Below are 72,089 nucleotides of genomic sequence, written 5' to 3'. Positions count from 1 at the left end.
CTTAGAGGACATTATTAAAGAAAACAATGCCGATAACTACAAATTGGCAGACACAATTGTAGAATTGAGAGATGAGATAAAAACTCATGAGAAAAAAATACAAGAACGTACACAAATCGAAGACTGCCCTATGGAAGGAGACTTCACGGAAGTGAAGAACAAAAAAAAAGAAAAAAAGCAGATAAACAATCCTCAGACGAAGAAGAAGAAACATCAACGGACAATCAAATCCAAGAAGAATTGGAGAAAATAAAAAAAGACGAACAAAGGAAACAGACAAAACCGGAGAGAAGGCCACCTCCGATAATTTTAAAATCCCCACTGATGTGGACAGCACTACGCAAACAGCTAGTGCAAAGGAAAATCGATGCCCAGTGTAAAATGGGAATACACACGGGCAAAATAACGACGGCGACTAAAGACGACTTTAACAAGATGAAGATGCTCCTGAGCGAGTATAAGGAAATTGAGTGGTATACATACCTACTCAATGAAGAAAAGGAGAGGAAGCTCGTCATAAAAGGACTTGCTGTTAACACCCCAGTGTCGGAGGTAGAGGAGGAATTGAAGGAAAATGGACTTAGACCGAAGAAAGTATGGCAGTTGACAAGCCGTACTCAAAGAAATCAGGACAACACACGAAAACTACTACCTATATACATGGTAGTAATAGAACCGAAAGAAGAACCAACTTATAAGAAGTTGAGATACCTCTGCCACACAAAAATAAGTGTGGTAGAACAAAAAAGGCACGACGGACCTGTACAATGTTACAGGTGTCAGGGATTCCATCACGGACAAAGCACGTGCAACATGGACGTGCACTGCGTGAGATGCGCGGGAGCGCATAGAGCGGCGGAATGCACGCTCAGCAAGACGGAAAAACCGAATTGCAAGAACTGCGGAGGAGAACACCCCGCAAACTACAAAGGGTGCCCGAAACACCCGAAAAAGACGGAGAACAACCAAGCAAGGAACACCACGCAAACAGGACGCACTTACGCACAAGTTGCGAAGAAAACAACGAAGACAGAAGAAAAAACACCGGAGCTACTGAGTATGTTGCAAAATATGCAGATACTCATAGCAACACTTATCGCCCAACAAAAATAAACCACAAGAGGACACCCCCCGACACGGTAATTCTGCATTTCACAAGGAAATGTAGAGTTATACATCGGGGACAGCTATAGAGAAGGCGAAGGACCACTCGGATTAGATCTTTTCCTATCGGCATGAGGTAGGAAGAGGTTTACCCGAGGCCGCGAAACACACACACACACGAAGACGTCCAGAACAAGAAGCCAAGAGTGTATAGCCAACAGGCTAATCTCTTTAATAAAAAGATAAGACATCCCAGAATCTCCCATAGACCTAAGGGGAGAGGAGGGATTCTACACGCGAAACTGCGACGTGAGAGAGGATGAGGACCTGTCGGAAGTGACAGGGGGTGGTTGGAATGTTCTTCTTCGCACCCACTCGTGGATTTATCCGGGGGTGGATGTCTAGAGGGACGGGCTCGTCTCAAGGGAAATGTGTGTGTGTGTCTGTTAACTGCTAATTTTACCCATTTTTCGATAAAAACGGTACGTCATTCGAGTGTTTTTATTTTATTTCAAGAGAAATAATGCCACCAAAAGCTAGCGGAAAGGCAGCGAAAAAAGCCGGAAAGGCTCAAAAGAATATTTCGAAAGCCGATAAAAAGAAAAAAAGGAGGAGGAAGGAAAGTTATGCTATTTACATTTACAAAGTACTTAAGCAAGTTCATCCTGATACCGGTATATCGAGTAAAGCTATGAGTATAATGAATAGTTTTGTTAATGATATATTCGAACGAATCGCCGCCGAAGCATCCAGATTGGCTCATTATAATAAACGTTCAACAATTACAAGTAGAGAAATTCAAACTGCAGTGAGATTATTGCTTCCCGGAGAATTAGCAAAACACGCAGTCAGTGAAGGAACTAAAGCCGTTACCAAATATACTAGTTCTAAATAATAAGTATAACACATCTACTATATTGACCGAAAATTTTTTATTTTATTTACTTAAATGGTAACATCGACAAAAAAAAAAAAAAACGGTTCTTTTCAGAACCACAATACTACTTTTTTTTATTTATATGATATATGATAACAACGAACGAACGACTGACTGACTTTAATTCAATTGATATTCCACTTAACTGAAAATTATGTATATATATATATATATATATATATATATATATATATATATATATATATATATATATATAAAAACTTTCTAACGTCGCTTTTGTTTAAAAAAGTTTCATATACTAATTCACTGTCGGCTAAAGGCAAAAAAAAACCCGACCGTCGGTAAGATAAAACATACAAAGCGGTTGGTCGGTTGCCGTTGTCAAAGTAGTTTTTGTGGCGTCTTTGAAATTATGTTATAAACACTTTCTTTTTCTTTTCAAATTGGTTTGAAATTTTAAATAAAATATGTTCATTTCCTAAAATAATATACTATACAATGTAAAAAAGAATAAAAAATGTCGGATAAAATATTAAATATTGTAATAGACAGACATAGTTGCGAATAGAGCGAAGTAGCTCGTTCAAAGAAAATTTAATCAGTCAATCAATTTATTGTAATAATTATAATTTGCTACTACCACTTACCCACCATTCGATATCTAAAATGAAATATACGCGGGTTCCAATATTGAAATTTGATATTTTTCTTATATTTAGTATGTCGGAACACATTGTTATTGAAAAATACTCATAATAATATATTAGTTGGGAACATATAGTAGAAACGTGTCGCGTAAATCAGGGTAGACATGTCACCGTTCAAATGATAATTGCGGTATTATTTCAATTCGTTTTGATATTTTTAAATATTGGTCATTATTGTGAATAGACACGTTTCTCTTTACCTTCATTGTATTTTAAGAAGGACTTTTATTTAATTTCGAAATTATATCTAAAGTGCTAAGCATCGACGGAAATAAATTTTTAACCATTTTTAAGTGGTACTTTTTTTTAATAACAAACGTTGTTAGCAATTATTAAATTATAGTAAAACTTCGGCGAAAGTTCGAAGTATACCTTAGTTAGTTATTTGTCAATTTTTTTCATTACATTCGATTCGAAAATCTCGAAGAAACCAAGGTTTTTGAGGTTGGTTTGGTTTATGAGGTTCGTTTTTTAACTTAGTTCTATTCGTTCGTTCAGTCTTCCGTCCGCTTTATTTGAATGACTCCTCTTGTAACTCATTACACGCGAAAAATTAAAAGTCTTTTATACTTTTAAGTATATAGAGAGGTGAAATTTTTTAAAACTAAATATAAAAGTACATCCAATATTTTTTTTTTTTTTTTATATCAGTTTAGTGTAGTTTATCGACGATATAATAACTCTCAAGGTTGTTTGTTAGTAGTTATGGCGGATACAGAAAATCAAACTTCGGTTGTAACCGCAACGTCTGCGTCTAATTCACCGCAGGTTTCGTCGTCTCCAATAAATAAAAAGGAAAAAAAAGCTAAAAATCCTAGGACCAAACCATCTCATCCACCGACTTCGGAAATGGTAAACAATGCGATCAAAGGTTTAAAGGAACGCGGAGGCTCATCTTTACAAGCAATTAAAAAGTACATTGCTGCCAATTACAAAGTTGATGCAGAAAAAGTAGCGCCATTCATCAAAAAATATTTGAAAGCATCTGTAGTATCGGGATCTTTGGTACAAACTAAAGGTAAAGGAGCTTCCGGATCGTTCAAGTTAGCTTCGGCAACTTCGACTGGTGGTACTTCGGCTAAAACGAATGCTATTGACAAAAAGAAAAAGAAAACAGCCGCTTCTACTCCAGGCGTAACTAAATCCAAAAAAATTGTAACAGCTGCAAAAAGAAATGCTATTATTGCAGGAGGAGGAGTGGATAAATCGAAAAGTATTAAGAAATCTAATAAAGGCAAAAAAACGACAGGTACAGCAGCGGCTTCTTTAAAAACTTCGACAACAACAACACCAACTACTGATAAGAAAGGCGTTAAAGTTGCCAAAAAAACAGATAAAAAATCTTCGGCTAAAGGAGGAGTCGCCGCCGCCGCTACCAATACAGCCAGTGCCGCATCATCCGAAATTAAAACGAAGAATCCTACTAAAGCAAAAAAATCCAATAAAGGCAGTCCCACGAAAAAGCCGAAAGCACCAAAACCTAAAACTGCGAAAGCAGCTGCTAGCAGTTCCTCTCCTAAAGCAAGAAAAGCCGCCGCCGCCGCTCCTAAAAAGAAGAAATAAAAAGAATATTTTTTTTCTGACAGAAAGATAGTACAACAATCGAGAAGTATTATCGGACTGATGATGGGTACGACGACAATCGACAATAATAACAAATGGCCCTTGTCAGGGCCACAATTTTTTCATTTATTTATGAAGAAAATGAAAAACAAATAATGTTTGTTTTGATGAAACAAGAATTTTTTGAATTTCGGTTCAATAATTGATATGTTATGTTATATATAACATTTTCATCGATCGATGTAATGTAGGTTGTTACCACCTTCTAGATTTGTCTCGACCTACCTACGATATAGTAGATCTAATCTGTTTTATAAACTTTCAATTATTATATGTCGATATTGTCTAAAATTTGTTAGTTAAAAATAATAATTTTCTCTATCTCGTGTGCGTGCGTGCGTGCGTGCGTGTGTGTGTGTGTGTGTGTGTGTGTGTGTGTGTGTGTGTGTGTGTGTGTGGGTGCGCGTGCGTGCGTGCGTGCGTGCGTGCGTGCGTCTTCTTTACCCAATCAACAATCACATCCTTCTTTTATATTTCAATGTTTTCAAACGAACATCCTATATTTATATCAAAATATTATACTACTATCATAAATGTTAAATTATTTGTGGTTCTGAAAAGAACCGTTTTTACTTACAATATATATATAAAACAAAAAATCTATTATAATCAAATAGATAAAATGTAATTTTATATAAAAAAAAAAAAAAAAAAAATTTGTATTTATGCTCGTTCTCCGCGAATTCTTCTAGCCAATTGGATATCCTTGGGCATAATGGTGACTCTTTTAGCATGAATGGCACACAGATTAGTATCTTCGAATAGACCTACCAAATAAGCCTCACTAGCTTCCTGGAGAGCCATAACCGCTGAACTTTGAAAACGTAAATCTGTTTTAAAATCTTGTGCTATTTCACGAACCAATCGTTGAAACGGCAATTTTCTAATAAGTAATTCGGTACTCTTTTGATAACGTCTTATCTCACGAAGAGCTACAGTACCTGGCCTATAACGATGAGGTTTTTTTACTCCACCAGTAGCTGGTGCGCTTTTACGGGCGGCTTTCGTCGCTAATTGTTTACGAGGAGCTTTCCCTCCAGTCGATTTTCTAGCAGTTTGTTTAGTACGAGCCATCTTATTTTTTTTTTGTAAGTATATAAGAAATGTCAATATACTAAACCGCTATAGCAACTCGATAAACACACAATGAATGAGATAAATTTAGAGAGAGAGAGAGAGATTCGTTGTGAAAAATTAGGAAGGAAGGGTTTTTTTTTTTTTTTTTTTTGGTAATTTGGTTATGATTTGCATTAGGCCCTGATATAGGAATTTTTTCCTCTGCAGGGCTGGGTGTGGGGATATTTAGTTGGGAAGTGTTTGCTCGGCTGCTTCTAGCGGTGCAGTTACATTTTTTTTTTTTTGTTAAGATTTTTTTTTTTTCTTTTTTATATTTTTTTTTGGGGGGTTTTTTTTTTTTATATATTTTTTTTTTTGTTTATTTTTTGTTTTTTCTTAATCTAATTGGGGGTGGGCGGGTACAGCTGCGGCTGTATTATTCCCTATCGTCGGACATTTGTCTGGAGAATCGGTTCTCCAGGTTGCAGGGAAACCGCAGAAAACCTGCAACTCCGACGATGGATGAAAATGAGGGTGGGTGTTGGGGGTAGGAATTTATCTGATTGATATGGGAGCTATTATTGAGGAAATTGAGGAAGGATGAGGAGGGTCCCTTTCGCAACGGAATTTTTGATTCTATGGATCGAATCAGTTAGAAGGGGCTTGGAGGTCATTTAGGCGGCTTGGAATGGGGGTTATGTCAGTATTGACATAAATGGCGTTGCTAGGGCTAAACCTACACTTTTTCAGTGGGACGTGTTTGGTTTTTGGGTGAAAGCGAAATGAATGCGGTTACCCACGCCGCTGGTTACGGTACAATTATAACCGTAAAAAGGGGGAATGAGGCGTTGTAGCGTTTCGGCTACTAGCGCCCGAGAAGTAGGGATGGCGTTCATTATTGTTGTTGCCAGGATTTCGATTAGGATTTTAGTGTCAGTAGACAGGTCGTAAGGGGTTTGAGGTTTTTCTAGGGTGACTGGGGCTGTATCCTGGGGGGCTTTCGGAGTTTCAATCCTTTTCGGACAGCGGGGGTGGAAGGCGGGGTGAGGTCCGCCGCAATTTTTACAGGTAGGGGAGTTAGCTTTTGGGCATTTTTCTGGCTTGTGACCAGAAGCACCACAGGTTGGACAAATAGGTTTGGCATTGCAGGTGTCTGCGGAGTGGCCGGTAGATGAGCAACGGTTGCAGTATTTGGGGACTGCGGGTATGGTGTTTGAATTTGAGGCTTCGCAGTAGTGCGGAAGCCCGTGGAAGTTAATACCCTTGGTTAGGGCGTGATGGTAGGCGGTTTCGGAATCTGTAATAATTCGGAACATGGATGTGGGTTTATTCGTGGATCTAGCTATAATTCTCCAAGTTTTAAGGACAGGGAATTTCAGGATAGAGAGGATCTCCAGGAACTCTTCTTCGGTGTAGGATTGGTCTACATTCTTGCAGACCAGAGAAAAGGTGGTTTTTTTGGTTTTAGTGGTGAGGGGTTTTTGGGCTCTTTGGGGAGGGTTTATCGGGATTACGACGATTTTCTCGTCGCCTATGGCGTAACGGATTTTCCTTGCCAACGTTTCGTGATGAAACGTGGAAGGAATTTTGAGGAGGGCGGTTCCATTGGGGTTAGCTTTGAGAAAGCTCATTTGTCCCCTCAACAGCTCTTGCGTGTTGAGGAGATTGTAGAGCTCTCTCTGTGAGGTATATTTAGTTGGGAGGTTTCTCAAATTGAGTGTTTGGGTGATGGTTTGGGATTGTTGGTGGGTTTTGGGGGTCTGGGATTGTTGGTGGGTTCTGGGGGTCTGGGGTTGTTGGTGGGTTCTGGGAGTCTGGGTTTGACTTGGTGCCTGGGGTTTAGTGGTATTTTGGGTATTTTTTTTTGGCTTTTGAGGTATTGAGATTGACTTGGAATTTAGAGGGGGAATTTTGTTTTTGGGGATCGCGCCTTGTCGGGTATAATCAACACGCTGGGATTTAGAGTTGGACGATTTCTGCGAGACCCTAGAAGCATAGGAATCCGCAGATGGTGCTGGTGAGGAGCTTCTATTATTCTCGAGTGATTTCCGTTTGATATACTCAATGGCATTACGAATTTGGGTGAATTGATTTGGACTGTACCGCGAGTATTCTGCGACCAATTCTGCAAAGGTTTCCTCCTCAGAAGGAGAATTGGGGTTGGTAGGGAGTGGTGGGAATTCATCGATGGTGGAAACAGGTTTACTTCGGGTTTGAATGGGGGAACGGGGTACTCGGGGCATTTTCAAAAGTGAAATAGGTGAAATAAAAGATCGATAGAGTCAGATCAAGTGAGGATAAGAAATAAGGATTTCGAGAATTGAAATCCTTTGTTAGTACCTAACAAGAGTTGGCTATCAAAGCCGACAGCGGACTCACTGCCGGAGGGAGTTTCCTCCCCGGTTAAAGAATTCCTGACCCTTTTGATTGCCTGTTAGTGTTTTATAAAAATGAAAATAATATTCACCTGAAACTGGCTGATCCTAGGACTCACGTTGGTTCTTGAAACACTTGCCCCCGAAAGGGTTTATTTCATTATAAAAAAAAGCCCCGAAAAGGGCAGGTAGGTAGAGCAACAAAGCCCCGAAAGGGGCATTTTTTGCAATGGTATACACTAATAATACGAGTTTCTTTGTCAGCGAGAATTTTTAATCGCAGTAGGCGACCCTGCGTTTACCGGTGTGTTTTCTAAAATAAAACAGTGACCGATTATACAGCAGTCCTTTAATCCGTACTTGCGACCTTCTCGAAGCGCTCTAAGAAAGCAACTGAAGATAAATTTATTTATGACCTTCTTTTATAGCTTTGCCCAACATTACGGAGTACTAATCTGGGATTGGTGCGTACTTTTTCTAATGGGCGGAGCCGATAGGTATTATAAAGAGATTAGGGAAAATTCTTAGGTCAGTATTTTGAAGTCTTTTCGAAGTTATCATCGGATTGTTTTAGGTATATAGAAAAAACAAAATAAAAGAAAAATAATGACCGGTCGTGGAAAAGGTGGTAAAGGACTTGGAAAAGGGGGTGCAAAACGACACCGAAAAGTTTTACGTGATAATATCCAAGGAATTACCAAACCTGCTATTAGAAGATTAGCTAGACGTGGAGGAGTAAAACGTATATCGGGATTAATTTACGAAGAAACTCGTGGAGTTTTGAAAGTGTTTTTGGAAAATGTTATTAGAGATGCCGTAACATATACTGAACATGCTAAGAGAAAAACGGTAACGGCTATGGATGTTGTTTATGCTTTAAAACGTCAAGGTCGTACTTTATATGGTTTTGGTGGTTAATTTTCATTTTTCATATTTGAAGTAGAAGAATATGTCCTCCATCGCATTCTTCCCATAGCATATGTATATATACAAAAAAAAAAAAAAAAAAAAAAACGGTTCTTTTCAGAACCACAACATATTTTGCTTGAATATGAAAATAAAAAAAAATAAATAACTTACACATTAGTTTGTTCTCTTATATATAAGAACAACCTCGCATTTATTGATACGCACATACATATACACTACATACATACATATAGATAAGAACATAAGCGAGTAGAGGAACTTTTATTTATCTTCATCTCATTATTTGCAATTTTTATTTCTAGTACGAACGTTATTATTAACGATGCTGAAAATAATCACATTAACCAACCACAATTCCAGTTATTATTACAGATGATAAGTTTTCTTATATATCTTATATATATGATAAGTTTTCTTATATATCAGGACATTTATTTATTTTTTTTTTATCTAACAGTACGTTACACGAGAATCTCTTCTATCTCAACCAAAGAAAATAGAGAAATCAACGAATCAATAAATCTATCTAGCTCTATATATATATATATATATATATATATATATATATATATATATATATATATATATATATATATATATATATATATATATATATAAAATTTAACTATATTATAATCTCTTTTTATATATATATATATAAAAATAAAAAAAATTGTGGCCCTTAAAAGGGCCGGTTTATGCATATGTATTTCGATAAAATAAAGAAAAATAATATAATTAATAAAGAATTAAGCTTTCTTTTCTGTCTTTTTCGGTAAAAGTACAGCTTGAATGTTAGGAAGAACACCACCTTGTGCGATGGTTACTCCAGACAACAATTTATTCAATTCTTCATCGTTTCTAATGGCTAATTGTAAATGCCTTGGAATTATACGGGTCTTTTTGTTATCTCTAGCAGCATTTCCTGCTAATTCGAGTACTTCGGCTGCCAAATATTCCATAACAGCTGCCAAATATACTGGAGCTCCGGCACCGACTCGTTCTGCATAATTGCCTTTTCTCAACAAACGATGTATACGTCCTACAGGAAATTGTAATCCAGCTCGGTTTGAGCGAGACTTTGCCTTTCCCTTTACTTTACCACCTTTACCACGTCCAGACATTTTTTTTTTATATATATTTTTCTTTTTCAAAAAAAAAAAAATAGAACTGTGTCAATTGAAAACTATGAAGCGCAACCGATGCGACGAAACTAACTGTTAAACAAAAAATTTACACTCGACCTATCTATTTATATTAACATGCCCTACCAATGAAATTATAGCAAATGCGCAAACGTAGAAGGGTGGAGCCTATTAGAATTACGTACGTTGATATAAAAGAGATGGACATAAGTGCTGTTAACTGCTGCTGTGCGCGGGCGTGGACTCCGAGAATTCGACGAGTGAACAAGTGTGACAGTGAAGTGAGGTGAAAGCGGACTCAGGTGAGATACTGATAAAACTTTCCTTCTTTCTCAGCAGGTAGCTGTGCCTTGACACAGCCTTTATTTATAATGCTAAAAACTATTCCTGCATGAAAGAATTGTGTTTATCAACACATATTTGATTGTGCGGAACTATCCGTTTTTTTCGAAACAGCCGTACTTATCAGTACGGCTTAAACTTTTCTTTTAGGTAACTTTAGATACCAACCAAAATAGGAAAACCGGGACCGAAAGCAACAGGCATGGAGCCTAAAAACTCCAAGAATAAGGAGAAAACAACTGAATTATCCAAAATCATAATTCAGCAAAAAGCTGACTATGAAGCGCTGGGACAACAAGTCAAATCCCTCGAGGAGAAAATGAAAAATTTGGAAGATACTATATACGATAAAGACAGGCGAATTGAGTACTTAATGATCGAAAATAAAACACTGGACGACGAAAACGACACATTGGTAGAAGAATTAAGAAAGAAGCTAACCGAAATAGATGAGTTGAAAACTCAAATAGCACCAATCGAAGACTGCCCTATGGAAGGAGACTTCACGGAAGTAAAAAACAAAAAAAAAAGGAAAAAAGCAGATAAACAATCCTCAGATGAAGAAGAAGAAACATCAACGGACAATCAAATCCAAGAAGAATTGGAGAAGATAAAACGTGACGAACAAAGGAAACAGACAAAACCGGAGAGAAGGCCACCTCCGATAATTCTAAAATCCCCACTGATGTGGACAGCACTACGCAAACAGCTAGTGCAAAGAAAAATCGATGCCCAGTGTAAAATGGGAATACACACGGGCAAAATAACGACGGCGACTAAAGACGACTTTAACAAGATGAAGATGCTCCTGAGCGAGTATAAGGAAATTGAGTGGTATACATACCTACTCAACGAAGAAAAGGAAAGGAAGCTCGTCATAAAAGGACTTGCTGTTAACACCCCAGTGTCGGAGGTAGAGGAGGAATTGAAGGAAAATGGACTTAGACCGAAGAAAGTATGGCAGTTGACAAGCCGTACTCAAAGAAATCAGGACAACACACGAAAACTACTACCTATATACATGGTAGTAATAGAACCGAAAGAAGAACCAACTTATAAGAAGTTGAGATACCTCTGCCACACAAAAATAAGTGTGGTAGAACAAAAAAGGCACGACGGACCTGTACAATGTTACAGGTGTCAGGGATTCCATCACGGACAAAGCACGTGCAACATGGACGTGCACTGCGTGAGATGCGCGGGAGCGCATAGAGCGGCGGAATGCACGCTCAGCAAGACGGAAAAACCGAACTGCAAGAACTGCGGAGGAGAACACCCCGCAAACTACAAAGGGTGCCCGAAACAGCCGAAAAAGACGGAGAACAACCAAGCAAGGAACACCACGCAAACAGGACGTACTTACGCACAAGTTGCGAAGAAAACAACGAAGACAGAAGAAAAAACACCGGAGCTACTGAGTATGTTGCAAAATATGCAGATACTCATAGCAACACTTATCGCCCAACAAAAATAAACCACAAGAGGACACCCCCCGACACGGTAATTCTGCATTTCACAAGGAAATGTAGAGTTATACATCGGGGACAGCTATAGAGAAGGCGAAGGACCACTCGGACTAGATCTTTTCCTATCGGCATGAGGTAGGAAGAGGTTTACCCGAGGCCGCGAAACACACACACACACGAAGACGTCCAGAACAAGAAGCCAAGAGTGTATAGCCAACAGGCTAATCTCTTTAATAAAAAGATAAGACATCCCAGAATCTCCCATAGACCTAAGGGGAGAGGAGGGATTCTACACGCGAAACTGCGACGTGAAAGAGGATGAGGACCTGTCGGAAGTGACAGGGGGTGGTTGGAATGTTCTTCTTCGCACCCACCCGTGGATTTATCCGGGGGTGGATGTCTAGAGGGACGGGCTCGTCTCAAGGAAAATGTGTGTGTGTGTCTGTTAACTGCTAATTTTACCCATTTTTCGATAAAAACGGTACGTCATTCGAGTGTTTTTATTTTATTTCAAGAGAAATAATGCCACCAAAAGCTAGCGGAAAGGCAGCGAAAAAAGCCGGAAAGGCTCAAAAGAATATTTCGAAAGCCGATAAAAAGAAAAAAAGGAGGAGGAAGGAAAGTTATGCTATTTACATTTACAAAGTACTTAAGCAAGTTCATCCTGATACCGGTATATCGAGTAAAGCTATGAGTATAATGAATAGTTTTGTTAATGATATATTCGAACGAATCGCCGCCGAAGCATCCAGATTGGCTCATTATAATAAACGTTCAACAATTACAAGTAGAGAAATTCAAACTGCAGTGAGATTATTGCTTCCCGGAGAATTAGCAAAACACGCAGTCAGTGAAGGAACTAAAGCCGTTACCAAATATACTAGTTCTAAATAATAAGTATAACACATCTACTATATTGACCGAAAATTTTTTATTTTATTTACTTAAATGGTAACATCGACAAAAAAAAACGGTTCTTTTCAGAACCACAATACTACTTTTTTTTATTTATATATGATAACAACGAACGAACGACTGACTGACTTTAATTCAATTGATATTCCACTTAACTGAAAATTATGTATATATATATATATATATATATATATATAAAAAAACTTTCTAACGTCGCTTTTGTTTAAAAAAGTTTCATATACTAATTCACTGTCGGCTAAAGGCAAAAAAAAAACCCGACCGTCGGTAAGATAAAACATACAAAGCGGTTGGTCGGTTGCCGTTGTCAAAGTAGTTTTTGTGGCGTCTTTGAAATTATGTTATAAACACTTTCTTTTTCTTTTCAAATTGGTTTGAAATTTTAAATAAAATATGTTCATTTCCTAAAATAATATACTATACAATGTAAAAAAGAATAAAAAATGTCGGATAAAATATTAAATATTGTAATAGACAGACATAGTTGCGAATAGAGCGAAGTAGCTCGTTCAAAGAAAATTTAATCAGTCAATCAATTTATTGTAATAATTATAATTTGCTACTACCACTCACCCACCATTCGATATCTAAAATGAAATATACGCGGGTTCCAATATTGAAATTTGATATTATTCTTATATTTAGTATGTCGGAACACATTGTTATTGAAAAATACTCATAATAATATATTAGTTGGGAACATATAGTAGAAACGTGTCGCGTAAATCAGGGTAGACATGTCACCGTTCAAATGATAATTGCGGTATTATTTCAATTCGTTTTGATATTTTTAAATATTTGTAATTATTGTGAATAGACACGTTTCAATTTACATTCATTGTATTTTATGAAGGACTTTTATTTAATTTCGAAATTATATCTAAAGTGCTAAGCATCGACGGAAATAAATTTTTAACCATTTTTAAGTGGTACTTTTTTTTAATAACAAACGTTGTTAGCAATTATTAAATTATAGTAAAACTTCGGCGAAAGTTCGAAGTATACCTTAGTTAGTTATTTGTCAATTTTTTTCATTACATTCGATTCGAAAATCTCGAAGAAACCAAGGTTTTTGAGGTTGGTTTGGTTTATGAGGTTCGTTTTTTAACTTAGTTCTATTCGTTCGTTCAGTCTTCCGTCCGCTTTATTTGAATGACTCCTCTTGTAACTCATTACACGCGAAAAATTAAAAGTCTTTTATACTTTTAAGTATATAGAGAGGTGAAATTTTATAAAACTAAATATAAAAGTACATCCAATATTTTTTTTTTTTTTTTTATATCAGTTTAGTGTAGTTTATCGACGATATAATAACTCTCAAGGTTGTTTGTTAGTAGTTATGGCGGATACAGAAAATCAAACTTCGGTTGTAACCGCAACGTCTGCGTCTAATTCACCGCAGGTTTCGTCGTCTCCAATAAATAAAAAGGAAAAAAAAGCTAAAAATCCTAGGACCAAACCATCTCATCCACCGACTTCGGAAATGGTAAACAATGCGATCAAAGGTTTAAAGGAACGCGGAGGCTCATCTTTACAAGCAATTAAAAAGTACATTGCTGCCAATTACAAAGTTGATGCAGAAAAAGTAGCGCCATTCATCAAAAAATATTTGAAAGCATCTGTAGTATCGGGATCTTTGGTACAAACTAAAGGTAAAGGAGCTTCCGGATCGTTCAAGTTAGCTTCGGCAACTTCGACTGGTGGTACTTCGGCTAAAACGAATGCTATTGACAAAAAGAAAAAGAAAACAGCCGCTTCTACTCCAGGCGTAACTAAATCCAAAAAAATTGTAACAGCTGCAAAAAGAAATGCTATTATTGCAGGAGGAGGAGTGGATAAATCGAAAAGTATTAAGAAATCTAATAAAGGCAAAAAAACGACAGGTACAGCAGCGGCTTCTTTAAAAACTTCGACAACAACAACACCAACTACTGATAAGAAAGGCGTTAAAGTTGCCAAAAAAACAGATAAAAAATCTTCGGCTAAAGGAGGAGTCGCCGCCGCCGCTACCAATACAGCCAGTGCCGCATCATCCGAAATTAAAACGAAGAATCCTACTAAAGCAAAAAAATCCAATAAAGGCAGTCCCACGAAAAAGCCGAAAGCACCAAAACCTAAAACTGCGAAAGCAGCTGCTAGCAGTTCCTCTCCTAAAGCAAGAAAAGCCGCCGCCGCCGCTCCTAAAAAGAAGAAATAAAAAGAATATTTTTTTTCTGACAGAAAGATAGTACAACAATCGAGAAGTATTATCGGACTGATGATGGGTACGACGACAATCGACAATAATAACAAATGGCCCTTGTCAGGGCCACAATTTTTTCATTTATTTATGAAGAAAATGAAAAACAAATAATGTTTGTTTTGATGAAACAAGAATTTTTTGAATTTCGGTTCAATAATTGATATGTTATGTTATATATAACATTTTCATCGATCGATGTAATGTAGGTTGTTACCACCTTCTAGATTTGTCTCGACCTACCTACGATATAGTAGATCTAATCTGTTTTATAAACTTTCAATTATTATATGTCGATATTGTCTAAAATTTGTTAGTTAAAAATAATAATTTTCTCTATCTCGTGTGCGTGCGTGCGTGCGTGCGTGCGTGTGTGTGTGTGTGTGTGTGTGTGTGTGTGTGTGTGTGTGTGTGTGTGTGTGTGTGTGTGTGTGGGTGCGCGTGCGTGCGTGCGTGCGTGCGTGCGTGCGTCTTCTTTACCCAATCAACAATCACATCCTTCTTTTATATTTCAATGTTTTCAAACGAACATCCTATATTTATATCAAAATATTATACTACTATCATAAATGTTAAATTATTTGTGGTTCTGAAAAGAACCGTTTTTACTTACAATATATATATAAAACAAAAAATCTATTATAATCAAATAGATAAAATGTAATTTTATATAAAAAAAAAAAAAAAAAAATTTGTATTTATGCTCGTTCTCCGCGAATTCTTCTAGCCAATTGGATATCCTTGGGCATAATGGTGACTCTTTTAGCATGAATGGCACACAGATTAGTATCTTCGAATAGACCTACCAAATAAGCCTCACTAGCTTCCTGGAGAGCCATAACCGCTGAACTTTGAAAACGTAAATCTGTTTTAAAATCTTGTGCTATTTCACGAACCAATCGTTGAAACGGCAATTTTCTAATAAGTAATTCGGTACTCTTTTGATAACGTCTTATCTCACGAAGAGCTACAGTACCTGGCCTATAACGATGAGGTTTTTTTACTCCACCAGTAGCTGGTGCGCTTTTACGGGCGGCTTTCGTCGCTAATTGTTTACGAGGAGCTTTCCCTCCAGTCGATTTTCTAGCAGTTTGTTTAGTACGAGCCATCTTATTTTTTTTTTTGTAAGTATATAAGAAATGTCAATATACTAAACCGCTATAGCAACTCGATAAACACACAATGAATGAGATAAATTTAAAAAAAAAGAGAGAGATTCGTTGTTAAGAATTTGGAAGGAAGGTTTTTTTTTTTTTTTTGGTAATTTGGTTATGATTTGCATTAGGCCCTGATATAGGAATTTTTTCCTCTGCAGGGCTGGGTGTGGGGATATTTAGTTGGGAAGTGTTTGCTCGGCTGCTTCTAGCGGTCAGTTACATTTTTTTTTTTGTTCAAGATTTTTTTTTCTTTTTTATATTTTTTTTGGGGGGTTTTTTTTTATATATTTTTTTTTTGTTTATTTTTTGTTTTTTCTTAATCTAATTGGGGGTGGGCGGGTACAGCTGCGGCTGTATTATTCCCTATCGTCGGACATTTGTCTGGAGAATCGGTTCTCCAGGTTGCAGGGAAACCGCAGAAAACCTGCAACTCCGACGATGGATGAAAATGAGGGTGGGTGTTGGGGGTAGGAATTTATCTCACTGATATGGGGGAACTATCGAGGAAATTAAGGTAGGTTTCTGGGAGATCCTCGTATGCTGTTGCAAGCAGTCGAAGAGGCGGATAAGGGAGCTTTTTTTTGGGTTTTGAACCTAGTGGCCGCATATTGTTGGTCCAGGGGTTGAGGAGGGTCTCTTTAGCAGCGGAATTATTTGATTCGATGGTTCGAATCACATATCGGGCTTGGAGGTCATTTAGGCGGCTTGGAATTGGGGTTATGTCAGTATTGACATAAACGGTGTTGCTAGGGCTAAACCTACACTTGTATTGGCAGTACCTAAGAATGGACTGCTCGCAGGTCAGGAGTCTTTTGATCAGATATTCGGGTAAAGTGGTAAAGACGTTTGCTCTATATTCGATAATGGGGCGGATGTATGTTTTATACGTATGAAGTAGGGTCAGGGGGTGGGTTCGTCCGAAATTTCCACCAAGAGCTTTGATGAGCCTGACTCGTTTCCGTACTCTGTTTAGAGTGTCGTTCAGATCGGCCGTCCAATTGAGAGTGTGAGTGAATTTCACTCCCAGATAGACGGCTTCTCTGCGGATTTCGAGCCCCTCTCCCCAAAGTCTCAAGTGGAGGTTTTGAGGTTGATGTTTGCGCACTGATTGGGGATGTATGAAGGCGATGGCTTGAGTTTTTTGAGAATTGAGAGTAACCCTCCATTTTCTGCACCAATCCGAAAATTGATTCAGAATATTTTGGGATTTGATATTGAGAGAGCGCATGTTTTGGGCGTAGGCGATGAGTGCGGTGTCATCAGCGTACATTTGGATTTTCACTGTTGGGTCCAGTGGGATTGGAGTGTCATACGTATAGATTATATAGAGTAGTGGGGACAGAATTGAGCCTTGTGGAACGCCAGTAAGTGGGGTGAAAGATTCGGAAAGGCAATGACCAACTTTGACCTTGATGGAGCGGTTGGTGAGATATGAATATATCAATTTTATAGTAGGAGGTGGCATGCGGATAGTCAGAAGCTTCCTAATAAGTCCGGCATGCCAGACCTGGTCGAAAGCTTTCTGAACATCCATGAAAATGGCGGAGGCACACTGGTGTTGGTTCATCGCTTTGGTTAAGATGGTTTGAAGATTGGTGATGGCGTTTTGGGTGGAGTGTTTGGGCCTGAATCCGAATTGGAGTTTTGGAATAATATTAAGCTCTGTACAGAAGTCCCAGATTCTGTCTTTAATCAAACGTTACCCAAGACGCTGATGAGCGAAATAGGGCGGTAAGATTCAGGATTGGAAGGGTCTTTGCCGGGTTTGGGAATGAGAACCGTGTTGGCGGATTTCCAACATTGAGGAAAGTAAGAGAAAGCCAAGCAGGCGTCAAATAGACCGCAGAGCTTAGGGAGAGCTGTCTCAGGCAGGTTTTTTAATGCCTGTCTTGCGATTCCGTCCCGCCCGGGAGCGGAGTTCTTCCCAGCTCGGCAAGCCGATCTAACAACATCCACGGTAAATGGTGCGAGAAGTGGAACGTTCTCATTTAGTTGGGTAATCCAGTGGGGGCTCAGGGTTATGTTTTGGGTGAAGAAGTAGGTTTCATCGGCAAAGTCCCGTGAGAAATGGGGGTTGTCAGTTGGAGTAAAGACAGTTTGTAAGCTGTTTTTGAAGACGGTGGCTTTGTCTTCGGGCGAGAAATACTTTCGTCCTTGTACTTCAAGGTGTGATTCTACATACTTTCGTTGGCCAGTTAGTCTGTAGAATTGTTGCCAAAACGCACGACCCCGTCTATAGTCCAAGTCGGCAGTGGCGGCCTCCCACTTTCTCCGCTTTTCAGCATTGATTTCCAGCCTGACTTGGGCGTTGAGACGGTTCCATTGCGTTTTGACTGCTGGGTCTCTAGTTCTAATGTACAGCCTATATAACTGTCTTTTCTGACGAATTTTGGATCGGATATTTTGAGAGATTGATATATAGTTGGTATGAACGGTGGTAAGAGGGACGGCGATGTCTTGCGCATCGATAATGAGGGATTGGAAATCCTCCGCGTATTTGTCTAGTTCTTCGGTAGTTCGAAGAATAGTGGGTTGGGGTAAATTGGTATTGATATGGTTTGCGAAGGAGATCCAGTCGGCCTTTTTGAAGTCCCGATAGGTGAAGCTAGTTGGAGGGGGTTTTATTGGGTTGAAAAAAGATGTATTGACCAATAAGGGAACGTGGTCTGAGGTGATTGGGTCGCCTATAGAGCATTCGTCCTCGATAAGGGTAATTAATCTGTCCGTGCAGATTATGTGGTCGACGATGGAAGAGCCCAGGTGACTTACGAGTGTTGGATTTCGGTTTTTAATCCGAGAAAGGGGAAGAGAAATTAGAGAGTCGGCGAGAATTCTGCCGGCTAGGTTGGTGGTGGTATCACCAAAAAGGGTATTCCTGGAGTTGAGGTCTCCCATAATGATGGCTCTAGGAAGAGTGGATGCATATTCGAGGAGGTCGAGAGAAAGTGATTGTTGTGGGTGTTTGTAATAAGAGATGAAAGTGATAGTCTCGTTATTACACGATATATCGATGGCTATGCAATCCAGGTTCTGTTGAGACAGAAATGGGGGTAGGGGATGGGGTGTCGAAGGGAGTCCGTTACGGACGAGAAGTCCGTTGCCGTGACAGTAGGAATTTCTGTCCAGGTGGAAGGTGGTATAGCCAGTGAAACTTGGAGGTAATTTGGAAAGGGTGTCGGTTATAGATAAAATTTGGATATTGTGAGAGCTTAATAAGTGCTTCAGTAGATGTCGTTTTCTGGCTAAACCTTGGCAATTAACGGTCCCTATTGTGAAGTCCATGGGACTTTATTTTTCAGTGGGAAGTGTTTGGTTTTTGGGTGAAAGCGAAATGAATGCGGTTACCCAAGCCGCTGGTTACGGTACAATTATAACCGTAAAAAGAGGGAATGAGGCGTTGTAGCGTTTCGGCTACAAGCGCCCGAGAAGTGGGGATGGCATTCATTATGGTTGTTGCCAAGATTTCAATCAGGATTTTGGTGTCAGTAGACAGGTCGTAAGGGGTTTGAGGTTTTTCTAGGGTAACTGGGGCTGTATCCTGGGGGGCTTTCGGAGTTTCAATCCTTTTCGGACAGCGGGGGTGGAAGGCGGGGTGAGGTCCGCCGCAATTTTTACAGGTAGGGGAGTTAGCTTTTGGGCATTTTTCTGGCTTGTGACCAGAAGCACCACAGGTTGGACAAATAGGTTTGGCATTGCAGGTGTCTGCGGAGTGGCCGGTAGATGAGCAACGGTTGCAGTATTTGGGGACTGCGGGTATGGTGTTTGAATTTGAGGCTTCGCAGTAGTGCGGAAGCCCGTGGAAGTTTATACCCTTGGTTAGGGCGTGATGGTAGGCGGTTTCGGAATCTGTAATAATTCGGAACATGGATGTGGGTTTATTCGTGGATCTAGCTATAATTCTCCAAGTTTTAAGGACAGGGAATTTCAGGATAGAGAGGATCTCCAGGAACTCTTCTTCGGTGTAGGATTGGTCTACATTCTTGCAGACCAGAGAAAAGGTGGTTTTTTTGGTTTTAGTGGTGAGGGGTTTTTGGGCTCTTTGGGGAGGGTTTATCGGGATTACGACGATTTTCTCGTCGCCTATGGCGTAACGGATTTTCCTTGCCAACGTTTCGTGATGAAACGTGGAAGGAATTTTGAGGAGGGCGGTTCCATTGGGGTTAGCTTTGAGAAAGCTCATTTGTCCCCTCAACAGCTCTTGCGTGTTGAGGAGATTGTAGAGCTCTCTCTGTGAGGTATATTTAGTTGGAAGGTTTCTCAAATTGAGTGTTTGGGTGATGGTTTGGGATTGTTGGTGGGTTTTGGGGGTCTGGGATTGTTGGTGGGTTCTGGGGGTCTGGGGTTGTTGGTGGGTTCTGGGAGTCTGGGTTTGACTTGGTGCCTGGGGTTTAGTGGTATTTTGGGTATTTTTTTTCGGCTTTTGAGGTATTGAGATTGACTTGGAATTTAGAGGGAGTATTTTGTTTTTGGGGATCGCGCCTTGTCGAGTATAATCAACACGCTGGGATTTAGAGTTGGACGAGACCCTAGAAGCATAGGAATCCGCAGATGGTGCTGGTGAGGAGCTTCTATTATTCTCGAGTGATTTCCGTTTGATATAATCAATGGCATTGCTAACTTGGGTGAATTGATTTGGATTGTACCGCGAGAGTTCTGCGACCATTTCTGCGAAGGTTTTCTCCTCAGAGGGAGAATTGGGGTTGGTTGGGAGAGGTGGGAATTCATCGACGGTGGATACAGGTTTACTTCGGGTTTGAATGGGGGAACGGGGTACTCGGGGCATTTTCGAAAGTGAAATAGGTGCAATAAAAAGATCGATAAAGTCAGATCAAGTGAGAGATAAGGAATAAGGATTTCGAAAATTGAAATCCTTTGTTAGTACCTAGCGAGAGTTGGCTATCAAAGCCGACAGCGGACTCACTGCCGGAGGGAGTTTCCTCCCCGGTTAAAGAATTCCTGACCCTTTTGATTGCCTGTTAGTGTTTTATAAAAATGAAAATAATATTCACCTGAAACTGGCTGATCCTAGGACTCACGTTGGTTCTTGAAACACTTGCCCCCGAAAGGGTTTATTTCATTATAAAAATTAGCCCCGAAAAGGGCAGATAGGTGAAGCAACAAAGCCCCGAAAGGGGCACTTTTGCAACTGTTAACTGTTCACGCTAAAATGTGCTGACGCTGTAATGTTTAATACTTTCTTTGTAAGCGAGAGTTTGAATCGCAGTAGGCGACCCTGCGTTTACCGGTGTGTTTTCTAAAATAAAACAGTGACCGATTATACAGCAGTCCTTTAATCCGTACTTGCGACCTTCTCGAAGCGCTCTGGAGATAAATTTATTTATGACCTTCTTTTATAGCTTTGCCCAACATTACGGAGTACTAATCTGGGATTGGTGCGTACTTTTTCTAATGGGCGGAGCCGATAGGTATTATAAAGAGATTAGGGAAAATTCTTAGGTCAGTATTTTGAAGTCTTTTCGAAGTTATCATCGGATTGTTTTAGGTATATAGAAAAAACAAAATAAAAGAAAAATAATGACCGGTCGTGGAAAAGGTGGTAAAGGACTTGGAAAAGGGGGTGCAAAACGACACCGAAAAGTTTTACGTGATAATATCCAAGGAATTACCAAACCTGCTATTAGAAGATTAGCTAGACGTGGAGGAGTAAAACGTATATCGGGATTAATTTACGAAGAAACTCGTGGAGTTTTGAAAGTGTTTTTGGAAAATGTTATTAGAGATGCCGTAACATATACTGAACATGCTAAGAGAAAAACGGTAACGGCTATGGATGTTGTTTATGCTTTAAAACGTCAAGGTCGTACTTTATATGGTTTTGGTGGTTAATTTTCATTTTTCATATTTGAAGTAGAAGAATATGTCCTCCATCGCATTCTTCCCATAGCATATGTATATATACAAAAAAAAAAAAAAAAAAAAAAACGGTTCTTTTCAGAACCACAACATATTTTGCTTGAATATGAAAATAAAAAAAAATAAATAACTTACACATTAGTTTGTTCTCTTATATATAAGAACAACCTCGCATTTATTGATACGCACATACATATACACTACATACATACATATAGATAAGAACATAAGCGAGTAGAGGAACTTTTATTTATCTTCATCTCATTATTTGCAATTTTTATTTCTAGTACGAACGTTATTATTAACGATGCTGAAAATAATCACATTAACCAACCACAATTCCAGTTATTATTACAGATGATAAGTTTTCTTATATATCAGGACATTTATTTATTTTTTTTTTATCTAACAGTACGTTACACGAGAATCTCTTCTATCTCAACCAAAGAAAATAGAGAAATCAACGAATCAATAAATCTATCTAGCTCTATATATATATATATATATATATATATATATATATATATATATATATATATATATATATAAATTTAACTATATTATAATCTCTTTTTATATATATATATATAAAAATAAAAAAAATTGTGGCCCTTAAAAGGGCCGGTTTATGCATATGTATTTCGATAAAATAAAGAAAAATAATATAATTAATAAAGAATTAAGCTTTCTTTTCTGTCTTTTTCGGTAAAAGTACAGCTTGAATGTTAGGAAGAACACCACCTTGTGCGATGGTTACTCCAGACAACAATTTATTCAATTCTTCATCGTTTCTAATGGCTAATTGTAAATGCCTTGGAATTATACGGGTCTTTTTGTTATCTCTAGCAGCATTTCCTGCTAATTCGAGTACTTCGGCTGCCAAATATTCCATAACAGCTGCCAAATATACTGGAGCTCCGGCACCGACTCGTTCTGCATAATTGCCTTTTCTCAACAAACGATGTATACGTCCTACAGGAAATTGTAATCCAGCTCGGTTTGAGCGAGACTTTGCCTTTCCCTTTACTTTACCACCTTTACCACGTCCAGACATTTTTTTTTTATATATATTTTTCTTTTTCAAAAAAAAAAAAAATAGAACTGTGTCAATTGAAAACTATGAAGCGCAACCGATGCGACGAAACTAACTGTTAAACAAAAAATTTACACTCGACCTATCTATTTATATTAACATGCCCTACCAATGAAATTATAGCAAATGCGCAAACGTAGAAGGGTGGAGCCTATTAGAATTACGTACGTTGATATAAAAGAGATGGACATAAGTGCTGTTAACTGCTAATTTTACCCATTTTTCGATAAAAACGGTACGTCATTCGAGTGTTTTTATTTTATTTCAAGAGAAATAATGCCACCAAAAGCTAGCGGAAAGGCAGCGAAAAAAGCCGGAAAGGCTCAAAAGAATATTTCGAAAGCCGATAAAAAGAAAAAAAGGAGGAGGAAGGAAAGTTATGCTATTTACATTTACAAAGTACTTAAGCAAGTTCATCCTGATACCGGTATATCGAGTAAAGCTATGAGTATAATGAATAGTTTTGTTAATGATATATTCGAACGAATCGCCGCCGAAGCATCCAGATTGGCTCATTATAATAAACGTTCAACAATTACAAGTAGAGAAATTCAAACTGCAGTGAGATTATTGCTTCCCGGAGAATTAGCAAAACACGCAGTCAGTGAAGGAACTAAAGCCGTTACCAAATATACTAGTTCTAAATAATAAGTATAACACATCTACTATATTGACCGAAAATTTTTTATTTTATTTACTTAAATGGTAACATCGACAAAAAAAAAAAAAAAAAAAAAACGGTTCTTTTCAGAACCACAATACTACTTTTTTTTATTTATATATGATAACAACGAACGAACGACTGACTGACTTTAATTCAATTGATATTCCACTTAACTGAAAATTATGTATATATATATATATATATATATATATATATAAAAAAACTTTCTAACGTCGCTTTTGTTTAAAAAAGTTTCATATACTAATTCACTGTCGGCTAAAGGCAAAAAAAAAACCCGACCGTCGGTAAGATAAAACATACAAAGCGGTTGGTCGGTTGCCGTTGTCAAAGTAGTTTTTGTGGCGTCTTTGAAATTATGTTATAAACACTTTCTTTTTCTTTTCAAATTGGTTTGAAATTTTAAATAAAATATGTTCATTTCCTAAAATAATATACTATACAATGTAAAAAAGAATAAAAAATGTCGGATAAAATATTAAATATTGTAATAGACAGACATAGTTGCGAATAGAGCGAAGTAGCTCGTTCAAAGAAAATTTAATCAGTCAATCAATTTATTGTAATAATTATAATTTGCTACTACCACTCACCCACCATTCGATATCTAAAATGAAATATACGCGGGTTCCAATATTGAAATTTGATATTATTCTTATATTTAGTATGTCGGAACACATTGTTATTGAAAAATACTCATAATAATATATTAGTTGGGAACATATAGTAGAAACGTGTCGCGTAAATCAGGGTAGACATGTCACCGTTCAAATGATAATTGCGGTATTATTTCAATTCGTTTTGATATTTTTAAATATTTGTAATTATTGTGAATAGACACGTTTCAATTTACATTCATTGTATTTTATGAAGGACTTTTATTTAATTTCGAAATTATATCTAAAGTGCTAAGCATCGACGGAAATAAATTTTTAACCATTTTTAAGTGGTACTTTTTTTTAATAACAAACGTTGTTAGCAATTATTAAATTATAGTAAAACTTCGGCGAAAGTTCGAAGTATACCTTAGTTAGTTATTTGTCAATTTTTTTCATTACATTCGATTCGAAAATCTCGAAGAAACCAAGGTTTTTGAGGTTGGTTTGGTTTATGAGGTTCGTTTTTTAACTTAGTTCTATTCGTTCGTTCAGTCTTCCGTCCGCTTTATTTGAATGACTCCTCTTGTAACTCATTACACGCGAAAAATTAAAAGTCTTTTATACTTTTAAGTATATAGAGAGGTGAAATTTTATAAAACTAAATATAAAAGTACATCCAATATTTTTTTTTTTTTTTTTATATCAGTTTAGTGTAGTTTATCGACGATATAATAACTCTCAAGGTTGTTTGTTAGTAGTTATGGCGGATACAGAAAATCAAACTTCGGTTGTAACCGCAACGTCTGCGTCTAATTCACCGCAGGTTTCGTCGTCTCCAATAAATAAAAAGGAAAAAAAAGCTAAAAATCCTAGGACCAAACCATCTCATCCACCGACTTCGGAAATGGTAAACAATGCGATCAAAGGTTTAAAGGAACGCGGAGGCTCATCTTTACAAGCAATTAAAAAGTACATTGCTGCCAATTACAAAGTTGATGCAGAAAAAGTAGCGCCATTCATCAAAAAATATTTGAAAGCATCTGTAGTATCGGGATCTTTGGTACAAACTAAAGGTAAAGGAGCTTCCGGATCGTTCAAGTTAGCTTCGGCAACTTCGACTGGTGGTACTTCGGCTAAAACGAATGCTATTGACAAAAAGAAAAAGAAAACAGCCGCTTCTACTCCAGGCGTAACTAAATCCAAAAAAATTGTAACAGCTGCAAAAAGAAATGCTATTATTGCAGGAGGAGGAGTGGATAAATCGAAAAGTATTAAGAAATCTAATAAAGGCAAAAAAACGACAGGTACAGCAGCGGCTTCTTTAAAAACTTCGACAACAACAACACCAACTACTGATAAGAAAGGCGTTAAAGTTGCCAAAAAAACAGATAAAAAATCTTCGGCTAAAGGAGGAGTCGCCGCCGCCGCTACCAATACAGCCAGTGCCGCATCATCCGAAATTAAAACGAAGAATCCTACTAAAGCAAAAAAATCCAATAAAGGCAGTCCCACGAAAAAGCCGAAAGCACCAAAACCTAAAACTGCGAAAGCAGCTGCTAGCAGTTCCTCTCCTAAAGCAAGAAAAGCCGCCGCCGCCGCTCCTAAAAAGAAGAAATAAAAAGAATATTTTTTTTCTGACAGAAAGATAGTACAACAATCGAGAAGTATTATCGGACTGATGATGGGTACGACGACAATCGACAATAATAACAAATGGCCCTTGTCAGGGCCACAATTTTTTCATTTATTTATGAAGAAAATGAAAAACAAATAATGTTTGTTTTGATGAAACAAGAATTTTTTGAATTTCGGTTCAATAATTGATATGTTATGTTATATATAACATTTTCATCGATCGATGTAATGTAGGTTGTTACCACCTTCTAGATTTGTCTCGACCTACCTACGATATAGTAGATCTAATCTGTTTTATAAACTTTCAATTATTATATGTCGATATTGTCTAAAATTTGTTAGTTAAAAATAATAATTTTCTCTATCTCGTGTGCGTGCGTGCGTGCGTGCGTGTGTGTGTGTGTGTGTGTGTGTGTGTGTGTGTGTGTGTGTGTGTGTGTGTGTGTGTGTGTGTGTGTGTGCGCGTGCGTGCGTGCGTCTTCTTTACCCAATCAACAATCACATCCTTCTTTTATATTTCAATGTTTTCAAACGAACATCCTATATTTATATCAAAATATTATACTACTATCATAAATGTTAAATTATTTGTGGTTCTGAAAAGAACCGTTTTTACTTACAATATATATATAAAACAAAAAATCTATTATAATCAAATAGATAAAATGTAATTTTATATAAAAAAAAAAAAAAAAAAAATTTGTATTTATGCTCGTTCTCCGCGAATTCTTCTAGCCAATTGGATATCCTTGGGCATAATGGTGACTCTTTTAGCATGAATGGCACACAGATTAGTATCTTCGAATAGACCTACCAAATAAGCCTCACTAGCTTCCTGGAGAGCCATAACCGCTGAACTTTGAAAACGTAAATCTGTTTTAAAATCTTGTGCTATTTCACGAACCAATCGTTGAAACGGCAATTTTCTAATAAGTAATTCGGTACTCTTTTGATAACGTCTTATCTCACGAAGAGCTACAGTACCTGGCCTATAACGATGAGGTTTTTTTACTCCACCAGTAGCTGGTGCGCTTTTACGGGCGGCTTTCGTCGCTAATTGTTTACGAGGAGCTTTCCCTCCAGTCGATTTTCTAGCAGTTTGTTTAGTACGAGCCATCTTATTTTTTTTTTTGTAAGTATATAAGAAATGTCAATATACTAAACCGCTATAGCAACTCGATAAACACACAATGAATGAGATAAATTTATTTATGACCTTCTTTTATAGCTTTGCCCAACATTACGGAGTACTAATCTGGGATTGGTGCGTACTTTTTCTAATGGGCGGAGCCGATAGGTATTATAAAGAGATTAGGGAAAATTCTTAGGTCAGTATTTTGAAGTCTTTTCGAAGTTATCATCGGATTGTTTTAGGTATATAGAAAAAACAAAATAAAAGAAAAATAATGACCGGTCGTGGAAAAGGTGGTAAAGGACTTGGAAAAGGGGGTGCAAAACGACACCGAAAAGTTTTACGTGATAATATCCAAGGAATTACCAAACCTGCTATTAGAAGATTAGCTAGACGTGGAGGAGTAAAACGTATATCGGGATTAATTTACGAAGAAACTCGTGGAGTTTTGAAAGTGTTTTTGGAAAATGTTATTAGAGATGCCGTAACATATACTGAACATGCTAAGAGAAAAACGGTAACGGCTATGGATGTTGTTTATGCTTTAAAACGTCAAGGTCGTACTTTATATGGTTTTGGTGGTTAATTTTCATTTTTCATATTTGAAGTAGAAGAATATGTCCTCCATCGCATTCTTCCCATAGCATATGTATATATACAAAAAAAAAAAAAAAAAAAAAAACGGTTCTTTTCAGAACCACAACATATTTTGCTTGAATATGAAAATAAAAAAAAATAAATAACTTACACATTAGTTTGTTCTCTTATATATAAGAACAACCTCGCATTTATTGATACGCACATACATATACACTACATACATACATATAGATAAGAACATAAGCGAGTAGAGGAACTTTTATTTATCTTCATCTCATTATTTGCAATTTTTATTTCTAGTACGAACGTTATTATTAACGATGCTGAAAATAATCACATTAACCAACCACAATTCCAGTTATTATTACAGATGATAAGTTTTCTTATATATCAGGACATTTATTTATTTTTTTTTTATCTAACAGTACGTTACACGAGAATCTCTTCTATCTCAACCAAAGAAAATAGAGAAATCAACGAATCAATAAATCTATCTAGCTCTATATATATATATATATATATATATATATATATATATATATATATATATATATATATATATATATATAAATTTAACTATATTATAATCTCTTTTTATATATATATATATAAAAATAAAAAAAATTGTGGCCCTTAAAAGGGCCGGTTTATGCATATGTATTTCGATAAAATAAAGAAAAATAATATAATTAATAAAGAATTAAGCTTTCTTTTCTGTCTTTTTCGGTAAAAGTACAGCTTGAATGTTAGGAAGAACACCACCTTGTGCGATGGTTACTCCAGACAACAATTTATTCAATTCTTCATCGTTTCTAATGGCTAATTGTAAATGCCTTGGAATTATACGGGTCTTTTTGTTATCTCTAGCAGCATTTCCTGCTAATTCGAGTACTTCGGCTGCCAAATATTCCATAACAGCTGCCAAATATACTGGAGCTCCGGCACCGACTCGTTCTGCATAATTGCCTTTTCTCAACAAACGATGTATACGTCCTACAGGAAATTGTAATCCAGCTCGGTTTGAGCGAGACTTTGCCTTTCCCTTTACTTTACCACCTTTACCACGTCCAGACATTTTTTTTTTATATATATTTTTCTTTTTCAAAAAAAAAAAAATAGAACTGTGTCAATTGAAAACTATGAAGCGCAACCGATGCGACGAAACTAACTGTTAAACAAAAAATTTACACTCGACCTATCTATTTATATTAACATGCCCTACCAATGAAATTATAGCAAATGCGCAAACGTAGAAGGGTGGAGCCTATTAGAATTACGTACGTTGATATAAAAGAGATGGACATAAGTGCTGTTAACTGCGCGCTGTTGCTAAGTGTTGACGAGTGAACAAGTGCGACAGTGAAGTGAGGTGAAAGCGGACTCAGGTGAGATACTGATAAAACTTTCCTTCTTTTTCAGCAGGTAGCTGTGCCTTGACACAGCCTTTTATTTATAATGCTAAAAAACATTTCTGCATGAAAGAATTGTGTTTATCAACACATATTTGATTGTGCGGAATTATCCGTTTTTTCGAAACAGCCGTACTTATCAGTACGGCTTAAACTTTTCTTTTAGGTAACTTTAGATACCAAACCAAAATAGGAAAACCGGGACCTAGAGCAACAGGCATGGAGCCTAAAAACTCCAAGAATAAGGAGAAAACAACTGAATTATCCAGAATCATAATTCAGCAAAAAGCTGATTATGAAGCGCTGGTTGAGAAGATGGGACAGCAAATTAAATCCCTCGAAGAGAGAATGAGGAATTATGAACAAACGTTAATTGCTAAAGACAAGCAAATTAAGTCCTTAGAGGACATTATTAAAGAAAACAATGCCGATAACTACAAATTGGCAGACACAATTGTAGAATTGAGAGATGAGATAAAAACTCATGAGAAAAAAATACAAGAACGTACACAAATCGAAGACTGCCCTATGGAAGGAGACTTCACGGAAGTGAAGAACAAAAAAAAAAGAAAAAAAGCAGATAAACAATCCTCAGACGAAGAAGAAGAAACATCAACGGACAATCAAATCCAAGAAGAATTGGAGAAAATAAAAAAAGACGAACAAAGGAAACAGACAAAACCGGAGAGAAGGCCACCTCCGATAATTCTAAAATCCCCACTGATGTGGACAGCACTACGCAAACAGCTAGTGCAAAGAAAAATCGATGCCCAGTGTAAAATGGGAATACACACGGGCAAAATAACGACGGCGACTAAAGACGACTTTAACAAGATGAAGATGCTCCTGAGCGAGTATAAGGAAATTGAGTGGTATACATACCTACTCAATGAAGAAAAGGAAAGGAAGCTCGTCATAAAAGGACTTGCTGTTAACACCCCAGTGTCGGAGGTAGAGGAGGAATTGAAGGAAAATGGACTTAGACCGAAGAAAGTATGGCAGTTGACAAGCCGTACTCAAAGAAATCAGGACAACACACGAAAACTACTACCTATATACATGGTAGTAATAGAACCGAAAGAAGAACCAACTTATAAGAAGTTGAGATACCTCTGCCACACAAAAATAAGTGTGGTAGAACAAAAAAGGCACGACGGACCTGTACAATGTTACAGGTGTCAGGGATTCCATCACGGACAAAGCACGTGCAACATGGACGTGCACTGCGTGAGATGCGCGGGAGCGCATAGAGCGGCGGAATGCACGCTCAGCAAGACGGAAAAACCGAATTGCAAGAACTGCGGAGGAGAACACCCCGCAAACTACAAAGGGTGCCCGAAACACCCGAAAAAGACGGAGAACAACCAAGCAAGGAACACCACGCAAACAGGACGCACTTACGCACAAGTTGCGAAGAAAACAACGAAGACAGAAGAAAAAACACCGGAGCTACTGAGTATGTTGCAAAATATGCAGATACTCATAGCAACACTTATCGCCCAACAAAAATAAACCACAAGAGGACACCCCCCGACACGGTAATTCTGCATTTCACAAGGAAATGTAGAGTTATACATCGGGGACAGCTATAGAGAAGGCGAAGGACCACTCGGATTAGATCTTTTCCTATCGGCATGAGGTAGGAAGAGGTTTACCCGAGGCCGCGAAACACACACACACACGAAGACGTCCAGAACAAGAAGCCAAGAGTGTATAGCCAACAGGCTAATCTCTTTAATAAAAAGATAAGACATCCCAGAATCTCCCATAGACCTAAGGGGAGAGGAGGGATTCTACACGCGAAACTGCGACGTGAGAGAGGATGAGGACCTGTCGGAAGTGACAGGGGGTGGTTGGAATGTTCTTCTTCGCACCCACTCGTGGATTTATCCGGGGGTGGATGTCTAGAGGGACGGGCTCGTCTCAAGGGAAATGTGTGTGTGTGTCTGTTAACTGCGTAGTAGGAAAAGTGTGACAGTGAAGTGAGGTGAAAGCGGACTCAGGTGAGATACTGATAAAACTTTCCTTCTTTTTCAGCAGGTAGCTGTGCCTTGGCACAGCCTTTATTTATAATGCTAAAAACTATTTCTGCATGAAAGAATTGTGTTTATCAACACATATTTGATTGTGCGGAACTATCCGTTTTTTTCGAAACAGCCGTACTTATCAGTACGGCTTAAACTTTTCTTTTAGGTAACTTTAGATACCAACCAAAATAGGAAAACCGGGACCGAAAGCAACAGGCATGGAGCCTAAAAACTCCAAGAATAAGGAGAAAACAACTGAATTATCCAAAATCATAATTCAGCAAAAAGCTGACTATGAAGCGCTGGGACAACAAGTCAAATCCCTCGAGGAGAAAATGAAAAATTTGGAAGATACTATATACGATAAAGACAGGCGAATTGAGTACTTGATGATCGAAAATAAAACACTGGATGACGAAAACGACACATTGGTAGAAGAATTAAGAAAGAAGCTAACCGAAATAGATGAGTTGAAAACTCAAATAGCACCAATCGAAGACTGCCCTATGGAAGGAGACTTCACGGAAGTAAAAAACAAAAAAAAAAGGAAAAAAGCAGATAAACAATCCTCAGACGAAGAAGAAGAAACATCAACGGACAATCAAATCCAAGAAGAATTGGAGAAAATAAAAAAAGACGAACAAAGGAAACAGACAAAACCGGAGAGAAGGCCACCTCCGATAATTCTAAAATCCCCACTGATGTGGACAGCACTACGCAAACAGCTAGTGCAAAGAAAAATCGATGCCCAGTGTAAAATGGGAATACACACGGGCAAAATAACGACGGCGACTAAAGACGACTTTAACAAGATGAAGATGCTCCTGAGCGAGTATAAGGAAATTGAGTGGTATACATACCTACTCAATGAAGAAAAGGAAAGGAAGCTCGTCATAAAAGGACTTGCTGTTAACACCCCAGTGTCGGAGGTAGAGGAGGAATTGAAGGAAAATGGACTTAGACCGAAGAAAGTATGGCAGTTGACAAGCCGTACTCAAAGAAATCAGGACAACACACGAAAACTACTACCTATATACATGGTAGTAATAGAACCGAAAGAAGAACCAACTTATAAGAAGTTGAGATACCTCTGCCACACAAAAATAAGTGTGGTAGAACAAAAAAGGCACGACGGACCTGTACAATGTTACAGGTGTCAGGGATTCCATCACGGACAAAGCACGTGCAACATGGACGTGCACTGCGTGAGATGCGCGGGAGCGCATAGAGCGGCGGAATGCACGCTCAGCAAGACGGAAAAACCGAACTGCAAGAACTGCGGAGGAGAACACCCCGCAAACTACAAGGGGTGCCCGAAACACCCGAAAAAGACGGAGAACAACCAAGCAAGGAACACCACGCAAACAGGACGTACTTACGCACAAGTTGCGAAGAAAACAACGAAGACAGAAGAAAAAACACCGGAGCTACTGAGTATGTTGCAAAATATGCAGATACTCATAGCAACACTTATCGCCCAACAAAAATAAACCACAAGAGGACACCCCCCGACACGGTAATTCTGCATTTCACAAGGAAATGTAGAGTTATACATCGGGGACAGCTATAGAGAAGGCGAAGGACCACTCGGACTAGATCTTTTCCTATCGGCATGAGGTAGGAAGAGGTTTACCCGAGGCCGCGAAACACACACACACACGAAGACGTCCAGAACAAGAAGCCAAGAGTGTATAGCCAACAGGCTAATCTCTTTAATAAAAAGATAAGACATCCCAGAATCTCCCATAGACCTAAGGGGAGAGGAGGGATTCTACACGCGAAACTGCGACGTGAAAGAGGATGAGGACCTGTCGGAAGTGACAGGGGGTGGTTGGAATGTTCTTCTTCGCACCCACCCGTGGATTTATCCGGGGGTGGATGTCTAGAGGGACGGGCTCGTCTCAAGGGAAATGTGTGTGTGTGTCTGTTAACTGCTAATTTTACCCATTTTTCGATAAAAACGGTACGTCATTCGAGTGTTTTTATTTTATTTCAAGAGAAATAATGCCACCAAAAGCTAGCGGAAAGGCAGCGAAAAAAGCCGGAAAGGCTCAAAAGAATATTTCGAAAGCCGATAAAAAGAAAAAAAGGAGGAGGAAGGAAAGTTATGCTATTTACATTTACAAAGTACTTAAGCAAGTTCATCCTGATACCGGTATATCGAGTAAAGCTATGAGTATAATGAATAGTTTTGTTAATGATATATTCGAACGAATCGCCGCCGAAGCATCCAGATTGGCTCATTATAATAAACGTTCAACAATTACAAGTAGAGAAATTCAAACTGCAGTGAGATTATTGCTTCCCGGAGAATTAGCAAAACACGCAGTCAGTGAAGGAACTAAAGCCGTTACCAAATATACTAGTTCTAAATAATAAGTATAACACATCTACTATATTGACCGAAAATTTTTTATTTTATTTACTTAAATGGTAACATCGACAAAAAAAAACGGTTCTTTTCAGAACCACAATACTACTTTTTTTTATTTATATATGATAACAACGAACGAACGACTGACTGACTTTAATTCAATTGATATTCCACTTAACTGAAAATTATGTATATATATATATATATATATATATATATAAAAAAACTTTCTAACGTCGCTTTTGTTTAAAAAAGTTTCATATACTAATTCACTGTCGGCTAAAGGCAAAAAAAAAACCCGACCGTCGGTAAGATAAAACATACAAAGCGGTTGGTCGGTTGCCGTTGTCAAAGTAGTTTTTGTGGCGTCTTTGAAATTATGTTATAAACACTTTCTTTTTCTTTTCAAATTGGTTTGAAATTTTAAATAAAATATGTTCATTTCCTAAAATAATATACTATACAATGTAAAAAAGAATAAAAAATGTCGGATAAAATATTAAATATTGTAATAGACAGACATAGTTGCGAATAGAGCGAAGTAGCTCGTTCAAAGAAAATTTAATCAGTCAATCAATTTATTGTAATAATTATAATTTGCTACTACCACTCACCCACCATTCGATATCTAAAATGAAATATACGCGGGTTCCAATATTGAAATTTGATATTATTCTTATATTTAGTATGTCGGAACACATTGTTATTGAAAAATACTCATAATAATATATTAGTTGGGAACATATAGTAGAAACGTGTCGCGTAAATCAGGGTAGACATGTCACCGTTCAAATGATAATTGCGGTATTATTTCAATTCGTTTTGATATTTTTAAATATTTGTAATTATTGTGAATAGACACGTTTCAATTTACATTCATTGTATTTTATGAAGGACTTTTATTTAATTTCGAAATTATATCTAAAGTGCTAAGCATCGACGGAAATAAATTTTTAACCATTTTTAAGTGGTACTTTTTTTTAATAACAAACGTTGTTAGCAATTATTAAATTATAGTAAAACTTCGGCGAAAGTTCGAAGTATACCTTAGTTAGTTATTTGTCAATTTTTTTCATTACATTCGATTCGAAAATCTCGAAGAAACCAAGGTTTTTGAGGTTGGTTTGGTTTATGAGGTTCGTTTTTTAACTTAGTTCTATTCGTTCGTTCAGTCTTCCGTCCGCTTTATTTGAATGACTCCTCTTGTAACTCATTACACGCGAAAAATTAAAAGTCTTTTATACTTTTAAGTATATAGAGAGGTGAAATTTTATAAAACTAAATATAAAAGTACATCCAATATTTTTTTTTTTTTTTTTATATCAGTTTAGTGTAGTTTATCGACGATATAATAACTCTCAAGGTTGTTTGTTAGTAGTTATGGCGGATACAGAAAATCAAACTTCGGTTGTAACCGCAACGTCTGCGTCTAATTCACCGCAGGTTTCGTCGTCTCCAATAAATAAAAAGGAAAAAAAAGCTAAAAATCCTAGGACCAAACCATCTCATCCACCGACTTCGGAAATGGTAAACAATGCGATCAAAGGTTTAAAGGAACGCGGAGGCTCATCTTTACAAGCAATTAAAAAGTACATTGCTGCCAATTACAAAGTTGATGCAGAAAAAGTAGCGCCATTCATCAAAAAATATTTGAAAGCATCTGTAGTATCGGGATCTTTGGTACAAACTAAAGGTAAAGGAGCTTCCGGATCGTTCAAGTTAGCTTCGGCAACTTCGACTGGTGGTACTTCGGCTAAAACGAATGCTATTGACAAAAAGAAAAAGAAAACAGCCGCTTCTACTCCAGGCGTAACTAAATCCAAAAAAATTGTAACAGCTGCAAAAAGAAATGCTATTATTGCAGGAGGAGGAGTGGATAAATCGAAAAGTATTAAGAAATCTAATAAAGGCAAAAAAACGACAGGTACAGCAGCGGCTTCTTTAAAAACTTCGACAACAACAACACCAACTACTGATAAGAAAGGCGTTAAAGTTGCCAAAAAAACAGATAAAAAATCTTCGGCTAAAGGAGGAGTCGCCGCCGCCGCTACCAATACAGCCAGTGCCGCATCATCCGAAATTAAAACGAAGAATCCTACTAAAGCAAAAAAATCCAATAAAGGCAGTCCCACGAAAAAGCCGAAAGCACCAAAACCTAAAACTGCGAAAGCAGCTGCTAGCAGTTCCTCTCCTAAAGCAAGAAAAGCCGCCGCCGCCGCTCCTAAAAAGAAGAAATAAAAAGAATATTTTTTTTCTGACAGAAAGATAGTACAACAATCGAGAAGTATTATCGGACTGATGATGGGTACGACGACAATCGACAATAATAACAAATGGCCCTTGTCAGGGCCACAATTTTTTCATTTATTTATGAAGAAAATGAAAAACAAATAATGTTTGTTTTGATGAAACAAGAATTTTTTGAATTTCGGTTCAATAATTGATATGTTATGTTATATATAACATTTTCATCGATCGATGTAATGTAGGTTGTTACCACCTTCTAGATTTGTCTCGACCTACCTACGATATAGTAGATCTAATCTGTTTTATAAACTTTCAATTATTATATGTCGATATTGTCTAAAATTTGTTAGTTAAAAATAATAATTTTCTCTATCTCGTGTGCGTGCGTGCGTGCGTGCGTGCGTGTGTGTGTGTGTGTGTGTGTGTGTGTGTGTGTGTGTGTGTGTGTGTGTGTGCGCGTGCGTGCGTGCGTCTTCTTTACCCAATCAACAATCACATCCTTCTTTTATATTTCAATGTTTTCAAACGAACATCCTATATTTATATCAAAATATTATACTACTATCATAAATGTTAAATTATTTGTGGTTCTGAAAAGAACCGTTTTTACTTACAATATATATATAAAACAAAAAATCTATTATAATCAAATAGATAAAATGTAATTTTATATAAAAAAAAAAAAAAAAAAAAATTTGTATTTATGCTCGTTCTCCGCGAATTCTTCTAGCCAATTGGATATCCTTGGGCATAATGGTGACTCTTTTAGCATGAATGGCACACAGATTAGTATCTTCGAATAGACCTACCAAATAAGCCTCACTAGCTTCCTGGAGAGCCATAACCGCTGAACTTTGAAAACGTAAATCTGTTTTAAAATCTTGTGCTATTTCACGAACCAATCGTTGAAACGGCAATTTTCTAATAAGTAATTCGGTACTCTTTTGATAACGTCTTATCTCACGAAGAGCTACAGTACCTGGCCTATAACGATGAGGTTTTTTTACTCCACCAGTAGCTGGTGCGCTTTTACGGGCGGCTTTCGTCGCTAATTGTTTACGAGGAGCTTTCCCTCCAGTCGATTTTCTAGCAGTTTGTTTAGTACGAGCCATCTTATTTTTTTTTGTAAGTATATAAGAAATGTCAATATACTAAACCGCTATAGCAACTCGATAAACACACAATGAATGAGATAAATTTATTTATGACCTTCTTTTATAGCTTTGCCCAACATTACGGAGTACTAATCTGGGATTGGTGCGTACTTTTTCTAATGGGCGGAGCCGATAGGTATTATAAAGAGATTAGGGAAAATTCTTAGGTCAGTATTTTGAAGTCTTTTCGAAGTTATCATCGGATTGTTTTAGGTATATAGAAAAAACAAAATAAAAGAAAAATAATGACCGGTCGTGGAAAAGGTGGTAAAGGACTTGGAAAAGGGGGTGCAAAACGACACCGAAAAGTTTTACGTGATAATATCCAAGGAATTACCAAACCTGCTATTAGTATTATAATTCATATTTGAAGTAGAAGAATATGTCCTCCATCGCATTCTTCCCATAGCATATGTATATATACAAAAAAAAAAAAAAAAAAAAACGGTTCTTTTCAGAACCACAACATATTTTGCTTGAATATGAAAATAAAAAAAAATAAATAACTTACACATTAGTTTGTTCTCTTATATATAAGAACAACCTCGCATTTATTGATACGCACATACATATACACTACATACATACATATAGATAAGAACATAAGCGAGTAGAGGAACTTTTATTTATCTTCATCTCATTATTTGCAATTTTTATTTCTAGTACGAACGTTATTATTAACGATGCTGAAAATAATCACATTAACCAACCACAATTCCAGTTATTATTACAGATGATAAGTTTTCTTATATATCAGGACATTTATTTATTTTTTTTTTATCTAACAGTACGTTACACGAGAATCTCTTCTATCTCAACCAAAGAAAATAGAGAAATCAACGAATCAATAAATCTATCTAGCTCTATATATATATATATATATATATATATATATATATATATATATATATATATATAAAATTTAACTATATTATAATCTCTTTTTATATATATATATATAAAAATAAAAAAAATTGTGGCCCTTAAAAGGGCCGGTTTATGCATATGTATTTCGATAAAATAAAGAAAAATAATATAATTAATAAAGAATTAAGCTTTCTTTTCTGTCTTTTTCGGTAAAAGTACAGCTTGAATGTTAGGAAGAACACCACCTTGTGCGATGGTTACTCCAGACAACAATTTATTCAATTCTTCATCGTTTCTAATGGCTAATTGTAAATGCCTTGGAATTATACGGGTCTTTTTGTTATCTCTAGCAGCATTTCCTGCTAATTCGAGTACTTCGGCTGCCAAATATTCCATAACAGCTGCCAAATATACTGGAGCTCCGGCACCGACTCGTTCTGCATAATTGCCTTTTCTCAACAAACGATGTATACGTCCTACAGGAAATTGTAATCCAGCTCGGTTTGAGCGAGACTTTGCCTTTCCCTTTACTTTACCACCTTTACCACGTCCAGACATTTTTTTTTATATATATATTTTTCTTTTTCAAAAAAAAAAAAAATAGAACTGTGTCAATTGAAAACTATGAAGCGCAACCGATGCGACGAAACTAACTGTTAAACAAAAAATTTACACTCGACCTATCTATTTATATTAACATGCCCTACCAATGAAATTATAGCAAATGCGCAAACGTAGAAGGGTGGAGCCTATTAGAATTACGTACGTTGATATAAAAGAGATGGACATAAGTGCTGTTAACTGCGGGGGCTAGTGGACTCCGAGAATTCGACGAGTGAACAAGTGTGACAGTGAAGTGAGGTGAAAGCGGACTCAGGTGAGATACTGATAAAACTTTCCTTCTTTTTCAGCAGGTAGCTGTGCCTTGACACAGCCTTTTATTTATAATGCTAAAAAACATTTCTGCATGAAAGAATTGTGTTTATCAACACATATTTGATTGTGCGGAATTATCCGTTTTTTCGAAACAGCCGTACTTATCAGTACGGCTTAAACTTTTCTTTTAGGTAACTTTAGATACCAAACCAAAATAGGAAAACCGGGACCGAGAGCAACAGGCATGGAGCCTAAAAACTCCAAGAATAAGGAGAAAACAACTGAATTATCCAGAATCATAATTCAGCAAAAAGCTGATTATGAAGCGCTGGTTGAGAAGATGGGACAGCAAATTAAATCCCTCGAAGAGAGAATGAGGAATTATGAACAAACGTTAATTGCTAAAGACAAGCAAATTAAGTCCTTAGAGGACATTATTAAAGAAAACAATGCCGATAACTACAAATTGGCAGACACAATTGTAGAATTGAGAGATGAGATAAAAACTCATGAGAAAAAAATACAAGAACGTACACAAATCGAAGACTGCCCTATGGAAGGAGACTTCACGGAAGTGAAGAACAAAAAAAAAAGAAAAAAAGCAGATAAACAATCCTCAGACGAAGAAGAAGAAACATCAACGGACAATCAAATCCAAGAAGAATTGGAGAAAATAAAAAAAGACGAACAAAGGAAACAGACAAAACCGGAGAGAAGGCCACCTCCGATAATTTTAAAATCCCCACTGATGTGGACAGCACTACGCAAACAGCTAGTGCAAAGGAAAATCGATGCCCAGTGTAAAATGGGAATACACACGGGCAAAATAACGACGGCGACTAAAGACGACTTTAACAAGATGAAGATGCTCCTGAGCGAGTATAAGGAAATTGAGTGGTATACATACCTACTCAATGAAGAAAAGGAGAGGAAGCTCGTCATAAAAGGACTTGCTGTTAACACCCCAGTGTCGGAGGTAGAGGAGGAATTGAAGGAAAATGGACTTAGACCGAAGAAAGTATGGCAGTTGACAAGCCGTACTCAAAGAAATCAGGACAACACACGAAAACTACTACCTATATACATGGTAGTAATAGAACCGAAAGAAGAACCAACTTATAAGAAGTTGAGATACCTCTGCCACACAAAAATAAGTGTGGTAGAACAAAAAAGGCACGACGGACCTGTACAATGTTACAGGTGTCAGGGATTCCATCACGGACAAAGCACGTGCAACATGGACGTGCACTGCGTGAGATGCGCGGGAGCGCATAGAGCGGCGGAATGCACGCTCAGCAAGACGGAAAAACCGAATTGCAAGAACTGCGGAGGAGAACACCCCGCAAACTACAAAGGGTGCCCGAAACACCCGAAAAAGACGGAGAACAACCAAGCAAGGAACACCACGCAAACAGGACGCACTTACGCACAAGTTGCGAAGAAAACAACGAAGACAGAAGAAAAAACACCGGAGCTACTGAGTATGTTGCAAAATATGCAGATACTCATAGCAACACTTATCGCCCAACAAAAATAAACCACAAGAGGACACCCCCCGACACGGTAATTCTGCATTTCACAAGGAAATGTAGAGTTATACATCGGGGACAGCTATAGAGAAGGCGAAGGACCACTCGGATTAGATCTTTTCCTATCGGCATGAGGTAGGAAGAGGTTTACCCGAGGCCGCGAAACACACACACACACGAAGACGTCCAGAACAAGAAGCCAAGAGTGTATAGCCAACAGGCTAATCTCTTTAATAAAAAGATAAGACATCCCAGAATCTCCCATAGACCTAAGGGGAGAGGAGGGATTCTACACGCGAAACTGCGACGTGAGAGAGGATGAGGACCTGTCGGAAGTGACAGGGGGTGGTTGGAATGTTCTTCTTCGCACCCACTCGTGGATTTATCCGGGGGTGGATGTCTAGAGGGACGGGCTCGTCTCAAGGGAAATGTGTGTGTGTGTGTGTGTTAACTGCTAATTTTACCCATTTTTCGATAAAAACGGTACGTCATTCGAGTGTTTTTATTTTATTTCAAGAGAAATAATGCCACCAAAAGCTAGCGGAAAGGCAGCGAAAAAAGCCGGAAAGGCTCAAAAGAATATTTCGAAAGCCGATAAAAAGAAAAAAAGGAGGAGGAAGGAAAGTTATGCTATTTACATTTACAAAGTACTTAAGCAAGTTCATCCTGATACCGGTATATCGAGTAAAGCTATGAGTATAATGAATAGTTTTGTTAATGATATATTCGAACGAATCGCCGCCGAAGCATCCAGATTGGCTCATTATAATAAACGTTCAACAATTACAAGTAGAGAAATTCAAACTGCAGTGAGATTATTGCTTCCCGGAGAATTAGCAAAACACGCAGTCAGTGAAGGAACTAAAGCCGTTACCAAATATACTAGTTCTAAATAATAAGTATAACACATCTACTATATTGACCGAAAATTTTTTATTTTATTTACTTAAATGGTAACATCGACAAAAAAAAAAAAAAAAAAAAACGGTTCTTTTCAGAACCACAATACTACTTTTTTTTATTTATATATGATAACAACGAACGAACGACTGACTGACTTTAATTCAATTGATATTCCACTTAACTGAAAATTATGTATATATATATATATATATATATATATATAAAAAAACTTTCTAACGTCGCTTTTGTTTAAAAAAGTTTCATATACTAATTCACTGTCGGCTAAAGGCAAAAAAAAAACCCGACCGTCGGTAAGATAAAACATACAAAGCGGTTGGTCGGTTGCCGTTGTCAAAGTAGTTTTTGTGGCGTCTTTGAAATTATGTTATAAACACTTTCTTTTTCTTTTCAAATTGGTTTGAAATTTTAAATAAAATATGTTCATTTCCTAAAATAATATACTATACAATGTAAAAAAGAATAAAAAATGTCGGATAAAATATTAAATATTGTAATAGACAGACATAGTTGCGAATAGAGCGAAGTAGCTCGTTCAAAGAAAATTTAATCAGTCAATCAATTTATTGTAATAATTATAATTTGCTACTACCACTCACCCACCATTCGATATCTAAAATGAAATATACGCGGGTTCCAATATTGAAATTTGATATTATTCTTATATTTAGTATGTCGGAACACATTGTTATTGAAAAATACTCATAATAATATATTAGTTGGGAACATATAGTAGAAACGTGTCGCGTAAATCAGGGTAGACATGTCACCGTTCAAATGATAATTGCGGTATTATTTCAATTCGTTTTGATATTTTTAAATATTTGTAATTATTGTGAATAGACACGTTTCAATTTACATTCATTGTATTTTATGAAGGACTTTTATTTAATTTCGAAATTATATCTAAAGTGCTAAGCATCGACGGAAATAAATTTTTAACCATTTTTAAGTGGTACTTTTTTTTAATAACAAACGTTGTTAGCAATTATTAAATTATAGTAAAACTTCGGCGAAAGTTCGAAGTATACCTTAGTTAGTTATTTGTCAATTTTTTTCATTACATTCGATTCGAAAATCTCGAAGAAACCAAGGTTTTTGAGGTTGGTTTGGTTTATGAGGTTCGTTTTTTAACTTAGTTCTATTCGTTCGTTCAGTCTTCCGTCCGCTTTATTTGAATGACTCCTCTTGTAACTCATTACACGCGAAAAATTAAAAGTCTTTTATACTTTTAAGTATATAGAGAGGTGAAATTTTATAAAACTAAATATAAAAGTACATCCAATATTTTTTTTTTTTTTTTTATATCAGTTTAGTGTAGTTTATCGACGATATAATAACTCTCAAGGTTGTTTGTTAGTAGTTATGGCGGATACAGAAAATCAAACTTCGGTTGTAACCGCAACGTCTGCGTCTAATTCACCGCAGGTTTCGTCGTCTCCAATAAATAAAAAGGAAAAAAAAGCTAAAAATCCTAGGACCAAACCATCTCATCCACCGACTTCGGAAATGGTAAACAATGCGATCAAAGGTTTAAAGGAACGCGGAGGCTCATCTTTACAAGCAATTAAAAAGTACATTGCTGCCAATTACAAAGTTGATGCAGAAAAAGTAGCGCCATTCATCAAAAAATATTTGAAAGCATCTGTAGTATCGGGATCTTTGGTACAAACTAAAGGTAAAGGAGCTTCCGGATCGTTCAAGTTAGCTTCGGCAACTTCGACTGGTGGTACTTCGGCTAAAACGAATGCTATTGACAAAAAGAAAAAGAAAACAGCCGCTTCTACTCCAGGCGTAACTAAATCCAAAAAAATTGTAACAGCTGCAAAAAGAAATGCTATTATTGCAGGAGGAGGAGTGGATAAATCGAAAAGTATTAAGAAATCTAATAAAGGCAAAAAAACGACAGGTACAGCAGCGGCTTCTTTAAAAACTTCGACAACAACAACACCAACTACTGATAAGAAAGGCGTTAAAGTTGCCAAAAAAACAGATAAAAAATCTTCGGCTAAAGGAGGAGTCGCCGCCGCCGCTACCAATACAGCCAGTGCCGCATCATCCGAAATTAAAACGAAGAATCCTACTAAAGCAAAAAAATCCAATAAAGGCAGTCCCACGAAAAAGCCGAAAGCACCAAAACCTAAAACTGCGAAAGCAGCTGCTAGCAGTTCCTCTCCTAAAGCAAGAAAAGCCGCCGCCGCCGCTCCTAAAAAGAAGAAATAAAAAGAATATTTTTTTTCTGACAGAAAGATAGTACAACAATCGAGAAGTATTATCGGACTGATGATGGGTACGACGACAATCGACAATAATAACAAATGGCCCTTGTCAGGGCCACAATTTTTTCATTTATTTATGAAGAAAATGAAAAACAAATAATGTTTGTTTTGATGAAACAAGAATTTTTTGAATTTCGGTTCAATAATTGATATGTTATGTTATATATAACATTTTCATCGATCGATGTAATGTAGGTTGTTACCACCTTCTAGATTTGTCTCGACCTACCTACGATATAGTAGATCTAATCTGTTTTATAAACTTTCAATTATTATATGTCGATATTGTCTAAAATTTGTTAGTTAAAAATAATAATTTTCTCTATCTCGTGTGCGTGCGTGCGTGCGTGCGTGCGTGTGTGTGTGTGTGTGTGTGTGTGTGTGTGTGTGTGTGTGTGTGTGTGTGTGTGTGTGTGTGTGTGTGCGCGTGCGTGCGTGCGTCTTCTTTACCCAATCAACAATCACATCCTTCTTTTATATTTCAATGTTTTCAAACGAACATCCTATATTTATATCAAAATATTATACTACTATCATAAATGTTAAATTATTTGTGGTTCTGAAAAGAACCGTTTTTACTTACAATATATATATAAAACAAAAAATCTATTATAATCAAATAGATAAAATGTAATTTTATATAAAAAAAAAAAAAAAAAAAATTTGTATTTATGCTCGTTCTCCGCGAATTCTTCTAGCCAATTGGATATCCTTGGGCATAATGGTGACTCTTTTAGCATGAATGGCACACAGATTAGTATCTTCGAATAGACCTACCAAATAAGCCTCACTAGCTTCCTGGAGAGCCATAACCGCTGAACTTTGAAAACGTAAATCTGTTTTAAAATCTTGTGCTATTTCACGAACCAATCGTTGAAACGGCAATTTTCTAATAAGTAATTCGGTACTCTTTTGATAACGTCTTATCTCACGAAGAGCTACAGTACCTGGCCTATAACGATGAGGTTTTTTTACTCCACCAGTAGCTGGTGCGCTTTTACGGGCGGCTTTCGTCGCTAATTGTTTACGAGGAGCTTTCCCTCCAGTCGATTTTCTAGCAGTTTGTTTAGTACGAGCCATCTTATTTTTTTTTTTGTAAGTATATAAGAAATGTCAATATACTAAACCGCTATAGCAACTCGATAAACACACAATGAATGAGATAAATAGAGAGAGAGAGAGAGAGAGAGATTCGTTGTGAAAAATTAGGAAGGAAGGGTTTTTTTTTTTTTTGGTAATTTGGTTATGATTTGCATTAGGCCCTGATATAGGAATTTTTTCCTCTGCAGGGCTGGGTGTGGGGATATTTAGTTGGGAAGTGCTTGCTCGGCTGCTTCTAGCGGTGCAGTTACATTTTTTTTTTTGTTAAGATTTTTTTTTTTTCTTTTTTATATTTTTTTTTGGGGGGTTTTTTTTTTTTATATATTTTTTTTTTTGTTTATTTTTTGTTTTTTCTTAATCTAATTGGGGGTGGGCGGGTACAGCTGCGGCTGTATTATTCCCTATCGTCGGACATTTGTCTGGAGAATCGGTTCTCCAGGTTGCAGGGAAACCGCAGAAAACCTGCAACTCCGACGATGGATGAAAATGAGGGTGGGTGTTGGGGGTAGGAATTTATCTGATTGATATGGGAGCTATTATTGAGGAAATTGAGGAAGGATGAGGAGGGTCCCTTTCGCAACGGAATTTTTGATTCTATGGATCGAATCAGTTAGAAGGGGCTTGGAGGTCATTTAGGCGGCTTGGAATGGGGGTTATGTCAGTATTGACATAAATGGCGTTGCTAGGGCTAAACCTACACTTTTTCAGTGGGACGTGTTTGGTTTTTGGGTGAAAGCGAAATGAATGCGGTTACCCACGCCGCTGGTTACGGTACAATTATAACCGTAAAAAGGGGGAATGAGGCGTTGTAGCGTTTCGGCTACTAGCGCCCGAGAAGTAGGGATGGCGTTCATTATTGTTGTTGCCAGGATTTCGATTAGGATTTTAGTGTCAGTAGACAGGTCGTAAGGGGTTTGAGGTTTTTCTAGGGTGACTGGGGCTGTATCCTGGGGGGCTTTCGGAGTTTCAATCCTTTTCGGACAGCGGGGGTGGAAGGCGGGGTGAGGTCCGCCGCAATTTTTACAGGTAGGGGAGTTAGCTTTTGGGCATTTTTCTGGCTTGTGACCAGAAGCACCACAGGTTGGACAAATAGGTTTGGCATTGCAGGTGTCTGCGGAGTGGCCGGTAGATGAGCAACGGTTGCAGTATTTGGGGACTGCGGGTATGGTGTTTGAATTTGAGGCTTCGCAGTAGTGCGGAAGCCCGTGGAAGTTAATACCCTTGGTTAGGGCGTGATGGTAGGCGGTTTCGGAATCTGTAATAATTCGGAACATGGATGTGGGTTTATTCGTGGATCTAGCTATAATTCTCCAAGTTTTAAGGACAGGGAGTTTCAGGATAGAGAGGATCTCCAGGAACTCTTCTTCGGTGTAGGATTGGTCTACATTCTTGCAGACCAGAGAAAAGGTGGTTTTTTTGGTTTTAGTGGTGAGGGGTTTTTGGGCTCTTTGGGGAGGGTTTATCGGGATTACGACGATTTTCTCGTCGCCTATGGCGTAACGGATTTTCCTTGCCAACGTTTCGTGATGAAACGTGGAAGGAATTTTGAGGAGGGCGGTTCCATTGGGGTTAGCTTTGAGAAAGCTCATTTGTCCCCTCAACAGCTCTTGCGTGTTGAGGAGATTGTAGAGCTCTCTCTGTGAGGTATATTTAGTTGGGAGGTTTCTCAAATTGAGTGTTTGGGTGATGGTTTGGGATTGTTGGTGGGTTTTGGGGGTCTGGGATTGTTGGTGGGTTCTGGGGGTCTGGGGTTGTTGGTGGGTTCTGGGAGTCTGGGTTTGACTTGGTGCCTGGGGTTTAGTGGTATTTTGGGTATTTTTTTTTGGCTTTTGAGGTATTGAGATTGACTTGGAATTTAGAGGGGGAATTTTGTTTTTGGGGATCGCGCCTTGTCGGGTATAATCAACACGCTGGGATTTAGAGTTGGACGATTTCTGCGAGACCCTAGAAGCATAGGAATCCGCAGATGGTGCTGGTGAGGAGCTTCTATTATTCTCGAGTGATTTCCGTTTGATATACTCAATGGCATTACGAATTTGGGTGAATTGATTTGGACTGTACCGCGAGTATTCTGCGACCAATTCTGCAAAGGTTTCCTCCTCAGAAGGAGAATTGGGGTTGGTAGGGAGTGGTGGGAATTCATCGATGGTGGAAACAGGTTTACTTCGGGTTTGAATGGGGGAACGGGGTACTCGGGGCATTTTCAAAAGTGAAATAGGTGAAATAAAAGATCGATAGAGTCAGATCAAGTGAGGATAAGAAATAAGGATTTCGAGAATTGAAATCCTTTGTTAGTACCTAACAAGAGTTGGCTATCAAAGCCGACAGCGGACTCACTGCCGGAGGGAGTTTCCTCCCCGGTTAAAGAATTCCTGACCCTTTTGATTGCCTGTTAGTGTTTTATAAAAATGAAAATAATATTCACCTGAAACTGGCTGATCCTAGGACTCACGTTGGTTCTTGAAACACTTGCCCCCGAAAGGGTTTATTTCATTATAAAAAAAAGCCCCGAAAAGGGCAGGTAGGTAGAGCAACAAAGCCCCGAAAGGGGCATTTTTTGCAATGGTATACACTAATAATACGAGTTTCTTTGTCAGCGAGAATTTTTAATCGCAGTAGGCGACCCTGCGTTTACCGGTGTGTTTTCTAAAATAAAACAGTGACCGATTATACAGCAGTCCTTTAATCCGTACTTGCGACCTTCTCGAAGCGCTCTAAGAAAGCAACTGGAGATAAATTTATTTATGACCTTCTTTTATAGCTTTGCCCAACATTACGGAGTACTAATCTGGGATTGGTGCGTACTTTTTCTAATGGGCGGAGCCGATAGGTATTATAAAGAGATTAGGGAAAATTCTTAGGTCAGTATTTTGAAGTCTTTTCGAAGTTATCATCGGATTGTTTTAGGTATATAGAAAAAACAAAATAAAAGAAAAATAATGACCGGTCGTGGAAAAGGTGGTAAAGGACTTGGAAAAGGGGGTGCAAAACGACACCGAAAAGTTTTACGTGATAATATCCAAGGAATTACCAAACCTGCTATTAGAAGATTAGCTAGACGTGGAGGAGTAAAACGTATATCGGGATTAATTTACGAAGAAACTCGTGGAGTTTTGAAAGTGTTTTTGGAAAATGTTATTAGAGATGCCGTAACATATACTGAACATGCTAAGAGAAAAACGGTAACGGCTATGGATGTTGTTTATGCTTTAAAACGTCAAGGTCGTACTTTATATGGTTTTGGTGGTTAATTTTCATTTTTCATATTTGAAGTAGAAGAATATGTCCTCCATCGCATTCTTCCCATAGCATATGTATATATACAAAAAAAAAAAAAAAAAAAAAACGGTTCTTTTCAGAACCACAACATATTTTGCTTGAATATGAAAATAAAAAAAAATAAATAACTTACACATTAGTTTGTTCTCTTATATATAAGAACAACCTCGCATTTATTGATACGCACATACATATACACTACATACATACATATAGATAAGAACATAAGCGAGTAGAGGAACTTTTATTTATCTTCATCTCATTATTTGCAATTTTTATTTCTAGTACGAACGTTATTATTAACGATGCTGAAAATAATCACATTAACCAACCACAATTCCAGTTATTATTACAGATGATAAGTTTTCTTATATATCAGGACATTTATTTATTTTTTTTTTATCTAACAGTACGTTACACGAGAATCTCTTCTATCTCAACCAAAGAAAATAGAGAAATCAACGAATCAATAAATCTATCTAGCTCTATATATATATATATATATATATATATATATATATATATATATATATATATATATATATATATAAAATTTAACTATATTATAATCTCTTTTTATATATATATATATAAAAATAAAAAAAATTGTGGCCCTTAAAAGGGCCGGTTTATGCATATGTATTTCGATAAAATAAAGAAAAATAATATAATTAATAAAGAATTAAGCTTTCTTTTCTGTCTTTTTCGGTAAAAGTACAGCTTGAATGTTAGGAAGAACACCACCTTGTGCGATGGTTACTCCAGACAACAATTTATTCAATTCTTCATCGTTTCTAATGGCTAATTGTAAATGCCTTGGAATTATACGGGTCTTTTTGTTATCTCTAGCAGCATTTCCTGCTAATTCGAGTACTTCGGCTGCCAAATATTCCATAACAGCTGCCAAATATACTGGAGCTCCGGCACCGACTCGTTCTGCATAATTGCCTTTTCTCAACAAACGATGTATACGTCCTACAGGAAATTGTAATCCAGCTCGGTTTGAGCGAGACTTTGCCTTTCCCTTTACTTTACCACCTTTACCACGTCCAGACATTTTTTTTTATATATATATTTTTCTTTTTCAAAAAAAAAAAAAATAGAACTGTGTCAATTGAAAACTATGAAGCGCAACCGATGCGACGAAACTAACTGTTAAACAAAAAATTTACACTCGACCTATCTATTTATATTAACATGCCCTACCAATGAAATTATAGCAAATGCGCAAACGTAGAAGGGTGGAGCCTATTAGAATTACGTACGTTGATATAAAAGAGATGGACATAAGTGCTGTTAACTGCGGGGGCTAGTGGACTCCGAGAATTCGACGAGTGAACAAGTGTGACAGTGAAGTGAGGTGAAAGCGGACTCAGGTGAGATACTGATAAAACTTTCCTTCTTTTTCAGCAGGTAGCTGTGCCTTGACACAGCCTTTTATTTATAATGCTAAAAAACATTTCTGCATGAAAGAATTGTGTTTATCAACACATATTTGATTGTGCGGAATTATCCGTTTTTTCGAAACAGCCGTACTTATCAGTACGGCTTAAACTTTTCTTTTAGGTAACTTTAGATACCAAACCAAAATAGGAAAACCGGGACCGAGAGCAACAGGCATGGAGCCTAAAAACTCCAAGAATAAGGAGAAAACAACTGAATTATCCAGAATCATAATTCAGCAAAAAGCTGATTATGAAGCGCTGGTTGAGAAGATGGGACAGCAAATTAAATCCCTCGAAGAGAGAATGAGGAATTATGAACAAACGTTAATTGCTAAAGACAAGCAAATTAAGTCCTTAGAGGACATTATTAAAGAAAACAATGCCGATAACTACAAATTGGCAGACACAATTGTAGAATTGAGAGATGAGATAAAAACTCATGAGAAAAAAATACAAGAACGTACACAAATCGAAGACTGCCCTATGGAAGGAGACTTCACGGAAGTGAAGAACAAAAAAAAAAGAAAAAAAGCAGATAAACAATCCTCAGACGAAGAAGAAGAAACATCAACGGACAATCAAATCCAAGAAGAATTGGAGAAAATAAAAAAAGACGAACAAAGGAAACAGACAAAACCGGAGAGAAGGCCACCTCCGATAATTTTAAAATCCCCACTGATGTGGACAGCACTACGCAAACAGCTAGTGCAAAGGAAAATCGATGCCCAGTGTAAAATGGGAATACACACGGGCAAAATAACGACGGCGACTAAAGACGACTTTAACAAGATGAAGATGCTCCTGAGCGAGTATAAGGAAATTGAGTGGTATACATACCTACTCAATGAAGAAAAGGAGAGGAAGCTCGTCATAAAAGGACTTGCTGTTAACACCCCAGTGTCGGAGGTAGAGGAGGAATTGAAGGAAAATGGACTTAGACCGAAGAAAGTATGGCAGTTGACAAGCCGTACTCAAAGAAATCAGGACAACACACGAAAACTACTACCTATATACATGGTAGTAATAGAACCGAAAGAAGAACCAACTTATAAGAAGTTGAGATACCTCTGCCACACAAAAATAAGTGTGGTAGAACAAAAAAGGCACGACGGACCTGTACAATGTTACAGGTGTCAGGGATTCCATCACGGACAAAGCACGTGCAACATGGACGTGCACTGCGTGAGATGCGCGGGAGCGCATAGAGCGGCGGAATGCACGCTCAGCAAGACGGAAAAACCGAATTGCAAGAACTGCGGAGGAGAACACCCCGCAAACTACAAAGGGTGCCCGAAACACCCGAAAAAGACGGAGAACAACCAAGCAAGGAACACCACGCAAACAGGACGCACTTACGCACAAGTTGCGAAGAAAACAACGAAGACAGAAGAAAAAACACCGGAGCTACTGAGTATGTTGCAAAATATGCAGATACTCATAGCAACACTTATCGCCCAACAAAAATAAACCACAAGAGGACACCCCCCGACACGGTAATTCTGCATTTCACAAGGAAATGTAGAGTTATACATCGGGGACAGCTATAGAGAAGGCGAAGGACCACTCGGATTAGATCTTTTCCTATCGGCATGAGGTAGGAAGAGGTTTACCCGAGGCCGCGAAACACACACACACACGAAGACGTCCAGAACAAGAAGCCAAGAGTGTATAGCCAACAGGCTAATCTCTTTAATAAAAAGATAAGACATCCCAGAATCTCCCATAGACCTAAGGGGAGAGGAGGGATTCTACACGCGAAACTGCGACGTGAGAGAGGATGAGGACCTGTCGGAAGTGACAGGGGGTGGTTGGAATGTTCTTCTTCGCACCCACTCGTGGATTTATCCGGGGGTGGATGTCTAGAGGGACGGGCTCGTCTCAAGGGAAATGTGTGTGTGTGTCTGTTAACTGCTAATTTTACCCATTTTTCGATAAAAACGGTACGTCATTCGAGTGTTTTTATTTTATTTCAAGAGAAATAATGCCACCAAAAGCTAGCGGAAAGGCAGCGAAAAAAGCCGGAAAGGCTCAAAAGAATATTTCGAAAGCCGATAAAAAGAAAAAAAGGAGGAGGAAGGAAAGTTATGCTATTTACATTTACAAAGTACTTAAGCAAGTTCATCCTGATACCGGTATATCGAGTAAAGCTATGAGTATAATGAATAGTTTTGTTAATGATATATTCGAACGAATCGCCGCCGAAGCATCCAGATTGGCTCATTATAATAAACGTTCAACAATTACAAGTAGAGAAATTCAAACTGCAGTGAGATTATTGCTTCCCGGAGAATTAGCAAAACACGCAGTCAGTGAAGGAACTAAAGCCGTTACCAAATATACTAGTTCTAAATAATAAGTATAACACATCTACTATATTGACCGAAAATTTTTTATTTTATTTACTTAAATGGTAACATCGACAAAAAAAAAAAAAAAAAAAAAACGGTTCTTTTCAGAACCACAATACTACTTTTTTTTATTTATATATGATAACAACGAACGAACGACTGACTGACTTTAATTCAATTGATATTCCACTTAACTGAAAATTATGTATATATATATATATATATATATATATATATATAAAAAAACTTTCTAACGTCGCTTTTGTTTAAAAAAGTTTCATATACTAATTCACTGTCGGCTAAAGGCAAAAAAAAAACCCGACCGTCGGTAAGATAAAACATACAAAGCGGTTGGTCGGTTGCCGTTGTCAAAGTAGTTTTTGTGGCGTCTTTGAAATTATGTTATAAACACTTTCTTTTTCTTTTCAAATTGGTTTGAAATTTTAAATAAAATATGTTCATTTCCTAAAATAATATACTATACAATGTAAAAAAGAATAAAAAATGTCGGATAAAATATTAAATATTGTAATAGACAGACATAGTTGCGAATAGAGCGAAGTAGCTCGTTCAAAGAAAATTTAATCAGTCAATCAATTTATTGTAATAATTATAATTTGCTACTACCACTCACCCACCATTCGATATCTAAAATGAAATATACGCGGGTTCCAATATTGAAATTTGATATTATTCTTATATTTAGTATGTCGGAACACATTGTTATTGAAAAATACTCATAATAATATATTAGTTGGGAACATATAGTAGAAACGTGTCGCGTAAATCAGGGTAGACATGTCACCGTTCAAATGATAATTGCGGTATTATTTCAATTCGTTTTGATATTTTTAAATATTTGTAATTATTGTGAATAGACACGTTTCAATTTACATTCATTGTATTTTATGAAGGACTTTTATTTAATTTCGAAATTATATCTAAAGTGCTAAGCATCGACGGAAATAAATTTTTAACCATTTTTAAGTGGTACTTTTTTTTAATAACAAACGTTGTTAGCAATTATTAAATTATAGTAAAACTTCGGCGAAAGTTCGAAGTATACCTTAGTTAGTTATTTGTCAATTTTTTTCATTACATTCGATTCGAAAATCTCGAAGAAACCAAGGTTTTTGAGGTTGGTTTGGTTTATGAGGTTCGTTTTTTAACTTAGTTCTATTCGTTCGTTCAGTCTTCCGTCCGCTTTATTTGAATGACTCCTCTTGTAACTCATTACACGCGAAAAATTAAAAGTCTTTTATACTTTTAAGTATATAGAGAGGTGAAATTTTATAAAACTAAATATAAAAGTACATCCAATATTTTTTTTTTTTTTTTTATATCAGTTTAGTGTAGTTTATCGACGATATAATAACTCTCAAGGTTGTTTGTTAGTAGTTATGGCGGATACAGAAAATCAAACTTCGGTTGTAACCGCAACGTCTGCGTCTAATTCACCGCAGGTTTCGTCGTCTCCAATAAATAAAAAGGAAAAAAAAGCTAAAAATCCTAGGACCAAACCATCTCATCCACCGACTTCGGAAATGGTAAACAATGCGATCAAAGGTTTAAAGGAACGCGGAGGCTCATCTTTACAAGCAATTAAAAAGTACATTGCTGCCAATTACAAAGTTGATGCAGAAAAAGTAGCGCCATTCATCAAAAAATATTTGAAAGCATCTGTAGTATCGGGATCTTTGGTACAAACTAAAGGTAAAGGAGCTTCCGGATCGTTCAAGTTAGCTTCGGCAACTTCGACTGGTGGTACTTCGGCTAAAACGAATGCTATTGACAAAAAGAAAAAGAAAACAGCCGCTTCTACTCCAGGCGTAACTAAATCCAAAAAAATTGTAACAGCTGCAAAAAGAAATGCTATTATTGCAGGAGGAGGAGTGGATAAATCGAAAAGTATTAAGAAATCTAATAAAGGCAAAAAAACGACAGGTACAGCAGCGGCTTCTTTAAAAACTTCGACAACAACAACACCAACTACTGATAAGAAAGGCGTTAAAGTTGCCAAAAAAACAGATAAAAAATCTTCGGCTAAAGGAGGAGTCGCCGCCGCCGCTACCAATACAGCCAGTGCCGCATCATCCGAAATTAAAACGAAGAATCCTACTAAAGCAAAAAAATCCAATAAAGGCAGTCCCACGAAAAAGCCGAAAGCACCAAAACCTAAAACTGCGAAAGCAGCTGCTAGCAGTTCCTCTCCTAAAGCAAGAAAAGCCGCCGCCGCCGCTCCTAAAAAGAAGAAATAAAAAGAATATTTTTTTTCTGACAGAAAGATAGTACAACAATCGAGAAGTATTATCGGACTGATGATGGGTACGACGACAATCGACAATAATAACAAATGGCCCTTGTCAGGGCCACAATTTTTTCATTTATTTATGAAGAAAATGAAAAACAAATAATGTTTGTTTTGATGAAACAAGAATTTTTTGAATTTCGGTTCAATAATTGATATGTTATGTTATATATAACATTTTCATCGATCGATGTAATGTAGGTTGTTACCACCTTCTAGATTTGTCTCGACCTACCTACGATATAGTAGATCTAATCTGTTTTATAAACTTTCAATTATTATATGTCGATATTGTCTAAAATTTGTTAGTTAAAAATAATAATTTTCTCTATCTCGTGTGCGTGCGTGCGTGCGTGTGTGTGTGTGTGTGTGTGTGTGTGTGCGCGTGCGTGCGTGCGTGCGTGCGTCTTCTTTACCCAATCAACAATCACATCCTTCTTTTATATTTCAATGTTTTCAAACGAACATCCTATATTTATATCAAAATATTATACTACTATCATAAATGTTAAATTATTTGTGGTTCTGAAAAGAACCGTTTTTACTTACAATATATATATAAAACAAAAAATCTATTATAATCAAATAGATAAAATGTAATTTTATATAAAAAAAAAAAAAAAAAAAATTTGTATTTATGCTCGTTCTCCGCGAATTCTTCTAGCCAATTGGATATCCTTGGGCATAATGGTGACTCTTTTAGCATGAATGGCACACAGATTAGTATCTTCGAATAGACCTACCAAATAAGCCTCACTAGCTTCCTGGAGAGCCATAACCGCTGAACTTTGAAAACGTAAATCTGTTTTAAAATCTTGTGCTATTTCACGAACCAATCGTTGAAACGGCAATTTTCTAATAAGTAATTCGGTACTCTTTTGATAACGTCTTATCTCACGAAGAGCTACAGTACCTGGCCTATAACGATGAGGTTTTTTTACTCCACCAGTAGCTGGTGCGCTTTTACGGGCGGCTTTCGTCGCTAATTGTTTACGAGGAGCTTTCCCTCCAGTCGATTTTCTAGCAGTTTGTTTAGTACGAGCCATCTTATTTTTTTTTTTGTAAGTATATAAGAAATGTCAATATACTAAACCGCTATAGCAACTCGATAAACACACAATGAATGAGATAAATTTAGAGAGAGAGAGAGAGATTCGTTGTGAAAAATTAGGAAGGAAGGGTTTTTTTTTTTTTTTTTTTGGTAATTTGGTTATGATTTGCATTAGGCCCTGATATAGGAATTTTTTCCTCTGCAGGGCTGGGTGTGGGGATATTTAGTTGGGAAGTGTTTGCTCGGCTGCTTCTAGCGGTGCAGTTACATTTTTTTTTTTTTGTTAAGATTTTTTTTTTTTCTTTTTTATATTTTTTTTTGGGGGGTTTTTTTTTTTTATATATTTTTTTTTTGTTTATTTTTTGTTTTTTCTTAATCTAATTGGGGGTGGGCGGGTACAGCTGCGGCTGTATTATTCCCTATCGTCGGACATTTGTCTGGAGAATCGGTTCTCCAGGTTGCAGGGAAACCGCAGAAAACCTGCAACTCCGACGATGGATGAAAATGAGGGTGGGTGTTGGGGGTAGGAATTTATCTGATTGATATGGGAGCTATTATTGAGGAAATTGAGGAAGGATGAGGAGGGTCCCTTTCGCAACGGAATTTTTGATTCTATGGATCGAATCAGTTAGAAGGGGCTTGGAGGTCATTTAGGCGGCTTGGAATGGGGGTTATGTCAGTATTGACATAAATGGCGTTGCTAGGGCTAAACCTACACTTTTTCAGTGGGACGTGTTTGGTTTTTGGGTGAAAGCGAAATGAATGCGGTTACCCACGCCGCTGGTTACGGTACAATTATAACCGTAAAAAGGGGGAATGAGGCGTTGTAGCGTTTCGGCTACTAGCGCCCGAGAAGTAGGGATGGCGTTCATTATTGTTGTTGCCAGGATTTCGATTAGGATTTTAGTGTCAGTAGACAGGTCGTAAGGGGTTTGAGGTTTTTCTAGGGTGACTGGGGCTGTATCCTGGGGGGCTTTCGGAGTTTCAATCCTTTTCGGACAGCGGGGGTGGAAGGCGGGGTGAGGTCCGCCGCAATTTTTACAGGTAGGGGAGTTAGCTTTTGGGCATTTTTCTGGCTTGTGACCAGAAGCACCACAGGTTGGACAAATAGGTTTGGCATTGCAGGTGTCTGCGGAGTGGCCGGTAGATGAGCAACGGTTGCAGTATTTGGGGACTGCGGGTATGGTGTTTGAATTTGAGGCTTCGCAGTAGTGCGGAAGCCCGTGGAAGTTAATACCCTTGGTTAGGGCGTGATGGTAGGCGGTTTCGGAATCTGTAATAATTCGGAACATGGATGTGGGTTTATTCGTGGATCTAGCTATAATTCTCCAAGTTTTAAGGACAGGGAATTTCAGGATAGAGAGGATCTCCAGGAACTCTTCTTCGGTGTAGGATTGGTCTACATTCTTGCAGACCAGAGAAAAGGTGGTTTTTTTGGTTTTAGTGGTGAGGGGTTTTTGGGCTCTTTGGGGAGGGTTTATCGGGATTACGACGATTTTCTCGTCGCCTATGGCGTAACGGATTTTCCTTGCCAACGTTTCGTGATGAAACGTGGAAGGAATTTTGAGGAGGGCGGTTCCATTGGGGTTAGCTTTGAGAAAGCTCATTTGTCCCCTCAACAGCTCTTGCGTGTTGAGGAGATTGTAGAGCTCTCTCTGTGAGGTATATTTAGTTGGGAGGTTTCTCAAATTGAGTGTTTGGGTGATGGTTTGGGATTGTTGGTGGGTTTTGGGGGTCTGGGATTGTTGGTGGGTTCTGGGGGTCTGGGGTTGTTGGTGGGTTCTGGGAGTCTGGGTTTGACTTGGTGCCTGGGGTTTAGTGGTATTTTGGGTATTTTTTTTTGGCTTTTGAGGTATTGAGATTGACTTGGAATTTAGAGGGGGAATTTTGTTTTTGGGGATCGCGCCTTGTCGGGTATAATCAACACGCTGGGATTTAGAGTTGGACGATTTCTGCGAGACCCTAGAAGCATAGGAATCCGCAGATGGTGCTGGTGAGGAGCTTCTATTATTCTCGAGTGATTTCCGTTTGATATACTCAATGGCATTACGAATTTGGGTGAATTGATTTGGACTGTACCGCGAGTATTCTGCGACCAATTCTGCAAAGGTTTCCTCCTCAGAAGGAGAATTGGGGTTGGTAGGGAGTGGTGGGAATTCATCGATGGTGGAAACAGGTTTACTTCGGGTTTGAATGGGGGAACGGGGTACTCGGGGCATTTTCAAAAGTGAAATAGGTGAAATAAAAGATCGATAGAGTCAGATCAAGTGAGGATAAGAAATAAGGATTTCGAGAATTGAAATCCTTTGTTAGTACCTAACAAGAGTTGGCTATCAAAGCCGACAGCGGACTCACTGCCGGAGGGAGTTTCCTCCCCGGTTAAAGAATTCCTGACCCTTTTGATTGCCTGTTAGTGTTTTATAAAAATGAAAATAATATTCACCTGAAACTGGCTGATCCTAGGACTCACGTTGGTTCTTGAAACACTTGCCCCCGAAAGGGTTTATTTCATTATAAAAAAAAGCCCCGAAAAGGGCAGGTAGGTAGAGCAACAAAGCCCCGAAAGGGGCATTTTTTGCAATGGTATACACTAATAATACGAGTTTCTTTGTCAGCGAGAATTTTTAATCGCAGTAGGCGACCCTGCGTTTACCGGTGTGTTTTCTAAAATAAAACAGTGACCGATTATACAGCAGTCCTTTAATCCGTACTTGCGACCTTCTCGAAGCGCTCTCGAGATAAATTTAGAGAGAGAGAGAGAGATTCGTTGTTAAGAATTTGGAAGGAAGGTTTTTTTTTTTTTTTGGTAATTTGGTTATGATTTGCATTAGGCCCTGATATAGGAATTTTTTCCTCTGCAGGGCTGGGTGTGGGGATATTTAGTTGGGAAGTGTTTGCTCGGCTGCTTCTAGCGGTCAGTTACATTTTTTTTTTGTTCAAGATTTTTTTTTCTTTTTTATATATTTTTTTTTTGGGGGTTTTTTTTTTTATATATTTTTTTTTGTTTATTTTTTGTTTTTTCTTAATCTAATTGGGGGTGGGCGGGTACAGCTGCGGCTGTATTATTCCCTATCGTCGGACATTTGTCTGGAGAATCGGTTCTCCAGGTTGCAGGGAAACCGCAGAAAACCTGCAACTCCGACGATGGATGAAAATGAGGGTGGGTGTTGGGGGTAGGAATTTATCTCACTGATATGGGGGAACTATCGAGGAAATTAAGGTAGGTTTCTGGGAGATCCTCGTATGCTGTTGCAAGCAGTCGAAGAGGCGGATAAGGGAGCTTTTTTTTGGGTTTTGAACCTAGTGGCCGCATATTGTTGGTCCAGGGGTTGAGGAGGGTCTCTTTAGCAGCGGAATTATTTGATTCGATGGTTCGAATCACATATCGGGCTTGGAGGTCATTTAGGCGAGATAAATTTATTTATGACCTTCTTTTATAGCTTTGCCCAACATTACGGAGTACTAATCTGGGATTGGTGCGTACTTTTTCTAATGGGCGGAGCCGATAGGTATTATAAAGAGATTAGGGAAAATTCTTAGGTCAGTATTTTGAAGTCTTTTCGAAGTTATCATCGGATTGTTTTAGGTATATAGAAAAAACAAAATAAAAGAAAAATAATGACCGGTCGTGGAAAAGGTGGTAAAGGACTTGGAAAAGGGGGTGCAAAACGACACCGAAAAGTTTTACGTGATAATATCCAAGGAATTACCAAACCTGCTATTAGAAGATTAGCTAGACGTGGAGGAGTAAAACGTATATCGGGATTAATTTACGAAGAAACTCGTGGAGTTTTGAAAGTGTTTTTGGAAAATGTTATTAGAGATGCCGTAACATATACTGAACATGCTAAGAGAAAAACGGTAACGGCTATGGATGTTGTTTATGCTTTAAAACGTCAAGGTCGTACTTTATATGGTTTTGGTGGTTAATTTTCATTTTTCATATTTGAAGTAGAAGAATATGTCCTCCATCGCATTCTTCCCATAGCATATGTATATATACAAAAAAAAAAAAAAAAAAAAAACGGTTCTTTTCAGAACCACAACATATTTTGCTTGAATATGAAAATAAAAAAAAATAAATAACTTACACATTAGTTTGTTCTCTTATATATAAGAACAACCTCGCATTTATTGATACGCACATACATATACACTACATACATACATATAGATAAGAACATAAGCGAGTAGAGGAACTTTTATTTATCTTCATCTCATTATTTGCAATTTTTATTTCTAGTACGAACGTTATTATTAACGATGCTGAAAATAATCACATTAACCAACCACAATTCCAGTTATTATTACAGATGATAAGTTTTCTTATATATCAGGACATTTATTTATTTTTTTTTTATCTAACAGTACGTTACACGAGAATCTCTTCTATCTCAACCAAAGAAAATAGAGAAATCAACGAATCAATAAATCTATCTAGCTCTATATATATATATATATATATATATATATATATATATATATATATATATATATATATATATAAAATTTAACTATATTATAATCTCTTTTTATATATATATATATAAAAATAAAAAAAATTGTGGCCCTTAAAAGGGCCGGTTTATGCATATGTATTTCGATAAAATAAAGAAAAATAATATAATTAATAAAGAATTAAGCTTTCTTTTCTGTCTTTTTCGGTAAAAGTACAGCTTGAATGTTAGGAAGAACACCACCTTGTGCGATGGTTACTCCAGACAACAATTTATTCAATTCTTCATCGTTTCTAATGGCTAATTGTAAATGCCTTGGAATTATACGGGTCTTTTTGTTATCTCTAGCAGCATTTCCTGCTAATTCGAGTACTTCGGCTGCCAAATATTCCATAACAGCTGCCAAATATACTGGAGCTCCGGCACCGACTCGTTCTGCATAATTGCCTTTTCTCAACAAACGATGTATACGTCCTACAGGAAATTGTAATCCAGCTCGGTTTGAGCGAGACTTTGCCTTTCCCTTTACTTTACCACCTTTACCACGTCCAGACATTTTTTTTTTATATATATTTTTCTTTTTCAAAAAAAAAAAAAATAGAACTGTGTCAATTGAAAACTATGAAGCGCAACCGATGCGACGAAACTAACTGTTAAACAAAAAATTTACACTCGACCTATCTATTTATATTAACATGCCCTACCAATGAAATTATAGCAAATGCGCAAACGTAGAAGGGTGGAGCCTATTAGAATTACGTACGTTGATATAAAAGAGATGGACATAAGTGCTGTTAACTGCTAATTTTACCCATTTTTCGATAAAAACGGTACGTCATTCGAGTGTTTTTATTTTATTTCAAGAGAAATAATGCCACCAAAAGCTAGCGGAAAGGCAGCGAAAAAAGCCGGAAAGGCTCAAAAGAATATTTCGAAAGCCGATAAAAAGAAAAAAAGGAGGAGGAAGGAAAGTTATGCTATTTACATTTACAAAGTACTTAAGCAAGTTCATCCTGATACCGGTATATCGAGTAAAGCTATGAGTATAATGAATAGTTTTGTTAATGATATATTCGAACGAATCGCCGCCGAAGCATCCAGATTGGCTCATTATAATAAACGTTCAACAATTACAAGTAGAGAAATTCAAACTGCAGTGAGATTATTGCTTCCCGGAGAATTAGCAAAACACGCAGTCAGTGAAGGAACTAAAGCCGTTACCAAATATACTAGTTCTAAATAATAAGTATAACACATCTACTATATTGACCGAAAATTTTTTATTTTATTTACTTAAATGGTAACATCGACAAAAAAAAAAAAAAAAAAAAAACGGTTCTTTTCAGAACCACAATACTACTTTTTTTTATTTATATATGATAACAACGAACGAACGACTGACTGACTTTAATTCAATTGATATTCCACTTAACTGAAAATTATGTATATATATATATATATATATATATATATAAAAAAACTTTCTAACGTCGCTTTTGTTTAAAAAAGTTTCATATACTAATTCACTGTCGGCTAAAGGCAAAAAAAAAACCCGACCGTCGGTAAGATAAAACATACAAAGCGGTTGGTCGGTTGCCGTTGTCAAAGTAGTTTTTGTGGCGTCTTTGAAATTATGTTATAAACACTTTCTTTTTCTTTTCAAATTGGTTTGAAATTTTAAATAAAATATGTTCATTTCCTAAAATAATATACTATACAATGTAAAAAAGAATAAAAAATGTCGGATAAAATATTAAATATTGTAATAGACAGACATAGTTGCGAATAGAGCGAAGTAGCTCGTTCAAAGAAAATTTAATCAGTCAATCAATTTATTGTAATAATTATAATTTGCTACTACCACTCACCCACCATTCGATATCTAAAATGAAATATACGCGGGTTCCAATATTGAAATTTGATATTATTCTTATATTTAGTATGTCGGAACACATTGTTATTGAAAAATACTCATAATAATATATTAGTTGGGAACATATAGTAGAAACGTGTCGCGTAAATCAGGGTAGACATGTCACCGTTCAAATGATAATTGCGGTATTATTTCAATTCGTTTTGATATTTTTAAATATTTGTAATTATTGTGAATAGACACGTTTCAATTTACATTCATTGTATTTTATGAAGGACTTTTATTTAATTTCGAAATTATATCTAAAGTGCTAAGCATCGACGGAAATAAATTTTTAACCATTTTTAAGTGGTACTTTTTTTTAATAACAAACGTTGTTAGCAATTATTAAATTATAGTAAAACTTCGGCGAAAGTTCGAAGTATACCTTAGTTAGTTATTTGTCAATTTTTTTCATTACATTCGATTCGAAAATCTCGAAGAAACCAAGGTTTTTGAGGTTGGTTTGGTTTATGAGGTTCGTTTTTTAACTTAGTTCTATTCGTTCGTTCAGTCTTCCGTCCGCTTTATTTGAATGACTCCTCTTGTAACTCATTACACGCGAAAAATTAAAAGTCTTTTATACTTTTAAGTATATAGAGAGGTGAAATTTTATAAAACTAAATATAAAAGTACATCCAATATTTTTTTTTTTTTTTTTATATCAGTTTAGTGTAGTTTATGGACGATATAATAACTCTCAAGGTTGTTTGTTAGTAGTTATGGCGGATACAGAAAATCAAACTTCGGTTGTAACCGCAACGTCTGCGTCTAATTCACCGCAGGTTTCGTCGTCTCCAATAAATAAAAAGGAAAAAAAAGCTAAAAATCCTAGGACCAAACCATCTCATCCACCGACTTCGGAAATGGTAAACAATGCGATCAAAGGTTTAAAGGAACGCGGAGGCTCATCTTTACAAGCAATTAAAAAGTACATTGCTGCCAATTACAAAGTTGATGCAGAAAAAGTAGCGCCATTCATCAAAAAATATTTGAAAGCATCTGTAGTATCGGGATCTTTGGTACAAACTAAAGGTAAAGGAGCTTCCGGATCGTTCAAGTTAGCTTCGGCAACTTCGACTGGTGGTACTTCGGCTAAAACGAATGCTATTGACAAAAAGAAAAAGAAAACAGCCGCTTCTACTCCAGGCGTAACTAAATCCAAAAAAATTGTAACAGCTGCAAAAAGAAATGCTATTATTGCAGGAGGAGGAGTGGATAAATCGAAAAGTATTAAGAAATCTAATAAAGGCAAAAAAACGACAGGTACAGCAGCGGCTTCTTTAAAAACTTCGACAACAACAACACCAACTACTGATAAGAAAGGCGTTAAAGTTGCCAAAAAAACAGATAAAAAATCTTCGGCTAAAGGAGGAGTCGCCGCCGCCGCTACCAATACAGCCAGTGCCGCATCATCCGAAATTAAAACGAAGAATCCTACTAAAGCAAAAAAATCCAATAAAGGCAGTCCCACGAAAAAGCCGAAAGCACCAAAACCTAAAACTGCGAAAGCAGCTGCTAGCAGTTCCTCTCCTAAAGCAAGAAAAGCCGCCGCCGCCGCTCCTAAAAAGAAGAAATAAAAAGAATATTTTTTTTCTGACAGAAAGATAGTACAACAATCGAGAAGTATTATCGGACTGATGATGGGTACGACGACAATCGACAATAATAACAAATGGCCCTTGTCAGGGCCACAATTTTTTCATTTATTTATGAAGAAAATGAAAAACAAATAATGTTTGTTTTGATGAAACAAGAATTTTTTGAATTTCGGTTCAATAATTGATATGTTATGTTATATATAACATTTTCATCGATCGATGTAATGTAGGTTGTTACCACCTTCTAGATTTGTCTCGACCTACCTACGATATAGTAGATCTAATCTGTTTTATAAACTTTCAATTATTATATGTCGATATTGTCTAAAATTTGTTAGTTAAAAATAATAATTTTCTCTATCTCGTGTGCGTGCGTGCGTGCGTGTGTGTGTGTGTGTGTGTGTGTGTGTGTGTGTGTGTGTGTGTGTGTGTGGGTGCGCGTGCGTGCGTGCGTGCGTGCGTCTTCTTTACCCAATCAACAATCACATCCTTCTTTTATATTTCAATGTTTTCAAACGAACATCCTATATTTATATCAAAATATTATACTACTATCATAAATGTTAAATTATTTGTGGTTCTGAAAAGAACCGTTTTTACTTACAATATATATATAAAACAAAAAATCTATTATAATCAAATAGATAAAATGTAATTTTATATAAAAAAAAAAAAAAAAAAAATTTGTATTTATGCTCGTTCTCCGCGAATTCTTCTAGCCAATTGGATATCCTTGGGCATAATGGTGACTCTTTTAGCATGAATGGCACACAGATTAGTATCTTCGAATAGACCTACCAAATAAGCCTCACTAGCTTCCTGGAGAGCCATAACCGCTGAACTTTGAAAACGTAAATCTGTTTTAAAATCTTGTGCTATTTCACGAACCAATCGTTGAAACGGCAATTTTCTAATAAGTAATTCGGTACTCTTTTGATAACGTCTTATCTCACGAAGAGCTACAGTACCTGGCCTATAACGATGAGGTTTTTTTACTCCACCAGTAGCTGGTGCGCTTTTACGGGCGGCTTTCGTCGCTAATTGTTTACGAGGAGCTTTCCCTCCAGTCGATTTTCTAGCAGTTTGTTTAGTACGAGCCATCTTATTTTTTTTTTTGTAAGTATATAAGAAATGTCAATATACTAAACCGCTATAGCAACTCGATAAACACACAATGAATGAGATAAATTTATTTATGACCTTCTTTTATAGCTTTGCCCAACATTACGGAGTACTAATCTGGGATTGGTGCGTACTTTTTCTAATGGGCGGAGCCGATAGGTATTATAAAGAGATTAGGGAAAATTCTTAGGTCAGTATTTTGAAGTCTTTTCGAAGTTATCATCGGATTGTTTTAGGTATATAGAAAAAACAAAATAAAAGAAAAATAATGACCGGTCGTGGAAAAGGTGGTAAAGGACTTGGAAAAGGGGGTGCAAAACGACACCGAAAAGTTTTACGTGATAATATCCAAGGAATTACCAAACCTGCTATTAGAAGATTAGCTAGACGTGGAGGAGTAAAACGTATATCGGGATTAATTTACGAAGAAACTCGTGGAGTTTTGAAAGTGTTTTTGGAAAATGTTATTAGAGATGCCGTAACATATACTGAACATGCTAAGAGAAAAACGGTAACGGCTATGGATGTTGTTTATGCTTTAAAACGTCAAGGTCGTACTTTATATGGTTTTGGTGGTTAATTTTCATTTTTCATATTTGAAGTAGAAGAATATGTCCTCCATCGCATTCTTCCCATAGCATATGTATATATACAAAAAAAAAAAAAAAAAAAAAACGGTTCTTTTCAGAACCACAACATATTTTGCTTGAATATGAAAATAAAAAAAAATAAATAACTTACACATTAGTTTGTTCTCTTATATATAAGAACAACCTCGCATTTATTGATACGCACATACATATACACTACATACATACATATAGATAAGAACATAAGCGAGTAGAGGAACTTTTATTTATCTTCATCTCATTATTTGCAATTTTTATTTCTAGTACGAACGTTATTATTAACGATGCTGAAAATAATCACATTAACCAACCACAATTCCAGTTATTATTACAGATGATAAGTTTTCTTATATATCAGGACATTTATTTATTTTTTTTTTATCTAACAGTACGTTACACGAGAATCTCTTCTATCTCAACCAAAGAAAATAGAGAAATCAACGAATCAATAAATCTATCTAGCTCTATATATATATATATATATATATATATATATATATATATATATAAAATTTAACTATATTATAATCTCTTTTTATATATATATATATAAAAATAAAAAAAATTGTGGCCCTTAAAAGGGCCGGTTTATGCATATGTATTTCGATAAAATAAAGAAAAATAATATAATTAATAAAGAATTAAGCTTTCTTTTCTGTCTTTTTCGGTAAAAGTACAGCTTGAATGTTAGGAAGAACACCACCTTGTGCGATGGTTACTCCAGACAACAATTTATTCAATTCTTCATCGTTTCTAATGGCTAATTGTAAATGCCTTGGAATTATACGGGTCTTTTTGTTATCTCTAGCAGCATTTCCTGCTAATTCGAGTACTTCGGCTGCCAAATATTCCATAACAGCTGCCAAATATACTGGAGCTCCGGCACCGACTCGTTCTGCATAATTGCCTTTTCTCAACAAACGATGTATACGTCCTACAGGAAATTGTAATCCAGCTCGGTTTGAGCGAGACTTTGCCTTTCCCTTTACTTTACCACCTTTACCACGTCCAGACATTTTTTTTTTTTTTTTTTTTTTATATATATTTTTCTTTTTCAAAAAAAAAAAAAAAAAAAAAAAAAAAAAAAAAAAAAAAAAAAAAAATAGAACTGTGTCAATTGAAAACTATGAAGCGCAACCGATGCGACGAAACTAACTGTTAAACAAAAAATTTACACTCGACCTATCTATTTATATTAACATGCCCTACCAATGAAATTATAGCAAATGCGCAAACGTAGAAGGGTGGAGCCTATTAGAATTACGTACGTTGATATAAAAGAGATGGACATAAGTGCTGTTAACTGCGCGCGGGGGCTAGTGGACTCCGAGAATTCGACGAGTGAACAAGTGTGACAGTGAAGTGAGGTGAAAGCGGACTCAGGTGAGATACTGATAAAACTTTCCTTCTTTTTCAGCAGGTAGCTGTGCCTTGACACAGCCTTTTATTTATAATGCTAAAAAACATTTCTGCATGAAAGAATTGTGTTTATCAACACATATTTGATTGTGCGGAATTATCCGTTTTTTCGAAACAGCCGTACTTATCAGTACGGCTTAAACTTTTCTTTTAGGTAACTTTAGATACCAAACCAAAATAGGAAAACCGGGACCGAGAGCAACAGGCATGGAGCCTAAAAACTCCAAGAATAAGGAGAAAACAACTGAATTATCCAGAATCATAATTCAGCAAAAAGCTGATTATGAAGCGCTGGTTGAGAAGATGGGACAGCAAATTAAATCCCTCGAAGAGAGAATGAGGAATTATGAACAAACGTTAATTGCTAAAGACAAGCAAATTAAGTCCTTAGAGGACATTATTAAAGAAAACAATGCCGATAACTACAAATTGGCAGACACAATTGTAGAATTGAGAGATGAGATAAAAACTCATGAGAAAAAAATACAAGAACGTACACAAATCGAAGACTGCCCTATGGAAGGAGACTTCACGGAAGTGAAGAACAAAAAAAAAAGAAAAAAAGCAGATAAACAATCCTCAGACGAAGAAGAAGAAACATCAACGGACAATCAAATCCAAGAAGAATTGGAGAAAATAAAAAAAGACGAACAAAGGAAACAGACAAAACCGGAGAGAAGGCCACCTCCGATAATTTTAAAATCCCCACTGATGTGGACAGCACTACGCAAACAGCTAGTGCAAAGGAAAATCGATGCCCAGTGTAAAATGGGAATACACACGGGCAAAATAACGACGGCGACTAAAGACGACTTTAACAAGATGAAGATGCTCCTGAGCGAGTATAAGGAAATTGAGTGGTATACATACCTACTCAATGAAGAAAAGGAGAGGAAGCTCGTCATAAAAGGACTTGCTGTTAACACCCCAGTGTCGGAGGTAGAGGAGGAATTGAAGGAAAATGGACTTAGACCGAAGAAAGTATGGCAGTTGACAAGCCGTACTCAAAGAAATCAGGACAACACACGAAAACTACTACCTATATACATGGTAGTAATAGAACCGAAAGAAGAACCAACTTATAAGAAGTTGAGATACCTCTGCCACACAAAAATAAGTGTGGTAGAACAAAAAAGGCACGACGGACCTGTACAATGTTACAGGTGTCAGGGATTCCATCACGGACAAAGCACGTGCAACATGGACGTGCACTGCGTGAGATGCGCGGGAGCGCATAGAGCGGCGGAATGCACGCTCAGCAAGACGGAAAAACCGAATTGCAAGAACTGCGGAGGAGAACACCCCGCAAACTACAAAGGGTGCCCGAAACACCCGAAAAAGACGGAGAACAACCAAGCAAGGAACACCACGCAAACAGGACGCACTTACGCACAAGTTGCGAAGAAAACAACGAAGACAGAAGAAAAAACACCGGAGCTACTGAGTATGTTGCAAAATATGCAGATACTCATAGCAACACTTATCGCCCAACAAAAATAAACCACAAGAGGACACCCCCCGACACGGTAATTCTGCATTTCACAAGGAAATGTAGAGTTATACATCGGGGACAGCTATAGAGAAGGCGAAGGACCACTCGGATTAGATCTTTTCCTATCGGCATGAGGTAGGAAGAGGTTTACCCGAGGCCGCGAAACACACACACACACGAAGACGTCCAGAACAAGAAGCCAAGAGTGTATAGCCAACAGGCTAATCTCTTTAATAAAAAGATAAGACATCCCAGAATCTCCCATAGACCTAAGGGGAGAGGAGGGATTCTACACGCGAAACTGCGACGTGAGAGAGGATGAGGACCTGTCGGAAGTGACAGGGGGTGGTTGGAATGTTCTTCTTCGCACCCACTCGTGGATTTATCCGGGGGTGGATGTCTAGAGGGACGGGCTCGTCTCAAGGGAAATGTGTGTGTGTGTCTGTTAACTGCGCGGGGGCTAGTGGACTCCGAGAATTCGACGAGTGAACAAGTGTGACAGTGAAGTGAGGTGAAAGCGGACTCAGGTGAGATACTGATAAAACTTTCCTTCTTTTTCAGCAGGTAGCTGTGCCTTGACACAGCCTTTTATTTATAATGCTAAAAAACATTTCTGCATGAAAGAATTGTGTTTATCAACACATATTTGATTGTGCGGAATTATCCGTTTTTTCGAAACAGCCGTACTTATCAGTACGGCTTAAACTTTTCTTTTAGGTAACTTTAGATACCAAACCAAAATAGGAAAACCGGGACCGAGAGCAACAGGCATGGAGCCTAAAAACTCCAAGAATAAGGAGAAAACAACTGAATTATCCAGAATCATAATTCAGCAAAAAGCTGATTATGAAGCGCTGGTTGAGAAGATGGGACAGCAAATTAAATCCCTCGAAGAGAGAATGAGGAATTATGAACAAACGTTAATTGCTAAAGACAAGCAAATTAAGTCCTTAGAGGACATTATTAAAGAAAACAATGCCGATAACTACAAATTGGCAGACACAATTGTAGAATTGAGAGATGAGATAAAAACTCATGAGAAAAAAATACAAGAACGTACACAAATCGAAGACTGCCCTATGGAAGGAGACTTCACGGAAGTGAAGAACAAAAAAAAAAGAAAAAAAGCAGATAAACAATCCTCAGACGAAGAAGAAGAAACATCAACGGACAATCAAATCCAAGAAGAATTGGAGAAAATAAAAAAAGACGAACAAAGGAAACAGACAAAACCGGAGAGAAGGCCACCTCCGATAATTTTAAAATCCCCACTGATGTGGACAGCACTACGCAAACAGCTAGTGCAAAGGAAAATCGATGCCCAGTGTAAAATGGGAATACACACGGGCAAAATAACGACGGCGACTAAAGACGACTTTAACAAGATGAAGATGCTCCTGAGCGAGTATAAGGAAATTGAGTGGTATACATACCTACTCAATGAAGAAAAGGAGAGGAAGCTCGTCATAAAAGGACTTGCTGTTAACACCCCAGTGTCGGAGGTAGAGGAGGAATTGAAGGAAAATGGACTTAGACCGAAGAAAGTATGGCAGTTGACAAGCCGTACTCAAAGAAATCAGGACAACACACGAAAACTACTACCTATATACATGGTAGTAATAGAACCGAAAGAAGAACCAACTTATAAGAAGTTGAGATACCTCTGCCACACAAAAATAAGTGTGGTAGAACAAAAAAGGCACGACGGACCTGTACAATGTTACAGGTGTCAGGGATTCCATCACGGACAAAGCACGTGCAACATGGACGTGCACTGCGTGAGATGCGCGGGAGCGCATAGAGCGGCGGAATGCACGCTCAGCAAGACGGAAAAACCGAATTGCAAGAACTGCGGAGGAGAACACCCCGCAAACTACAAAGGGTGCCCGAAACACCCGAAAAAGACGGAGAACAACCAAGCAAGGAACACCACGCAAACAGGACGCACTTACGCACAAGTTGCGAAGAAAACAACGAAGACAGAAGAAAAAACACCGGAGCTACTGAGTATGTTGCAAAATATGCAGATACTCATAGCAACACTTATCGCCCAACAAAAATAAACCACAAGAGGACACCCCCCGACACGGTAATTCTGCATTTCACAAGGAAATGTAGAGTTATACATCGGGGACAGCTATAGAGAAGGCGAAGGACCACTCGGATTAGATCTTTTCCTATCGGCATGAGGTAGGAAGAGGTTTACCCGAGGCCGCGAAACACACACACACACGAAGACGTCCAGAACAAGAAGCCAAGAGTGTATAGCCAACAGGCTAATCTCTTTAATAAAAAGATAAGACATCCCAGAATCTCCCATAGACCTAAGGGGAGAGGAGGGATTCTACACGCGAAACTGCGACGTGAGAGAGGATGAGGACCTGTCGGAAGTGACAGGGGGTGGTTGGAATGTTCTTCTTCGCACCCACTCGTGGATTTATCCGGGGGTGGATGTCTAGAGGGACGGGCTCGTCTCAAGGGAAATGTGTGTGTGTGTGTGTGTTAACTGCTAATTTTACCCATTTTTCGATAAAAACGGTACGTCATTCGAGTGTTTTTATTTTATTTCAAGAGAAATAATGCCACCAAAAGCTAGCGGAAAGGCAGCGAAAAAAGCCGGAAAGGCTCAAAAGAATATTTCGAAAGCCGATAAAAAGAAAAAAAGGAGGAGGAAGGAAAGTTATGCTATTTACATTTACAAAGTACTTAAGCAAGTTCATCCTGATACCGGTATATCGAGTAAAGCTATGAGTATAATGAATAGTTTTGTTAATGATATATTCGAACGAATCGCCGCCGAAGCATCCAGATTGGCTCATTATAATAAACGTTCAACAATTACAAGTAGAGAAATTCAAACTGCAGTGAGATTATTGCTTCCCGGAGAATTAGCAAAACACGCAGTCAGTGAAGGAACTAAAGCCGTTACCAAATATACTAGTTCTAAATAATAAGTATAACACATCTACTATATTGACCGAAAATTTTTTATTTTATTTACTTAAATGGTAACATCGACAAAAAAAAAAAAAAAAAAAAACGGTTCTTTTCAGAACCACAATACTACTTTTTTTTATTTATATATGATAACAACGAACGAACGACTGACTGACTTTAATTCAATTGATATTCCACTTAACTGAAAATTATGTATATATATATATATATATATATATATATAAAAAAACTTTCTAACGTCGCTTTTGTTTAAAAAAGTTTCATATACTAATTCACTGTCGGCTAAAGGCAAAAAAAAAACCCGACCGTCGGTAAGATAAAACATACAAAGCGGTTGGTCGGTTGCCGTTGTCAAAGTAGTTTTTGTGGCGTCTTTGAAATTATGTTATAAACACTTTCTTTTTCTTTTCAAATTGGTTTGAAATTTTAAATAAAATATGTTCATTTCCTAAAATAATATACTATACAATGTAAAAAAGAATAAAAAATGTCGGATAAAATATTAAATATTGTAATAGACAGACATAGTTGCGAATAGAGCGAAGTAGCTCGTTCAAAGAAAATTTAATCAGTCAATCAATTTATTGTAATAATTATAATTTGCTACTACCACTCACCCACCATTCGATATCTAAAATGAAATATACGCGGGTTCCAATATTGAAATTTGATATTATTCTTATATTTAGTATGTCGGAACACATTGTTATTGAAAAATACTCATAATAATATATTAGTTGGGAACATATAGTAGAAACGTGTCGCGTAAATCAGGGTAGACATGTCACCGTTCAAATGATAATTGCGGTATTATTTCAATTCGTTTTGATATTTTTAAATATTTGTAATTATTGTGAATAGACACGTTTCAATTTACATTCATTGTATTTTATGAAGGACTTTTATTTAATTTCGAAATTATATCTAAAGTGCTAAGCATCGACGGAAATAAATTTTTAACCATTTTTAAGTGGTACTTTTTTTTAATAACAAACGTTGTTAGCAATTATTAAATTATAGTAAAACTTCGGCGAAAGTTCGAAGTATACCTTAGTTAGTTATTTGTCAATTTTTTTCATTACATTCGATTCGAAAATCTCGAAGAAACCAAGGTTTTTGAGGTTGGTTTGGTTTATGAGGTTCGTTTTTTAACTTAGTTCTATTCGTTCGTTCAGTCTTCCGTCCGCTTTATTTGAATGACTCCTCTTGTAACTCATTACACGCGAAAAATTAAAAGTCTTTTATACTTTTAAGTATATAGAGAGGTGAAATTTTATAAAACTAAATATAAAAGTACATCCAATATTTTTTTTTTTTTTTTTATATCAGTTTAGTGTAGTTTATCGACGATATAATAACTCTCAAGGTTGTTTGTTAGTAGTTATGGCGGATACAGAAAATCAAACTTCGGTTGTAACCGCAACGTCTGCGTCTAATTCACCGCAGGTTTCGTCGTCTCCAATAAATAAAAAGGAAAAAAAAGCTAAAAATCCTAGGACCAAACCATCTCATCCACCGACTTCGGAAATGGTAAACAATGCGATCAAAGGTTTAAAGGAACGCGGAGGCTCATCTTTACAAGCAATTAAAAAGTACATTGCTGCCAATTACAAAGTTGATGCAGAAAAAGTAGCGCCATTCATCAAAAAATATTTGAAAGCATCTGTAGTATCGGGATCTTTGGTACAAACTAA

At 37.1% G+C, this 72,089-nt stretch overlaps 1 protein-coding gene across 1 annotated transcript; it reads left to right on the top strand.

Annotated features, from left to right (window-relative positions):
• Window positions 1-19,032: 19,032 nt before the first annotated feature.
• LOC130452298 (nucleoprotein TPR-like) lies at window positions 19,033-68,537 on the top strand (the record flags this gene model as incomplete). Its single annotated transcript, XM_056791535.1, has 8 exons — window positions 19,033-19,133; window positions 29,176-29,548; window positions 31,203-31,553; window positions 38,390-38,477; window positions 38,736-39,074; window positions 49,220-49,558; window positions 66,100-66,438; window positions 68,155-68,537. Coding segments are annotated over exons 1-8 (2,313 nt in total), but the record flags the coding sequence as incomplete, so codon positions are not given.
• Window positions 68,538-72,089: the final 3,552 nt, after the last annotated feature.

The sequence above is a fragment of the Diorhabda sublineata genome, unplaced genomic scaffold (assembly GCF_026230105.1).
Source record: "Diorhabda sublineata isolate icDioSubl1.1 unplaced genomic scaffold, icDioSubl1.1 Dsub_64, whole genome shotgun sequence".
In the NCBI taxonomy this organism is placed as follows: Eukaryota; Metazoa; Arthropoda; class Insecta; order Coleoptera; family Chrysomelidae; genus Diorhabda; species Diorhabda sublineata.
The sequence above is the reverse complement of the archived record's forward strand: the minus strand, read 5'-3'. Positions and strand labels throughout refer to the sequence as shown.